The 72,089-nt window shown below is 41.0% G+C and overlaps 4 protein-coding genes and 1 pseudogene across 5 annotated transcripts; all 5 read left to right on the plus strand.

Annotated features, from left to right (window-relative positions):
• The first annotated feature begins 15,552 nt into the window (after positions 1-15,552).
• On the plus strand, positions 15,553-24,347 carry LOC127634931 (amiloride-sensitive amine oxidase [copper-containing]-like). Of its 2 annotated transcripts, none has more exons than XM_052114692.1 (5): positions 15,553-15,651; positions 19,940-21,483; positions 21,644-21,932; positions 22,067-22,199; positions 22,896-24,347. In XM_052114692.1, the coding sequence occupies exons 2-5, from the start codon at positions 19,947-19,949 to the stop codon at positions 23,163-23,165; spliced, it is 2,229 nt and encodes a 742-aa protein (XP_051970652.1). In that variant the 5' UTR covers positions 15,553-15,651; positions 19,940-19,946; the 3' UTR covers positions 23,166-24,347. The 2 variants fall into 2 exon arrangements, with proteins under 2 accessions (XP_051970652.1, XP_051970653.1); XM_052114693.1 differs by having other exon boundaries at positions 19,940-21,432.
• Positions 24,348-30,052: 5,705 nt separating this feature from the next.
• On the plus strand, positions 30,053-43,101 carry LOC127634934 (verrucotoxin subunit beta-like). The gene is made up of 3 exons (XM_052114698.1): positions 30,053-30,107; positions 40,966-41,073; positions 41,195-43,101. Exons 2-3 carry the CDS (start codon positions 40,974-40,976, stop codon positions 42,883-42,885), a joined length of 1,791 nt encoding a protein of 596 aa, XP_051970658.1. The 5' UTR covers positions 30,053-30,107; positions 40,966-40,973; the 3' UTR covers positions 42,886-43,101.
• A 297-nt stretch (positions 43,102-43,398) lies between these two features.
• On the plus strand, positions 43,399-45,027 carry LOC127635048 (uncharacterized). Its single transcript, XM_052114830.1, has one exon. The coding sequence runs from the start codon at positions 43,399-43,401 to the stop codon at positions 44,944-44,946; it is 1,548 nt and encodes a 515-aa protein (XP_051970790.1). The 3' UTR covers positions 44,947-45,027.
• A 15,406-nt stretch (positions 45,028-60,433) lies between these two features.
• Positions 60,434-65,562, plus strand: LOC127634930 (uncharacterized). Its single transcript, XM_052114691.1, has 4 exons — positions 60,434-60,485; positions 61,330-61,437; positions 61,560-63,247; positions 63,757-65,562. Exons 2-4 carry the CDS (start codon positions 61,338-61,340, stop codon positions 65,314-65,316), a joined length of 3,348 nt encoding a protein of 1,115 aa, XP_051970651.1. The 5' UTR covers positions 60,434-60,485; positions 61,330-61,337; the 3' UTR covers positions 65,317-65,562.
• A 4,968-nt stretch (positions 65,563-70,530) lies between these two features.
• LOC127635049 (uncharacterized) lies at positions 70,531-71,823 on the plus strand (annotated as a pseudogene).
• Positions 71,824-72,089: the final 266 nt, after the last annotated feature.

The following is a 72,089-nucleotide window of genomic DNA, read 5'->3' on the forward strand; positions in this document are numbered from 1 at the left end:
CATAATAAGTGTTTCTTTCTCGTTTAAAGTGGTTTTGTGTGTACATGTATATGCTGTACCAGGCAACAGCTGTTGGTATTGCACGTGGTGTGTTGTTCAATGGGTCCGGGGCAGGTCGGGCCCCCAGGCTCTGTCTTCTGTAGGACCTTGTTCCTGTGCAGTGGCACTCCTCCACCACAGGAGGTGCTGCAGTCACTCCACGACGACCTCTCACTCAAAACACAGTCAGCTAACAGGTTCTTTGGCCGTCCGTGTGGTCGGTGTCCCTTGGAGTTGAGGCGCAGCACTCTCCTCGCCACTGACTCCTACGTGGCCGTACCATTGGAGGCGTGCTTCCCTCATCTTGTCCATGATCGGTGTCACACCCATCATTTTCCTGACGCCCTCATTCATCACCTGGTCCCATCGTGTCAGTCCTAACATCCACCTGAGCATGCGTATCTCCATTATGTGAAGGCCCTGTTCATGCCTGGTGGTTGCGGGCCAGCACTCTGCCCCATACAGGGCAACTGAGCGGACGACTCTCTGGTAGACATTCACCTTGAGGTGGTTTGGCACGCGTCGATCGCAGAGGATGCCAGTTACCTGGCACCACTTCAGCCAGGCAGCGTTGACACTTGATCATGCATCTGGAAGACTGTCGCCATCAGCCGAGAGGGTTGAACCGAGGTACTTAAATTGGGTGTCCTTCTTCAGGTCTCTACTGTCGATCGTTGGTCCGAGGGCCACACTCCATGTGTATATATATATATATATTTCATTCTGGGTTGAAATATGACCAGCAATTAATTTGAAAATGGACCACATAGATTTTGTGAAATTCACCCCTTAATAAATGACACATTTAATTATTAATTTATTATTTTTATTTTTATTTATGTTATTTGGGTAACACTTTCCAATACGGTTGTTTTTATTAACATTAGTGGACACAAAAATGTACATGAACTAACAATGAATAACACTTTTACAGAACGTACATACAACATACAACCTTATTGTAAAGTGTTGTAAAGTGTTGTAAAGTGTTACCATTTATTTTTTTATTAGATTGAATTTAATTGTGAAATTAAATTTGTCTTTCTTTTAAATCTCGTCTAACTTGCAGGTTTACAAACAGGAAAACAAATAGGTATAATTTAGTGAATGGTGACCATCTATTGCATTGCAAACCCTGTGTTCTGATCAAATAATAATGTATTTTCTTGTTTTGGACTGACCTCCAGGTGGCAGAGGGTAAGTTGGCACAGATGGAGAGCCCTCTGGTGGTCACTAGTGTAGGTGTTAGGATAGAGGTACCATTACCTAATGAGACAAAAATCCCTTCTGCTTGAACAACAGCAGGTTCTGATTGCATGAAATACTTGATGTAATTATAAATATATAAAAGTCACAATTCTACATAGATTTTGAGCATGATAAAGTTACTCTTATCTTCACAATGGTGACACTTCATCAGAGAATGACTCTAAAACATTGAGGAAATTGTTCTCGGATTCACCAATAGATGTCACCAAAAGAACAAAAGTGAAAATCAAAGGAAAATCAAATTCACACATGAAAAATACAATTCCTAGCAGACACGTATAGAAAAGACGAACATGAATAACTTTAGTCTTCAGATCAAAAGACCCATTAAAAGAGGCTTTAAAGACTCAATGCAAGAATAAAAATGGTGTCTGCTGGTGTGATTACAAGCACTAAATTAATTTCAAAATATCCATTTTATTTGATTTTTCTCTCAACTTCTGATTCCATTTTTAACAATAAATACGTATTACAATCCTGAAATATTCAATATTCACATGGTTATCTCTAAAGCACACTTACATTTACTGTAGACCTTTAAATGTGATATTTCAGTCCCAATAACATCTGATCATTTAAAGAGCAAATAGACGCTCTAAAAGATGCATTAAAGGCTTTTACTTCATGTCTGTTAGCTGTAAGATATTTATATATACAAAATAAACTGTTAGTAAATGCTCACATGGACAGGATGGGTTTCACATCCAGCACTCAAGTGTTTTTTTACTAATCTAGTTTAAACTTGATTTGATCACAAATGCAAACGTGTACATACATGCTCAGATTAACTGTAGCACAATCTGTGCTGAATACAGTGTTATGATACTTTTACAATGCAGATGTTCAACAGATGTTCAACTGTAACATTCAAGACATATTCTTTCAAAAATAATTTACATTTTATGCTATGCATGTTCTACTAAAAATGAATAACTAAATGTACGCATTTCAATTTCATAACAAAAATAAGCATAATCAAAACTGAATTGAATAATCTTTCTTTTTTTTTTTTTTTACGTTTTATTAATTTAATTCTGTTACACAATTTAATTTGACGGAATTTTGTTATGAAATTGAAATGTGTAAATCTTAAAAACAGGCTAAAATATTTTTTGCGTGTTTCTTCTGAAATAAACGCATCTCATTTCCAGGGTTGTTTTACTGTTTCGCCCCAAAAAAACATGGCAACACAGAAAAGAAAAATAGTGTTTGTCAAACTATTTCATGGGATTTTAAAGTTTTAAACTGAACTTATTTTTAAAATAAGACTCTTGTTTTGTAAGTATACTGGCAGGTGTGTGTGTGTGTGTGTGTGTGTGTGTGTGTGTGTGTGTGTGTGTGTGTGTGTGTGGCGTGTATTTATCACTTTGTGGGTACCAAATGTCCCCATAAGGATAGTAAAACCTGAAATGTTTGACCTTGTGGGGACATTTTGTCGGTCCCCATGAGGAAAACAGCTTATAAATCATACTAAATTATGTTTTTTTGAAAATGTAAAAATGCAGAATGTTTTCTGTGAGGGTTAGGTTTAGGGGTTGTGTTAGGTTTAGGGGATAGAATATAAAGTTTGTACAGTATAAAAACCATTATGTCTATGGAAAGTCCCCATAAAAGATGGAAACACTACGTGTGTGTGTGTGTGTGTGTGTGTGTGTGTGTGTGTGTGTGTGTGTGTGTATGTGCGTGTGTGTGTGTGTATGTGTGTGTGTGTGTGTGTGTGTGTGTGAGAGTGTGTGTGAGTGTGAGCGTGTATTTATCACTTTGTGGGGACCAAATGTCCCCATAAGGATAGTAAAACCCGAAATTTTTGACCTTGTGGGGACATTTTGTCGGTCCCCATGAGGAAAACAGCTTATAAATCATACTAAATTATGTTTTTTGAAAATGTAAAAATGCAGAATGTTTTCTGTGAGGGTTAGGTTTAGGGGTTGTGTTAGGTTTAGGGGATAGAATATAAAGTTTGTACAGTATAAAAACCATTATGTCTATGGAAAGTCCCCATAAAAGATGGAAACACTACGTGTGTGTGTGTGTGTGTGTGTGTGTGTGTGTGTGTGTGTGTGTGTGTGTGTGTGTGTGTGTGTGTGTGTGTGTGTGTGTGTGTGTGTGTGTGTGTGTGTGTGTGTGTGTGTGTATGTGTGTGTGTGTGTGTGTGTGTGTGTGTGCCGGAGCATTCTGGGTTGGGCTGACAGAGCTGGGCTCTGCCTCTCTCACACAGATCACACAGCCAGTACCGCACGCCCGACACCTCACACACACACCCGTCCAGCAGAACACACTGATTCTCATCATTCATCACCTGACCATCAGCACACCAGCAGCCTGAGAGAAAACAATGAGGCAAAAATCAAATGAATGACAAAATAAAGTCATTATCAGTGGCACAGTACGATTTTATAAACAATACAGTACCTAAAGTAACTAACTCTTGCTTAAAAGCTAACCTGTGAAACACTGTTTTAGAGTCACATGTCGCTCCTCCTGATACTTGAGCACAGGTCAAAGGGCAAAGCGCACAGCTGTGTCTGACGAGACCAGTGGGACACGAGACATTAACAGCCATCCTGAGGACAGGGTAACGGAGACATCTGTTATCAGCTGGAAACATGGAGTGTTCAATCAAAAAGATCAGTTATAACATGTCTGGATCTGTATGGGTAAATCTCACAAACAACTGTCAAGACTGTGTCTAGGTAATATTTCACATGGAAAAACAGAAAGGCAAGACAAGACTGCCAAAGAAGAAAGAGACAAACAGATGAGTTTTGAATTTCCTTAGCGATGGTTTGCTTGATTTTCTCCCCCATTAGCTGAATAAACTGTTCACATGTCGTCGATGATAAATAGGACACAGTGCCCTTTCCCTTCCACCCAAACTTACTGATATGTTCAGCTAAAAATGGATCATACTCCATTATGAGCTGAACCCAACAGCTCATCATTTCCTCTGAAAGCCAGTCCTCTCTCCCCTAAAAACTTGTACAACTGATACAACTTGCCTCAATACTTGCTTCCAGTATCCCCTCTCTGAGGCCATTTGTTTAATTAAATTGTAAATTAAAGGCAATTGGTTCTGTGCCCTTTTAGCTCCAATGAAACATTTGCATACAAGCCCTGTGCTCTACGCTCCTCTCGTGTTCCCCAATCCTCTCCGAATATTTCCAATCGCAAAATCCATCAACGAAGGCATTATGCCTTATAGATTAGTGAAAAATAGTTTGAACAGGTAACAGTAAATACATCCATTTGATGGAAGTACAGTAACCACTGACGAGATTTGGCAAAGGGCCGCTGATAATGCGTTGTTTAAACTCCTAGCCTTCCCACTGATTGTCCTACTCCTATCCCTCACAGACGCTGGGTATTTGCTGCTTCAATTTTGGAAAGGAGCTGCTCCTCTTCTGGCAAGAATAGCCTTAACTTATCATTGGAAGTGTTGATCCATAAAGCGGGGTCGGTAACTGTGTCGTATCATGAATTGGGATCCTCGTCCTCCTCACCTGGTGTTCGGCCCGCTCCACCTGTGGGTCTGAAGCAAGGCTATTATAGTCAAATAAAATTAAGCAAGAACAAAACTGAAATAAAATTAAACTGTAACAACTCAAATGAAAGACAACTGACAACAAGCCCATTAAAGGACGGGCCATGCTTTATGGGTTATGCATTAAATAGATATATTAGATATATCCACTTAATAGCAAAATTTTGACCTGAATGAACATCTATGAATCAAACTTTACCTACAAATATTAAGAATGATCTCAAATTTAGCCCCTTACTGTTCTCTAGCACCCCTAACACCCCTGCTCCACTGGGAGTCTTTCCCACAAATTGCATACATTCCTCTCAAAGGGTGTTTGTACACATGTGCACATGTCCATACACACAAACACATACATATGTTATGCACTGTAATGATTGAGGGGAACAAACCAGTACAGTCTTGTCAGGACAGACCCAGCCATGGATTGGTTCAGCGCAGTGATCCAGAGGACAGTTTGGAAACGAGCACAAGCGAGGAGAGAAGATGAGAGAGCCTGAACACTGACGGACATCAGGACACAAGACATCTTTGCAGTTCCAAACGCCATGAGAACACACACACACACACACACACACACACACACATACACACACACACATGTGCACACACACGCACACAGACCCGCCCACACACACACATGCACACGCACACACACACAGACAGACTTGCAAATACATACACACACACAGACGCACACACACACACACATACACACACACACACACAGACGCACACACACACACGCACACACACACATGCACACACATACATACACACATACACACACACAGACGCACACACACACACATACACACACACACACAGACACACACACACACAGACGCACACACACACACACAGTCACACACACAGACACACACACACACAGATGCACACACATACATACACACACACACACAGTTAGTCTTAAAGCACAACTTTTAAGAGTCTCTTTCTGAACATTAGTCTTTCATCATATGTACATATGTTTCTCTGAGAGGTGTGGTCACATTCTTATGTGCTGTAAGTGTTTGAAAACTAAAGAAATACTTAAGTGATAATTAAAGCCTGTGTACACCCTCCATGTGTTTAAACATGATAAAATCTACAGTACATTAAAACCAGTTAATATGTTAAAGGAATATTCCAGTTATGAAATAACTTAAGCCTTAAAATAATTGGTTTGCTAAAAACAAAGCATATTAATACCAAAGGAAGCCGAAAGGACAAGTGTACTGGAGAGATAAAAGTAGAAATGTGCATCTCTAATTTATGTTAAGCACTTGTATTCATTTTGAACTTAAATGTGTGCTATTTGAGGGGAAAGCCACTATACCCAAGCGATACACCCGGCCAGCTGCCCCGTGTAACGAAACTTACCTGTTCGAACCTGAAAGAACACGGTACGAGATCGGCTCAACCCGAAGATTGTGAAATCACATTTTATGACTTACTTGTGCATATGCCATACTGTTATATGTCCTATTATTTGTATGACTATTTATACTCTACCTTGTTTTATATTCTGTGTCTCACTGTGATGTTCTGTGTGCCCTTGTTTCTCCCATCACCCAAAAAAATATCAAAATAAAAAAATGAATCCTTGCATACGTGAGAACACTTGCCAATAAAGCTCATTCTGATTCTGATTCTGATCAAAGCCAAAATATGAAATCCCATGGATGCATATTCCATTATAATATCTATTTTTTGTAGAGGGGGGTTAATTATTATTATTATTATTTATATATTTTCAAATTTAACAAACAAACATAAAAACTGTATCAATGGAGTTAGTCATAAAATGTGATTTCACAATTGTGAATTTATTTAATATTTTGGCTTTGATCAGAATCAGAATCAAAATGAGCTTTATTGGCAAGTGTTCTCACGTTATTATTTTATTTTTTTTATTTTGATATTTTTTTTGGGTGATGGGAGAAACAAGCGCACACAGAACATCACAGTGAGACACAGAATATAATACAAGGTAGAGTATAAATAGGCATACAAATAATAGGACATATAACAGTATGCATATGCACATGTGCAGGTGGTAATGTATGTGCTAGTTAGGGGTATGTACAGTTATTAAATATTAAATCATTAATTAAATATGTGAATTTACATATGTACATGAAATATGTATTTAGATGTTGATATGTTATTCACACAATCTTTCCAAATGAATGATCTTACCGTCTGGCTTGTTATATACTCCACAGAGCCCCCTAGAGGCAGACAGGTGTTCAGCAGTAATGGTCAGGTAGATGGTGTTTCTCATGTTTTTGAATTTTACTCTGACATCCAACTATTCTCCACAAACACAATATCACCCAGCCATTGAACACACAGTCCTGATGGCAAATCAAGATTTTCATAAGGAAATACATTATCACACAACAGTTTGAGTGAAAGTTGACGTAAAAATTGACATAAGTTTGCGAATGTCTTAGTATTAGTTGGTACATTCCCCTTAATGACAGCATGCACTCGAGCTGGCAAGAAGGAGGTTTAAATTGGACTTTGACTGAGTTTTCTGAGATATTTTGACCCCACTGTCTATCGTAATTGTGGAATTCCTATAATATTGTAATTATAAAAATGTAAACAGTAAGTTGGATACTTCAGTCCAATACTAGTACTATTCATGAATGATGAATATAGGGGCCTTGTGAGATCAGAAACTCTGGAAATGTATAATCATATGTGATATTCATATGTGTGGAGTGGTGGTGGTGTAGTGGTCTAAGCACATAACTGTTAATCTGGTAATCAGAAGGTTGCTGGTTCGATCCCCACAGCCACCACCATTGTGTCCTTGAGCAAGGCATTTAACTCCAGGTTGCTCCGGGGGGATTGTACCTGTAATAAGTGCACTGTAAGTCGCTTTGGATAAAAGCGTCTGCCAAATGCATAAATGTAAATGTAAATATTCATACTTAGCAAAGCGTCTGTTTTATGTTAAACTACAATACTATTAAAAGCTATGGAAATCAAAACAATGGAAAATATTGCATGCTGAGTGACTCCTGCCAGGTCTCCTAAGCAACCAAATTGTCCCGGTTGCTAGGGAGGGAAGAGTCACATGGGGTAAGATCCTCGTGATCACTATAATGTGGTTCGTTCTCGGTGGGGCGCATGGTGAGTTGGGTGTGGACTATGTCTCTGTGGCAATGTGCTCAACAAGCCACATGATAAGATAAGCAGGTTGACCGAGACAGCTGGGATTCATCCTCTGCCACCCAGTTTGAGGCGCAACACTATGTGACCAATTGGCAATTAGGCATGCCAAATTGGGAGATAAAGGGGGAAAATCCCAAAAAAACAATGTAAGAGATTGGTACAAAAACAGCACTGTGCATGTCATGCCGTTTTGGAGGAGTAGTTCTACTTGCAGCAGCACTAACCCGTTAACCATCATGTTGCCTTTGAGAATGGAGACCAAACCAAGTCCCAACATCATCCACAGAGCCTAAAACACACAAAACAACATTCCCCCTCAAGTTACTGCCAGGAGATTTTTGACAATTTGAGATTTTCTAAAATTGTGCAATAAAGATTTAATAGGAACAACAGAACTTTTTGTGTTTATGATGTTCAAGGAGAGCTGCCAAGTTTTGGGTTTGTCAATCACTAACCACCAGAAACTGGTCCGGCTGTAGATGCAGCTGTTCACATATTCTAACGATTTATTTTGTTCACTTGGAAACAATCTAAAAAGTAGATCTGCTTTCGATTAACCAGAGAAACTTGAAGCCAGATGCAGAATGCTGAGTATGTCAATTTCCAGGAGAAAATAGGACTGGGAGTTGATTCTAAAAAGAATAAATTCTTCGATTCTGAGGTGTTTGGAATCTAGAGTCGACTCCACAGCTTGAAGTCATGTTAGTAAATGTACATCAAGAGTGTTTATGTACCTTGCTGCAGTGTCCAGTGGAACTACACACTGTACTCATATACACAGCCCACGTCCCGTCAATGGATCAGGCCAGTATGTAGGTGCAGCTGCCTTGGAAGTGTTTCCTGTCAAAGGTCTGGTTTTGCGCCCCACCCCAGATCATACAGGTGGCAGTCTGTGGATCTCCAACACTTTGTAGCAGCCCACCATGAATGAGAATAGAGGGACTAAAAGTTTAGAATAGTGAAATAATGATGTCTTAAACTGCATTCGAACTCAATTTATAAGACAACTCATCACTATGACAGTTTAATGTTCACAATACGTTGTGTATACAGAGTGCTGGATAATTATGAGCTTAGATTGGCATGACTCATCATGGAATCTGGCAAACTAAATTTTCACATTGTTTTCATTAAACATGTGCTGTGGTTGACAAGACATGCCTATGAGCTTGCTAATGTGTTCTGAATGGTTTTCAATGTGTTGCTGTGTGGTTGCTAGGGTGTTCTGTGTGGTTACAAGGGCATTGCTAGGGTATTTCTAGGTTTTTGCTAGATGGTCTCTGGATGATTGCAGGGCATTCCAAGGGATTTTTCAAGAGTGGTTGGGATGGTTGCTAGGGTGTTTCTAAGAGGTTGATAGGGTGCTCTGGGTGGTTGCTAGGTACTTGTTAGGGCTATTTCTAGAGTTTTCTGGATGGTTGTTATGGCATTTCTAGGGTAGTTTTAGAGTGTTCTCTAGAGTGGTTGTGATGGTTGCTAGGATATTTCTGGGTGGTTGCTATGGTGTTTCTATGTGGAAGCTAGTTGCTATGGTGTTTCTGGGTGGTTGCTAGGTGATTGCTTACTGACCCAAGTCAAAAGAGCTCCACCCGGAGGGTCTGGGTAGCTCAGCAAGTACTGATGCTGACTTCCACCCCTGGAGTCACTAGTTCGAATCCAGGGCATGCTGAGTGACTCCAGCCAGGTCTCGTAAGCAACCAAATTGGCCCAGTTGCTAGGGAGGGTAGAGTCACATGGGGTAGCCTCCTCGTGGTTGTGTTTAGGGGTTCTCGCTCTCAATGGGGTGTGTGGTAAGTTGTGCGTGAATTGCAGAGAGTAGCATGAGCCTCCCGTGCTGTGAGTCTCCACGGTGTCATGCACAGCGAGCCACGTGATAAGATGCATGGATTGACTCTCTCAGAAGAGGAGGCAACTGAGACTTTTGCCAAACCCTGTTGGGAAGGATATGGTCTCTGCCAGGTGTTTTTCCCCTGAAAGTATAGGATTGGAAAAGAACGCATTCCCTGATGCGTGTTATAGCGTTAGACGGCCACAGCCGCATTTAACACTCTATGGAGAGAAAACATAGGGAGAGAAAAGGCTGCGGGTGACATGGCCTGCTCCCAGGCTAGTTATGTTGCTTCCCTCCTTCAGGGATGTAGGGAACTATATGATGTCTCTTGGGGCGTTAGGGAAGGTTACCTGCAGTCTCATGCACCTGCTATTTTACCACTTAACAGCTTGCTTCCACCTGCATCAGCAGTCCACATAACACGTTCAGTGTTGTGGCATTTTTAAATAGGGACCCCTAGTGTCACTACATCAACACAACGTCGAGTGAATGACAGAAGAGAAACGTCTCGGTTACTGTCGTAACATCGTTGTGTCCCTCTTGCCACAACACTGTACTAAGACGCTGAAAGGGCCGGGACCTTACTCTCGGCTCCTCAGCTCAAAACCTGTCTGAACAGATGTACGATTCCCTCCTTTTATACACGTATGTCCGTGGGAGGAGCATGCAAATTCTGTTTGCCAATTCTCATTGGCTTTTTCTCAAAGATAAGTGGTAACCAAGGCTCACAAGAGAGACCACTTGTGTCACTACATCAACACAACATCTCGTTCCCTCCATCAGGGAATGGAGGTTACAATGTTTTATGTAATGGTTCCCTGCCCCAAATTGGGCTTTTTGTAATTTGAGTGTTTATTTACAATGTTTGCCTGTCCATATACACAGCGTTACACATAAACATCTGCAATGCAACATAAAATTACACAGCCAAAACCACAATGTGTGAAATGATTTCCACAGCCTGAAATCCTGAATAAGTTTATCTCACATAAAGGGTTTCAACATAGTTCTGTTGCAGCATAAAACAATAATCAATCCAAAATACAGAGCCAAAAATGTTACCAAGCTGAAGTGAGGAGATAGCTATGAGAAACACATGTTGTTGTGGGCCTATTCCATGACAGAAGCTTATGATTAATTGTATTTCAGGGGTCTAAAACTGCCTCTATGGTGAAATAACTTCATTGGCTTTCTTTCCAATTCCCAGTCCCACTGCAGATACTGTAACTGCTGTCAGAAATTGAGAGTATTGGGTGTAACACCAATTTTGGTCTTAGGTCTAGGGCAAGTCGCAATCGCCGCGGTCTTATCAATTTGGGGACGCACCTGGCCATGACCCAAGTGGAACCCCAGATACCGTACCTCCACACGCCCAATCGCGCATTTCTTAGGGTTTGCCGTGAGCCCCGCCCGCCGCAGCGATCTCAGGACGGCCCTCAGATGTTGCATGTGCCGCTGCCAATCATTGCTATAAATGATAATATCATCTAAATAGGCAGCGGCGTACGCGGTGTGCGGTCTGAGGATCCGATCCATGAGTCGCTGAAACGTGGCGGCGCCCCAAACAAACCGAAAGGAAGCGTCACAAATTGGTGTAATCCAAACGGCGTTGTGAAGGCTGTTTTCTCACGGGACATTGGTGTCAAGGGGATCTGCCAATAACCCTTTGTTAAATCCAAGGTCGAATAAAATCGAGCAGTACCTAACCGATCGAGCAGTTCATCAACACGGGGCATTGGGTATGCGTCAAATTTAGACACCGCGTTGACTTTTCTGTAATCCACACAGAATCGAACAGACCCATCACTCTTGGGAACAAGAACAACCGGGCTGGACCAATCACTGTGGGACTCCTCTATTACGCCCATATCAAGCATCGCATCTAATTCCTCCCGTACTATTTTCTTTTTATGTTCGGGTAAGCGATAGGGGCGGCAACGCACCACCGCGCCCGGCTCGGTCTCGATGTGGTGGTGTATGATGTTTGTACGGCCCGGTAGAGGGGAAAACACATCCGCAAATTCCTTTTGTAATTCGGAAACCTCTGTGAGTTGCCGCGGTGAGAGTTGGTCTCCACAAGTAACCGGAGTGTTAAGATTGTAGTCTTTGTTTACCTCCGGTCCGAGCTCCGCCCTCTCGGAACTACCGTGGCCAACGTCACAGAGGCCGCCTCCTCCCTCCACAATTTCAGGAGGTTGAGGTGATAAATTTGACGTGCGCCCCCACTATCGGTACGTTTAACTTCATAATCGAGATCCCCTACTCGTCGTGTGACCTCAAAGGGTCCTTGCCACTTGGCGAGTAATTTAGAGCTCGATGTTGGGAGTAATACGAGTACCTTATCTCCCGGTGCAAATTCCGTAGCCGAGCACCCCTGTCATACAGCCGGCGTTGGCGTTCTTGAGCTTGGAGCAAATTCTCCTGTGTTAATCGCCCCAGTGTGTGGAGTTTTGCTCTAAGATCGAGAACGAACTGAATTTCATTTTTGCTATTAGAAGGTCCCTCCTCCCACGCTTCGCGGATGACGTCAAGGACACCGCGGGGCGTCGCCCGTACAGCAGCTCAAACGGGGAGAACCCTGTGGAGGCTTGTGGGACCTCTCGTACTGCAAACAACAGGGGGTCTAGCCACTTATCCCAATTTCTAGCGTCATCGTGTACGAATTTACGAATCATGTTCTTGAGCGTTTTATTAAATCGTTCCACTAGGCCATCAGTCTGCGGATGGTAAACGCTAGTGCGAATCGATTTAATGCCCAAGAGCTCGTAAAGTTCGCGAAGTGTTACGTGACATAAAAGTCGTGCCTTGATCGGTGAGGATTTCTTTCGGAATCCCCACCCGGGAGATTATCTTGAAGAGTGCCCCTGCAACACTACGTGCGGAGATGTTGCTCAGAGGCACTGCTTCCGGATATCGCGTCGCGTAATCCACTAGGACTAGCACGAAGCGATGTCCGCGTGCTGACCGTTCTAATGGCCCGACGAGGTCCATCCCAATTCTTTCGAAGGGGACCTCGATTAATGGTAAAGGGCGCAATGGCGCTTTTGGGGTGGCCGGTGGGTTTACCAGCTGACATTCACGGCACGCCGCACACCACCTGCGGACGTCACCGCCAATGCCCGGCCAATAAAAACGGGCTATTAGACGGAGAAGTGTTTTCCGTTCCCCTAGGTGACCGGCCATAGGATTATAGTGAGCCGCCTGGAAAACCATTTCCCGGCGGCTCCGTGGAACCAATAATTGTGTTACTTCCTCCTTTGAGCGTCCTGCGTCACTCTATATAACCGATCTCTAATCATGGCAAAATATGGGTATGAAATGGCGATGCCCGGCCGGAGCTGTTGACCATCAATTACTCTCAGTTGGTCAAGAGCATGCTTAAGGGTTTCGTCCCGCGACTGCTCTAGAGGGAAGTCCCCCTCAGGGAATTCCCTGAGAGGAGGGGCGGCCACCTCGCCCCTTTCCTCGTCATCCCGAGCAGCCGAGGACGGCCCCGGCTCCGCCTCCCCTGCCAAAGCATCGCACACCGCACACCTCTTTATGCAGGACCCATCCGCACAAATACCCTCTAAAATATCTTTAAAATTCGACCAATCGGTACCCAAGATTAGCGGATGGGTGAGGCGGGGACTAACCGCTGCCTCCACACTATGTTTCTTTTCCCTGAATTTAATCACCAAAGTCACCATGGGATACTTGTGAACATCCCCATGCACACACCTCACCCTCACCAGTTTAGCTAAACCCAAAGCCCCGGGTTGAACCAAGCGTTGGTGGATGGTGGTCTGATTGCAGCCGGTATCCAGCAAAGCTTGGTAAATACCCCCCCTGATCCTTACCGGAATCCGGTATGCTCCAGCCCGATAGGGGGCAGCCTGCGGGACGTCGGAGACCCGCACCACCGTCCCCACCTCCATCAGCGGACACTGATCCCGGAAGTGGTCCGGGTCTCCGCACCTCCAACAGGCCGGCCCAGGCGTTGCGGCTGCACTTGTGCTGGCGGGCGCCCCCACCTGAGGAGGAGAGCGGCTGAAAGACGGGGAGTGGGAGGGTACATTCTCCCAAGGCCGGGAAGCTGGTCTCTGGAACCCTCCACGCCTGCGCGGGGCAGGAATGGGCCCTGGGGAGAGAACAGAAGAAGAGACCAAAGGGGAGGGGGCGAGGGCAGTGGCAGACACAAGGGAAGGGGAGAGAGAGAGAGACGAAGAAGAGGGCTCGTCCGCCCTCGGGATCGCCGCCAGATGGTCCTCTGCGAGACGAACGGCTTCCTCCAGCGACGCCAGGCGGTGGCACTGGACCCACTCCGCCGTTTTCTGGGGCAGCCGCTGACTAAATTGCTCCAGTACCACCTGATCGACAACACCTTCGACGTCGCGGTCCCCGCGAGCAGCCACCTCCGACAGGCGTCCCGGAGCCATTGGGCAAATGCGAACGGGCGACCGGACTTTTCCAACTTCATGCCCCGGAAGAGCTGACGATTCTCTTCCGGGCTCCGACCGACCCGTTGCAAAATGGCTCTTTTTAGGTCTGAATAGGCCAGGAGGTTAGTTGCCGGCAGTTGTTGAGCCGCGAGTTGAGCTTCCCCGGACAGGAGAGGAACTAGGCGGGCTGCCCATTGTTCATGCGGCCAGCCCCAGATTTCTGCCGTTCGCTCAAACAAATCCAGAAAGGCCTCAGGATCGTCTGCTACCCCCATCTTCTGTAACGCGGGCGGGGGCAGCGTGGAGCGGGTGTCCGGGGTCGCGGCTGTGGCCGGCGCGGCCTCCTGGCTGAGGAGGCTCCGGATGGCGTGCCGGTCCTCTGCCTGAGCCCGCATGATCTCAACAAACCGGCGATCCTGGTCCTGCCGGAGCTCAAGCAGGGTTTGTTGGTGGCTCTGGTGTAGTGCCGCGAGGGACTGGAGGATCTCCGTCAGCTGGGAGGACTCTACGGGCGACCCATCTCCATACTTGGATGAACAAATTCCCGGGTTTCGGCACCAGTGTAACACTTCCCACAAGAAGGAGGACAGGGAACAGGTGTTCAGCAACAGGTAAGCTTTTAATTCTCTTTTTATACTACACAATAGTAACCAAGCGCACTGAGTTGGCTTGTCATCTCTTTTCGACTGGAGGCTCGGTGTCTGCTTTTATGCCGCTCTCCTCGTGCTCACTGGAATTAGAGACAGGTGTTAGGCATAATTTAGCTCAGGTGTAAGCGCCCTTACCGCTTTCCTCTCCCGGACGGGCGCTTGACCACGCCCCCGCTGCCACATTGGGCTTATGTTTCCCCTTGTTGATAAAGTGCATGAGAGCTGTATGGATATAACATATGCAAGCTGTACGTATGTACTATCTGCTTTCTTTGCATTTGTATTGTAAATCTCAATGACGACTGAGGCTAATTTTCTGTTTACATCTCGTTTGTGTTCCACGTAAGAACAAAAGTCATATGTGATATGAGGGGTAAACTGTCCAAAAAGCAATCCAGATACAATTGTTACCTTTCAGCATGCAGCTATTATGAGATGCTGTGATTATCCATAAATGTGCACTGATGATGCAAGCAGAGCCATCAATTATCTCAAGCTGTCGTTCTTCTTGAAGTTTTAGGACTTTTTGCTAGCCAATCGCCTTCCAAACATGAGCTGTGGGTGGTTGATAAAAGCAGTAACAGAGAGCAGAGGAGTTTACTACAAGAAAACCACTAAATCCTCTGGATGATCCATCAAAATATTTCAGCAGCACAAGTCTTGCTTTCAGGGGAATTGTCAAGCCTTAAATCTTGGAAACAGTCGTTGAAGGTAAGCTCATTCATTGATTTTGAAATCTGTATTTCTCATTTTCTTTTTCTTTTCATTCCAAGCACAAGATGAGTCAAAGGACCCTTGTGTGACGGTGCATTACATAATTGTGTGATTAAATCAACGCTGCTGTAAAACATGTTTGAAATAGATTAAGCAGACGGAGATGCAAAGAAGACTGCAAGAGAACAAACTAATAACAACATTTTGTATTGTAAAGAGATCTTGACAAAACATTGCAGACTTTGGGGTGCAAGAACAAAACAGCTTAAGAATTGCCCCCTTTGTTTGGAGGACGCAGGGTTAAAGGGTGAATATTGCAAACAGCCCTCAATGGGGTAGTTACATGCAGTGAGAATTTCGTTTTTCTGTTTCCCATCTTAGGCTTTGAAGTGCAGAGGAAAATGTAAAGGGAAGTTTAGAGGATAAGAGAGGTGTTGGTACAAACCACCCTCATATCTCTAATTACACAATTTGGCACCAGTTATCTGTAAAAGCATTCACAAGGGGAGGAGCTCTAGAAACTGTAACCTCTGCCTGAAGCGATACACCTGCTGAAAAGACTAGCTAAAACCAATGTCAACAACTAGTCCAGGCTAGAGTTTCCAGCTGTCCTGTATTAGCTGGGATGTTCCATACTCTGTATGAAATTAAAATGTCTATCATCTGGTATTTTAGTGGAGAAACACCAGAGCCCTGTACTGTGTTGAAGCAATGAAAATGCTGAAGTGTTCTGTATTCGCTAAGCAAAAACCCTTATCCAGGCTGGTGTATGCTGGTTAGTGCTGGTTTGAGGAACAAATGCTGGTCTTTATGGTCTTGCTGGCAGTGCACACTTTACATTTTTTTACAGACATTTTATGATAGTTGCTAGTCAAATTGTACAATTTGATCCCAATGAGATCTTGTCAGACTGTTTGCAACACGTAGCCAAGACTTTGGTCCCAGTCATCCTGATTGAGAGCTACACAACATTTCTAACACTGCCACAACTTTGACTGAGGCAAAGATTCAACGCAAAGATAATAAATCGGACGTCAGTGAACATGTTACACTAAGCAATCAAAGGCTGTTGATTTCCAAAGTCATAGCATGTGAACGTCTAGGTTACGAATGTAACCTCCGTTCCCCGATGGAGGGAACGAGACATTGTGTCGAAGAAGCGACACTAGGGGTCTCTCTTGAGCACCGAATATACCTCTGATCTATGAAAAAAGGCCAATGAGAAGTTGGCAGCTAGTATTTGCATACCCCGCCCCCGGACATATGGGTACAAAGGCGAGGCAAATACATCGAGTTCATTCAGGATTTTTCTGAGGAGCCGGAAATAGTCCGGCTACTACGGCGGCTCGGCTCAGCGACGTGGCCGGGAAGGACACAACGTCTCGTTCCCTCCATCAGGGAATGGAGGTTACATTCATAACCTAGACGTTCCCCTTCTGTCGCTCTCTCCACATTGTGTCGGAGAAGCGACACTATGGGTCCAATTTAAATCACGCCATGCGCTGAGCCGTGTACGTGGTCTGACACAGGAGCGGGCAGGTGTTTTACATGCCAGACGACCGGCTGAGAGGACTACCGAGAGGTCCCAGGAGGGGAACAGGCTTGTCCGGGAGGGATTTAACCTCCGGGCGCCTTTTAGAAACCTGATGATTAAGTCATGCTTACCAAGGGATTTGCCGTCTACTGCGTCGTGGTGGGCCGTGATAGCAGCAACATACACCTTCAAGGTGGATGGGGACAGCCTCCCCTCCAACCTCTCCTGCAGGAATAGGAGCACTGACCTAAATGTGCACCTCTGTGGGTCTTCAGCCCAGGAAGAACACCAATCTGTGAACAAGCACCACTTCAGGGCCTGGTGGAAGGGGCTCTGGCTTGGTTGATCTTGTCTACGACAGTAGGTGGTAGGTCAGCTAGATCTTCCTCGTCCCATCCCGAGACCTGACGTGGAGTTTCCAGAGGTCTGGATGCGGATGCCAGAGCATGCCCTGCCCCTGAGAAAGAAGGTCCTTCTTCAGGGGAATTTGCCAGGGAGGGGCTGTCACAAGGAATACGAGGTCCGAGAACCAGGCCCGGGTGGGCCAATATGGAGCCACTAGTGTGACTTGCTCCTCCTCCTCCCTGACCTTGCACAGCACCTGTGCAAGAAGGCTCACTGGGGGAAATGCGTACTTGCGCAGCCCCATGGGCCAGCTGTGTGCCAGTGCATCTGCCCCGAGGGGAGCCTCTGTTCGGGCATACCAGAGTGGGCAGTGGGAGGTCTCTCGGGAGGCAAGCAGGTCTACCTGGGCTTTGCCGAATTGTTCCCAAATCAGCTGGACCGACTGGGGGTGAAGCCTCCACTCTCCACTGGGTAAGCGTTGTCGTGACAGCGCGTCCGCTACCACATTGAGTTTGCCGGGGATGTGAGTGGCACGCAGCGACCTGAGTCGTGACATGTGGCGGGAGCGTACGCCGCCTTGGCGTTTTATGTACGCTACCACAGTGGTGCTGTCTGACCTGATTACGACATGTTTGTCTCGAATTAACGGGAGAAACTTCCGCAGGGAAAAGAAAACAGTCAACAACTCTAGGCAACTGATATGCCAGCACAGCGGGGCCCCTCTCCAAAGGCCCGCAGCTGCGTACCCTTTGCAAACTGTGCCCCAACCCGATTTGGAGGCGTCGGTAGTAACCAGGATGCATCGGGACACCAGGGTTTGAGTGTTTGGCGGCATGCGGGGGTGATTGTCACACAGTGCGTGCCACGGTGCCATGCTCGTCTCGGGACTCGAGTCTGAAGCCAGTGCTGAAGCGGTCTCATATGCATCAACCCCAGCGCCGTGACTGTGGCGGAGGATGCTATATGCCCCAGGAGCCTCTGGAAGAGTTTTAGAGGGACCGTTGTGCCTGGCTTGAACTTTGCGAGGCATTTCAGCACCGACTGTGCACCCTCGTTGGTGAGACGTGCAGACATTGAGACTGAGTCTAACTCCATGCCGAGAAAGGAGATGCGAAGAATTGAGACGTGGAAGTACGCGTCGTTCAGGTCTACCGCTGCGAACCAATCTAGGTGCCGGACGCATATTAAGATACACTTTTGCTTGAGCATTTTGAACGGGAGTTTGAGCAGTGCTCTGTTGAAAACTCGCAAGTCCAAGATTGGTCGTAAGCCGCCGCCTTTCTTGGGTACAATGCAGTAAGGGCTGTAGAGACCCTTCTCCATTTTGGTTGGGGGGACAGGCCCTATCACGTCTTTGCGCAGGGATTTGGCATGTTCTACTGCGGAAATGGACACCCGCGAAGGGGGGGCGGGGACCTGGCAAACTGAATTGCGTAACCGAGTCGAATGGTCCGGTACAGCCAGCGTGATGGGTTGGGCAGTGAAAGCCACGCCTCCAAACTCTGTGCTGGGGGTACCAAGGGGACGAGTATTTTGGACGTACCCAGCGAAGCAGGCAGTGTGGGGTCGGGAGGCAAGGGTGCGTTCCGAGGCTTTGGTGCTGAGAACAAACTCAAAGCACTTACCTTGCTCCGCGCCCGTGAGAACGGCATTTTCGGGCCAGGTGACCCAGAGACAAAAAAGGAAATAGCTCTATTATTGAGAATGTGAGTACCGCAGCCCCCGTTAGGGAGTGCCTGGGAGCCTTCCGGGTCCTCGAGGGGGTCCGTGAGATGAGGGGGCATCCACCTTCTGCATGGAGCTTGACGCCGGGGCTGAGAGCTGGGCCCATGTTTGTTGAGGCGGAGCACAGATTTTCTTTCTCTCTTGAAAGCCGCAGGAGGACGCCCTCGGCGAGCAGACAGGGCATGGCCCCTGGCAGCAGGTTTGCAGCAGGGCAGGATGTGTGAAATAGCCTCTGTCTGTTTCTTCATCACTGAGGATGGAGCTGGGAGATGAGAGCGTTTGAGAAAGCGTGCTTTGTCTATCTCCTCTACTGCGACCAGGTCCAGTCCATGTGTTGCGTTTCCGGACCACGAGGGTGGTCATCGCCTGTTCGAGTGCAGTTCCTGCGGCACGTCAAAACAGGACTACCCAAGTGCAAATTTTGGAGTGCCTTGGCCCGGTGGACTTGCAGGAGGGGGCCATGGCATGCAGGGGGAGAGCGGTCTGGGGAGAGCGACAGAAGGGGAACCTGGCTTAAGATATTTAAGAAGCCCTGTGGGTAAACCAGCATCCAAAACACAACATGCGATGGTGACAATGCTTGGAAACAGGGATGTTTTCCAAGTTTGTTTGTTTTCAGGCTTATGTCATTTATGTAAAGTAATGTGAGATGTACTAAGTGTGGCTTGTTAATTTTTCAAGGGCCAGTATGCAGTTCTTCGTGATGTTGCTCTTGGCTTCTCTGGATATGGCCACTGCTGCATTGAGATCACGAGAGTGGGCTCATCATGGAGCTTTGATGTTTGCTGATCTCACTCCTAGAGAGATGAATGCCGTGAGGGACTACCTCTACTCCTGCAGTGAGATGGGTCTCACCTCGGCACGAGCAAAGACCCTCAAGAAGAACAGCATACTCTTAATGGAGCTACATGTTCCTCGTAAACACGAGGCTCTTCATGTGCTGGACAGAGGGCAGGCAAAACCTCCACGACAAGCACGTGTGGTGGTGCAGTTCGGTAACCAGGTGAAGCCCAATGTGACTGAGTACATCATTGGTCCCTTGCCTTTCCCGAGTTCCTACCACATCAAGTCGTTCAAGGGTGACCAGCTCATCCGTTTTGAGTCAAGACCGGTTTCTTCTGTGGAGTACAAGCACCTCAATGGGGTTTTGGAGAAGGTAGCTGCCAAAACAAATAAGATTCTGTATGAAAGCACAGGCTTTACCTATGGCAACTGCACTGACCGCTGTTTAACCTTCTCAGACATTGCTCCAAGAGGGTTGGCATCCGGTGAGAGACGGACATGGGTTATGTTGCAGAAGTTTGTGGAAGGCTACTATATCCACCCCATCGGCTTTGAGGTCCTCATTAACCACAAAGATTTGGATCATGAGAAGTGGACAGTAGACAAGGTGTGGTACAACGAGCAGTATTTTGACAGTGTGGAAGAACTAGTGGAGAAGTACGAGAAGGGTACGATCTCTAAACTCAAGCTGCCTGAGCATGATGAGCAGGATCTTTTCTCCACCTACATTCCTCGAGGACACATGAACACACGGACCAACATCCACGGGGCAAAGCTTGTGGAACCCCAAGGCCCCAGGTACCAGGTGGATGGGAACTTTGTAGAATATGCGGGATGGTCCTTTGCCTACCATGTTCGATCCTCAGCTGGGCTTCAGATCTTTGACCTGCGCTTCAATGGGGAAAGAATTGCCTATGAGATTGGTCTGCAGGAAGCCATTGCCTTCTACTCTGGAGATACGCCAGCCGCCATGCAGACTAAGTACATTGATGCAGGGTGGTCAATGGGCACCTTGGATTATGAGTTGGCGCCAGGGATTGACTGTCCAGAAATTGCCTATTTTGTGGACCTTTATCATTACTATGACACCGACAAACCTGTGCGGTACAAAAATGCTCTCTGCATCTTTGAGATGACCACAGGACTTCCTCTGAGGAGACACTTTAATAGTAACTTCCAAGGAGGCTATAATTTCTTTGGAGGCCTGGAAAGCCACGTTTTGGTGATTAGAACCACATCTACAGTGTATAACTATGACTACATCTGGGACTTTATCTTCTACCAGAATGGTGTGATGGAGTCTAGAGTGAGTGCCACTGGGTATATCCATGCAACATTCTTCACAGAAAATGGACTGAACTATGGAACCAGGGTTTACAACTATGTACTTGGTAACCTGCACACACACCTGATTCATTACAAAGTGGACCTTGACATAGCAGGTGATCTTAGTTCCAGCTTTAACTCTGTGTAAAATCTAAACTGAAATCAAATTTTATTCTTTGTGTGCAAATATGCAAAAGTTATAACAAACATGCAGCTACCAAAGGCGGCAAATATCAGCCAATTGCATAACAATTTGTATTCAATCTATTTGAACAGGACGAGACAACAGCTTTGAATCAATTGAGCTGAAATATGTCAACTTTACCAACCCCTGGAGTCCGGAGCACACAGTTCTGCAGTCAAAACTGCATAAGACACAGCATGAAACCGAACGCAGTGCTGCATTCCGCTTTGGCAAGAATCTCCCCAAATATCTGCACTTCTACAATCCCAACCAAAATAACAAGTGGGGGCATAAGAGGGGCTATCGAATCCAGTATAACTCACATGCCAATAGTGTTTTGCCACGTGGCTGGAGGGAGGAAAATGGTATTTCATGGTCAAGGTAATCCTTAGCATTTGAAGGGATACTTCACCATTTGCACATTCATTTTCAAGATCCAGACTGACACATTTGTCTCTTTTGCATTTTGTATTGCCTAGTTATGAATAACTATTTGTTTTGATTTCTGAATCCAGATACCCACTGGCTGTAACCAGACACAAAGACAGTGAGGTCAGCAGCAGTAGCATCTACACACAGAATGACCCATGGGAACCTCTTGTGACCTTTGAGAATTTCATTCGCAACAATGAAAACATTGTTAACCAGGTAAACAGAGCTGCAAGACAATTGGCTAAGAACATCAGTCTTTGTAGGATTACTTAAAGGGATAGTTCATCCAAAACCGAATCTCTAATAATTTGTTCCAATGCCATATAACTTTCATTCTTCTTTTGTAAACAAGGAAGGTGAATGAGTATGGATAGTGTTGAGATCTAAAAATGAGATAAAAGCACTATAAATGCACCATAAAAGTAGTCCATACATCTTGTACACCACACACATTTTTACATATGTTCTGAAGCCACACAATATTTTTGAGTTTGGCATATAGCATCCTCCGCTGCTGTCACACCACTGGGGTTGATGCATATGAGACCGCTTCAGCACTGGCTTCAGACTCGAGTCCCGAGACGAGCATGGCGCCGCGGCACGCACAGTGTGACATTTTTGCCTGACATTTATTTTTGTGTTACACATAAGAAATACTGTCATACTGGTTTAAAACAAGATGAACACATGTAAATTATATTTACATTTTTGGTGAACGAATCCTTTAACTAGTTGTACCAAAGACATTCTAATTTCATCTCCTGTTGCAAATGTACTGTTTGTCCATGATATACAGTAATAATCACCAAAACTTTTAAACAGTTCTTTGGCAGCAGCTAAATCCCTCAACAAACAAAAATATATTTTAAAACTCTAAAAACACACAATTGACAACTATATACTCCTTTGCAGGATTTGGTTGCCTGGGTAACGGTCGGATTCTTACACATTCCTCATTCTGAAGACATCCCCAACACAGCGACTCCAGGAAATGCAGTGGGATTCTTCCTGCGTCCCTTCAACTTTTTTGACGAAGACCCCTCACTTGCATCCCACAGCACCATTATTGTGCGACCTGATGAAAAGGGCCAGCCAAAGGTTCAGAGGTGGACTCCGGAGGTCGTAGGTCACTGTGTCTCAGACAAGCCATTCTTCTACAACGGCACATACAGCAGCGTCTAGACAGAGACTGAAGCTCATTTCATGTCATGTTAAAGTGTTTTTGTACTGTATATAAAATGTTACAAAAAGCTCAGAATGTAGGACATTAAATTCTCTTTAGAACCATAAATAATGGAGTGCACTTTTTACATTATCCAGGGAGTTAATCAAACAAAACCTAACATTATTGAAGTGTAGAATATATTAAAAACAGCATCAACAAAACGCAGAATTCTTTACAACCTAAATATGATAATATAATGATTAGTATTTTGTCAATATTAATATATATATATATTATAATGTTTATGTTTTAGGATGAATCTCATGAAAACATGTCCAAGTCATATTTTACATAAAAATGAAAAAATAAGAAATTATATTTTGCATAGACAAAATAAAGCCTTTGAGCATTAAGATGTTTTGCATTGTAAAATTATTTAGGCACCTTTCCCCTAACTCCCTCAAATTCCCTTTTTTCAAACAATGTGTCCATATGTTTGGTTTTTTTTATTATTTTTTTATTTTTAAAATTTTCATTATCAAAGTAATGAAAATCATCCTGCCTGGACACAATTATTTTCTATTATTAAAATCAGTAATAATTAAATGTAGTACAACAGATACTACTATGATGTATGCTAACAAATGTACTTAACAAATTTACATTTACAGTTAAAATAATATATCATCAATTTTGTTGCATTACAACAACAATACAACAAAAAAATGGCTTCATTTGCATAACTGGCTAAATTCTTTTGATTTGATTTCGGGATGAAACATGACCAGGGCATTTTTCATGAGATTCTCCTATTGCGTGTTTTAGAAAATAAAAATGTGTAATAGTTAAGTGCACACACGTGTATAAAGTCATGTACACTTGAGTGCTGTTTGTTTATATTTGCTGTAATGTTAACTGCATTGTGTGAGGTATGATGGAGTGATTGGATAATTAAGAAACAGGGGTGACTTACACAAACAGCTCTGTTCTGGAATCTCTCAGCAAACAGTCCAGAATTCATCTGCAGTGTCTCCTTGGAAACCTGCAAGAGAAAGACAGAGAGAGAGACAGATTCATGTGATGTGAATGAATGAACTCATAAGAATCATAATTACCCTCCCACTAATCTTACAATAATCTGTGTGAATAAATATATTAGAATATTTGTTCTGCTTCCATATTTCAAGAGGGACATAAATACTGTAAATAAAAAATATAAAACAAATATAATTTTAAGGTTTTTCAGCACTATTCTGTGGCGCATGTTTTTTAATTTATTTTTTATTATTCAATTCCTGTCTAATTATTATACTTGCAGGATCATTTAAAATGGACTAGCAGAAGCAAAAAGGTGTTAAAAAAAAGGTGAAACAGTTACCGGATCTAATCTAGTATGTGTTAATTAATAAATAAATAAATAAATATACAATATAGTTGCTAGAGTTGCAGGAGCACAGTGACTATTGTTGACCAATAAGAAATAATTTTCCATCTTCAAAAACAAAAGAGATGGTTGTTGACTTTAGGAGAGCACAAGGTGAACACTCTCCGCTGAACATCGACGGCTCCTCTGTGGAGATCGTCAAGAGCACCAAATTCCTTGGTGTTCACCTGGCGGAGAACCTCACCTGGTCCCTCAACACCAGCTCTATTACCAAGAAAGCCCAGCAGCATCTCTACTTTCTTCGAAGGCTGAGGAAAGCACCCCCCCCATCCTCACTACATTCTATAGAGGGACTATTGAGAGCATCCTGAGCAGCTGCATCACTGCCTGGTTTGGGACTTGCACCATTTCGGACCGCAAAGCCCTGCAGAGGATAGTGAGGATACTTCAGCGTCATCAGCGTCTCTCTTCCCTCCATCAAAGACATTTACACTAAACACTGCATCTGCAAAGCAACCAGCATTGTGGATGACCCCACACACCCCTCACACAAACTCTTCACCCTCCTGATGTCTGGCAAGAGGTACCGAAGCATTCGGGCCCAAGCCATCAGAATCCTCAATACTCAGGGACTGGACTGACACACACACACACACACACACACACACACACACACACACAGACACACACACACACACACACACACACACACACACACACACACACACACACACACACACACACACACACACACACACACACACAGAAACTGTGTTTCTATCATTAGCAACCAAGTTAGAGGATTCAGAGTGTGTTTCTACATTTACTGTGGATGAATTGCTAAATTTTCCTAAATAAGTCTTTATTCTATGCTCATTTACACTGGATTGCTTGCTCTTTAAAGTCTGTTCTTGTAGATGATAACACTGCTGACACTTGTTCATCTTGGGATAAATTTCAACCTCATATGTATTTCAAGTATCATTGTCTTATAGTTCTCTTAGGATATACAATTATCTTTTGAAAAGTGAAAATAAATGAGATGTGTTACACCCTGTGTAGGCTATGTTTTTGTGGTGTTTGGACTTTCTTGTGTGTCTTGTGTTCTGAATTCAGAATGGAACTGTCAAATGTTGATCCCGAACCCTAAGTCACTCATTATTATAATTATTATTTCTTCTCCAAGCAAGAAAATTGGTTGCAATACACTGTATTCAGAGGTGTAGTGGTAAAAAAAGAGGTGGGTAAACTATAAATTCTGGTGGACCATGACGTGGTCACCCGGTAAGGTGGGCCACTGCCTACCAGTGTATGTGTATCCTGATGACATCGCTATAGGCTATCATTTGATGGTACTACCAAGGGTATCACTGGTTGTTCCCTCATCATAGGTCACACAATCACTATTCAATTCATACATTAATCTAAGTTCTTGTTAAAGAGACCCAAGAAGGAATAATATGGTTGAAATCTATAAAGTTTACTAAATGACAAACAGAGAGAACAAAAATATTTAAGAGAGATAGAGAGGGAGGCTTATATCCAGGGCTTCCAATGCAATGCACTTGTACATAATGATTAAGGATTTGGGATTATTTTCATAGTCGATTAATCTGTTGAATATTTTCTCGATTAATCAATTATTTGTTTGGTCTATAATATGTCAGAACAATGTGGATCGGTGTTTCCCAAAAGCCCAGGAGGATGATGTCCTCAAATGTCTCGTTTTGTCCACAACTCAAAGATATTCAGTTTACTGTCACAGAGGAGAGAAGACACTAGAACATATTCACATTTAACAAGCTGGAATCAAAGAATTTTTGCCAGCCACAATATCAACGCTGACCGCCACACATTGATTTTCGATTTATTTTTTATTTTTTACTAAGCCTATTTAAAATCGTATTTGATTGCAGAGAGCCGTAGCGCATTCACGCAGCACTAGCTACCTCACGCTCGTCCCTCTCTCTCTCTCTCTCTCTCACCCGTACCTCTCGCGCTCTCTCTCCGTCATGGAACACCGCTGCATAAATCTGTCCAACACAGCACTGTCAGTTATTACTTATTAGCCAGCATGCAAGGAGCCTAGCTAATAAGGAGAGCTAAGTTATTGTTAGAATACAGCTGGATTTTTGAGGTCAGCACGCTGTATATAGCTGGTAGTAGTCAATATCGATGCACGCGCATGGGAAACACTGGCAGCAGCGCATTATGAAAGACTTCGTCTTAGGTTTAACAACCTATGAAACTAATAATGAACAATATGAAACTAAAACGACATAAGCTTAATTTAAAATGGCTTAGGAACTATCTATTTAGAGGTGGATAAACCCACTTTGGAGGTGGGTAAACATTATTTCCGAATTTTGGGAGTTGCGTAAAAGGCGTTTATGTGCATTTAGCCTCCACTACATCCCTGATCACCAAGAAAGCCCAGCAGCGTCTCTACTTTCTTCGAAGGCTGAGGAAAGCACATCTCCCACCCCCCGACCCCCCTCACTACATTCTATAGGGACTATTGAGAGCATCCTGAGCAGCTACATCACTGCCTGGTTTGGGACTCGGAGAAGGCCCAAAGGATATGGAGAAGGCCCAAAGGAATCACTGTGGACGCAGACGCCATGAGACCTAGTATTCGTTGATACTGTAAAACAGTGCAACCTTGACCTAGCCTGAGATTGCTCAGGGAGTTCTGGATGGACATGACACGAACGGGAGACAACTGTGCCCGCATCGTGATCGAGTTCCATTTAACCCCTAGATAGGTAATTTCCTGGGTCAGAGAACGAACGCTCTTTTTGATGTTGAGTCTTAGACCCAGGGAAACCAGATGAGCCAAGACGATATCCCTGTGCTGAACTGCCAGTTCTTGAGACTGTGCTAGAATCAGCCAGTCGTCTAAATAATTCAGAATGCGGATGCCCCGGAGTCGCAAAGGAGCCAGTGCTGCATCCATGCATTTCGTGAATGTGCGGGGTGATAGGGCTAGGCCGAATGGAAGAACCCGATACTGGAAGGCTTAGTCCCCGAAAGCTGAACCTCAGGAACTTCCTGTGCTGTGGCAGAATTCCAATATGGAAATACGCATCCATAAGATCGATTGTGACCAGCCGATCGTAATGTTGGATCTGAGACACGACTGACTTGACAGTTAGCATCTTGAACTTGAACCCCCTAACCGAGCGGTTCAAGCCCTGAAGATCTAGAATCGGACGCAACCCCCCACCCTTCTTGGTAACCAGGAAGTATCTGCTGTAATAGCCTGACTCTTTCTCTGGAAGGGGAACATGTTCTATGGCCCCTTTGACCAAGAGATTTTGCAGTTCTTTCCACAGTAGACATGCCTGCTCCGGTTTTACGGTAGTGGGAACCACGCCGTTGAAACACGGAGGGCGGCGAGCAAATTGAATTTTGTAGCCTCTTTCTACTGTTCTTAGAACCCACATAGAAATACCTGGCAGACGTTTCCATGCAGCCAGGTTCTCTGAGATGGGTACTAATTTCAACACTTCCTGTTGAGGGGGTGTTGAGTGTTCCGTGTCCTGGATTAAGGCAGGAAGCAACGTTACACCCAACTCTTTGTTGGAAGCCTCTATCACCCGAAACACCAAAGGCGGCGGGAGTGAAGAGGTTTCGTGAGGGTATCGGGAGGGCCGAAGTGGATGATACATGTGCCCCGTCCCGAAGGGAACTACCCCCACAAGGCTGGATACAAGACTGTCAGGGTTTCTTTCTTTTGGAAATTATGGCCCTGAGGTCTTGCTTGGGGGGCTGCTGAGGGCGACGAGCCTGTCCCCAGTCCCTACGAGGGGGAGCATGACTCGCCACTCTCTGTTTTTGAGCCTCCCTCCTAGCAGAATCGGGGCGAGACTGGGTGGCCGACGCCCCGCCCCCTGAAAGCGGTGAGGAAGAAACTGCCCAAAGGCTTCCTCATGGCTTTTCGACTCCTGGAATCTGGAGATAACCATATTCATGGCGTCTCCGAAGAGACCAGAAGGCGAAACCGGGGCATCGAGTAAGAAAACTTTGTCTTTATCCCTGATGCCCGAAAGGTTAAGCCATAAATGCCTCTCCGTACTGAATAAAGCGGACATAGATCGGCCAATGGCTCGGGCTGACTGCTTGGTCGCAGGGAGAGATAAATCTGTAGCCCGACGAAGTTCTGAAAAAGCTCCTTCATCAAGTGTTTCACACACACTCAGGTCTTTCAGTAGGTCAGCCTGTTAAGCTTGTAACACAGCCATGGTGTGCAGTGCAGCACCAGCCTGACCTGCCGCTTGATAAGCCCTCCCCACAAGCATGGAGGTAGTTCTGCATGATGATTTTCTTCAATGATGATGCCAAACCCGGCGAGAGATAACCCGCAAGTGTCTCTTCGACCGGCGGTATCATTGAATACCCTCGCGCCTCAGCACCCACGATAGTCGAATACTACGACATCGAGGGCACGTGAACGTGCGAGGTATAAAGCTTCCTCCACGAACAAGCAAGCTCATCGTGGAGGTCATCAAAGAAGGGAAGGGACTGATGAGGCGTTCCCTTCCCTTGGCCACCAGACAGAAATCTGTCCTCAAATTTGGAGCGTTTGGGGGTTTCTTGGTCGCATGGCCAGTCTAATTGAAATCTGGCCACTGCATGAGTAACCACATCGAGTAACTCTTCAGAAGATTTTGAAATGTGCTTTGAGTGCTCAGATGTGTGTAACTGGAAATCTGCAGACCCAAGAGAATCGAGGTCCCCCTCGTGAACTGAAGAGGCGCCGGAGTGCGCTTCAAGATAACGTGAAGGACCAGCCGGGTCTGGGGAGAGAGCGAGCGAAAGGGACGGACCCGTCGCTCGCTCCTCAGCCAGATCCATACGAAAGCCCCATGAATGAAGTGTGGGTGCCAGCTCTCGTAAGTAAGCAAGGCGAGCGTAAAGCATCCTGACCGAATGTAGGTCACAATGCGCGCACCCGCCCTGCCCCAACGCGAGAGCAGCGTGCTCTTCCCTCAAACAAACAAAACAAAACTCATGCATGTCCTTGTTCGTCCATTTATAGCCCGGTCACAGGTGCATCCAATGATTACACCAACCGAGGCTATAAATTCCGGTCAATGTTCATTGACGTGTTACACACATATTTCAGCTGGTCACAAACATGTAGGATTGTTCCCAAAGCGCTTTTAGCAAGCGCAGCATCCTAGTGAATCTTTTTGTAAAGGGAACAGAAATACATACTACAGCCATGCACTTTATTTGTGATGTAACTCTATCCTGGAAGATAAAAACATTTGAGAGGCTGCTGTGTTAACCACATGGGTATTTATTAAAAGATCTTTTGGAGCAGTACATACGTGTGCGGCCTCTCTCATTTCTTTTCTTTTGGGTGGGGGGGTGAGACATTGTTTAGACTCTTTACAAACTCTTTACTTTACAAACATCTCTCTGGTGTGCGTGTGTTTTTGATAAACACACAAATCACATGACCATCAGAAAACGGATGTTGCCTTCAGTATAAATACACCTTCTGATGTAGTTGTTTGAAGGTTTTTTGTGTCATCTGGAGTTGGAATAATATTAAAAACATAATATTGTAAGTAGCTTTTTTATTTTATTTTTTTATTAACTGAATTATGGTCTGAATGAAATTTAATTATGGCCTTATCACTGTATTCTTTGCAATATGTGACAGTGATTAATGAAAGACAAACAGTGGTAATATAGTGATGAATTGTAGATATCATGATCAATATACTTGCTAATAATCATTACCAATTCAGAAATAAGGTGAAGGACAGTTTTAATGTCCTGATGGAAAATATATATTTTTTAAATGTGATGCATGTAGAATCAGCAGATAATAAAAGAAAAAAAATTAAGTTATGATAAAAGGAATAACAAAAGTTGAATTGGTTATAAAATGGTGAATTATATGCAGTACAAAAAGACATATAGGTCAGGAACAAATGCACAAATACTGGAGCAAAATTCAAGTGTCTAAATTATCTATATGTGCATAAGCATAACTTGAGGCTTTTAACAAGTTTTTCAGAATAATGAAAGCAGAAAATTCAGCTAGCTGTAGACAAATAACAGGATATGTACTGTGGTCTATGCAGTAAAGTCACGCTGAGCTGTTGTGCGCTGTGGTTACAGGCACAGTTGGTATATCTGTTTTCTAATGAAAGTAAAGTTAGTAAGACACATGAGATAACAGTCTGCATATGAATGTTACAATAGATAGCAACAGTCTGGTTCTGAAAGTAAAAATCCAATCATTCCCAAAGCAATTTACAGTGCATTCAAGGTATTTCGTCGACTGAATTTGCACATCTGTAGCAACTCTCAGTCACTTGAAAGGATTCAAGTTGGAAGTCACTGTCCTCTGGAAACATTTCAGAGAGCACTTGCTTTGATGGCCACCTCATCTGCTGCCACAACGCAGGACCTGATGAGCATGAGACCCCTTAAATGTAGGTTGGATGTTCAGACAGTCGCCTGCCATTGCTGTCTATTTGAAAAGAAGCACTAATTCGAACTCGTTCTGAGGTCGTCTCGCTCATTACAGTCCCAGTACTGAAAGCACTATACAGCTCTCCGTTTATATCACTAGAAGCAGTAGAATTGCATGCTCTCTCGTTAAAGATGACATTATTACAGGCCCTCGTTTTAGTGAAGCACATGAGAGCTCTATCAGTCGAACATTCCTGCTATGAGTTTTTTCCAGGCTTTTCAAAAGCTAATCTGAAGCCTAAAATTGGCTACATTCCTTTAAGATTGTATCCACCCCATTCAAAGCACAGGTGACAAGCAGTTGGAAGAATAAAGTTTATTGCACACACTCTGTCCAGTGTGTGCTGCATATTTGCACTGAGCATTCACACCAGTTTAGGCTGTAGAGTCAGTTCTTTGTGTGTTTCGGAGGCCGATCCAAAGGCAGAGCAGTCTTTATAGAGGCTCACTGGGTTGCAGATGTTATTAAATTAACCATATGCCAGACGGGAGGTTGGGCTTCCCCAAATATTTTTAATAGATTTTATTTTCTAGATATTTCCTCCCTGTCTTCTCTGGTGCTTTCTGTAAAGCACCTTTGCTAGTGAGCTCTCATCATAACGGGTTGTGCTGAAGCATTTGCCTTATGACACAAATTTTGTATACACCCCATAGCAGTTAGTTACAACTTAATTATTTTTTAAGGCTTCACTTTTAAACCGCATAGAAGGCTTTTCCCCACCGGGTGAACATCACTCTCTCTCCTGGTTTTTAAGCATTATAGTAGTGTTAATACCACTCTTTTTTAATACTACCCATTTGGCAAGTTAAATTAAAAAGTCACTCCTGAAGGTTAACCCCTTCTTTGTCTAAAGAAAATAGTGTTCCCGTTTGGCAAACACCTCTTGTTATGCAATATGCCCAACTTCAGGTTGACTGTGAGATTGTTATCACATTGTTTTTATCCTATGGTAAAATTAGGAAGAATTAGACACTTCCCCAGGACAGAGTCTTTCTCTATCACATTATCTGCTTCCCGACATGGCAAAGGAAGTTACTGAGATATTTTTCCTAGAATCCACAAAGGAAGATTCAATTCTTCCTTCAGTTGGTTTATGGTGCCACTGCTGGCAGCCCCTTTTATAACTATGACAAAGAACTGTAAATTCAGTCCTCCCTCCAAACAGTTCCTCACATCACTTGACGTGAGTTCTGTGGAGAGAATTTACTACCCTCGAACTATTTCAGTGTCACTGAGGTATCTGACTGTCCACATTGTTTGGTAGCAAGCGCAGCCAAATGAGTATTGTGGCATTGTGGTATACAGACCCCTACGGTCGACTCATCATCATATCAGCAACTTGAAAGGGAATGTCTAGGTTACTATTGTAAACCCGGTTCCCAGAAAGGAGGGAATGAGACACTACGTAGCCTTGCCTCAATATTGATTGCCTCTGAAAAGGTTTTAGAGATCCTTTTGCCTTCAGATGAATATTATGAGAAGGCTGTCTTCCGGTCCGCCTTATACGTATATGCTCATTGAGCATGGAAGGCAGTCTCTACTGTTTTGCACCTACACATTTAGGCTAGTACACTTCTGAACTTCCACATCAGTAAATATGCTAAATATAAAATTTAACTGAATATCTATCAGCAGCAAGTTTCTGATAGTAACTTTTGTGGTTACTTTATTTACTCAGCATTATTCATCTCAATAAATAATTAAGCTGCTTCGATAAAAAAAAGTATGCAGTAGATTCAATTCAATATGAACAGAATGTTTCTTGTCTAGATTAATATGTGACATTGTGTGTTCAATGAATTTGCTTTGTTTTGCCTGTATTTACATATTAGATCGCTAAGACAAAGTCAATAGTCTCAGCTAAGCATGGTTAAATGTATGATAGTATAATAAGTTAGTTAAATATACAATAAAGGCATCAGTTTTTTTTAAATGCACGTACCATATTAAATTAGATATATTTTCTGTTTAATATTACAGAGAAAAAAATAGCCAGTTTCTATCTAATGGAGGAAATCATCAAGAAAAGCATCTTAATTGAAGATGGTTCACCTGCTAGAAACAAGGACAGATAATTTGGATAAACCTGAACCATATAGAAAAATGACCTTTGGGGAAAGAGACAAAAAGAAACCCCATAAAAGCATTCTACAGGAAAGACAACCCCGATCAATACTGTGGTCAACTTCATCATACATGTTCAGAGAGGAGACAAAGTGTGGTTTGAGATCACGGATGACAAGAGTGACCCAACAAAACCTCTCAGTCAGACCTCTGTCATCACTGTCTATGGTGTTTATTTACAAGAGTTCAATTGCAGTGGCGGCTCCTGAAAAAATTATCAGGGGGGGACAATTTTTCTGATAATGATTAAGGTAACCCATTCAACCCTCTAGCTACATAAGTTACAGGTTGAAAGCAATGTAAGAAATTAGCATCCAGGAGCCTTCATAAGCAAAAATGGTGGCTCAGTGGTTGAGGCTCAGGGTTACTGACCAGAAGGTCAGGGGTTCAAGCCCCAGCACCACCAAGATGCCACTGTTGGGCCCTTGAGCAAGGCCCTTAACTCCAGGTTGCTCTGGGGGGATTGTCCCTGTAATAAGTGCACTGTAAGTTGCTTTGGATAAAATGTAAATGTAATTATTCCACTTATTCATTACTTACATTAATCCAATGTTGTGTGATGTAAAATTGCTAAACAGGACACATTTTTAAAAAGATATGTCCAGCAACAACATAAAGATGGGGGCAGCATGTAAGTCAATACCAGTAGCATTTATTAACTGATCTCAAAAGTATTGGCTTACAAAAGCAAAATAAGTTATCACAGTACAAATAATCAAGGGTGTTCTTTCATTTACATTTATGCATTTGGCAGACGCTTATATCCAAAGTGACTTACAGTGCACTTATTACAGGGACAATCCCCCCGGAGCAACTTGGAGTTAAGTGCCTTGCTCAAGGACACAATGGTGGTGGCTGTAGGGATCAAACCAGCAACCTTCTGATTACCAGTTATGTGCTTTAGCCCACTACGCCACCACCACTTTCACATTCCTCAACACTGCATAAACAATATGCATTTCCATAAACAAATGAAATATCAGCTGAAAATACAAGCAGACAAATTGTTGAGAGAAATGGATCTTTAGAACTACATTTTCTTGACTGTAGGATATCACCAAAGTGCTACTTAATAAAAGCAAATTAACGTTGTCCCAAATAAGTGAATGAACAAGTGAGGCTTGACCTAGTCTGGTCTGTGCATCTTGGCTTTACACATTGAAGACCAAACCAGAATGATGAGGTGCTGCCAAGTTTAACTAAAGAATTCTGATATACACATTAATTACTTACTTCAAAAAGGCCTCATGGCTGAATTGGAAATATGTGCACCAGAGCATAATTCACAACAAGCGAGCAGGAGCTTTTGATAGAGGCTACTGAAAACATTGATGCAAGTTATTGGTAATAAGCAATTTGTATAGACTTCCATATTCTGCCCTCTTGTATAGATGTGTGAAAATGAACATGAACAGTGATAGACATTTTGCCTGAAAACACCATTTGAAAATAATTTTTAGAAAGGTAAGCACAGCTGTTTGTATGGCTTTGTAAATATGAACAACCAAATTCTGGCCAATTGTATAGATTTGTAAAAATGAACATTAACAGATTTTTTTTTAAACTTTTTTTTGAATGAATGAAAAATAACTATTTAAAACAACATCAACTGTGAACTGATTTGGTTTGTGTGTGTGTTAATCAGGAAATCAGGCATGTTGAGGACGAGTTCCCTCTCCATGGAAAGCATGGCCAGTGCATTCAGACGTTCCTGGCCCATTGAATTTTGCAGGAATGTCTTAACTCGTGTCAGAAACATCTCTCAGCTTCAGCTGTTGTCATGGGAGAAGTTATGAGGATGTTCAACAGAGTCACAGTCTCAGAGAATGTCTCCTGGAGGTTGTAGCTCATGAGAACCTGGTACAGTGCCAGTGCGCCACAGCAGCCTTTGAATTCAGGATTCTCATAGATCAGAGCGAGTTCTGTCTTGAGCTTTGCCTTGTTCAGCATGGGGTATGCGTTCACAGTGGCATTCAGAGCCTCATCAGGAAACGAATGGCAGTACCTTTCAAACATATCTGCTTGCAGTAAGGTAGCACTCACAAGGTGGCCAGTGAAAGAGAACCTTGTTTTGGTGTGATCCAGGATGGTGTCGCAGACCTCTTCAGACAGCCTCTGCTTCTCTTCTCTCAAAGCCATTCTGAGTCTTTTGGCTCCTGTTGCTACTTGCAGCTGCTGTTGAGAGCAGTCCCTGAAGGCAAACAGACCAATGTGTTTGTTAGGCTATGTACAGTACTGTAGTCTATGTGATGCACTGGTATATGCAATTTATCCACGTATAGTACAAAGATGCATAAAGTCTATAGTGTTTAAGTTAGCCTTTGTGTCTCACCTAGCCTGGATGTTCAGCACAGTATACAGTATATAAAGTAAGCTAGATTACACCACTGGCCATATATAATGAGAATAATGTAATTTCTAACACAAATGCAGTCTCCTTTCATGCATACATTTTCAAATGACAAAGCTCTGCTTTGACAACGATCGAATGATATTGTTTAATCTTACCTTATGGCCTGCACACTGTTTGTGAAGCTGTCGAGGGAACGTTTGATGAAGACAGCATCGATGTCCTTCTTCTGGAGCTTCTGGTACAGAGTATCGACGTGGGGCATGATTTTGTGAAAAAGCCACAGGAAAAAAATTTAATCTTCATCATGTAGCATCCTCATGTAGCCAGATGCCTCTCTCACGGTGGGCTGGTCAAATGAACCCAATGAACCCGTCCTGATTGCTTCAAAACATTGTATGAGGTCGTCTCGATTCTCATAGACAGTGTTCACAACTCTGCTGTTGAAGTTCCACCGTGTGGATGAAGTTCTGGGCAGTCTTCGTGCAATAGTCTGGTCAAGAATGCTGGTCCGTTTGGGTGACCGCGAAAAAAAAATTGCAATCCCGCTCAGATCGGAAAAGAAAATATTAACTTTTTTGATGTGAGAAGTAGCTTGCTGCATAATCAAATTCAACTGATGCACATAGCAATGCACATAATGGGCATTCTTAAAATGCTCACGCACCTTTTGCTGCACACCAGCCTTCTCTCCCCTCATCACACTGGCTCCATCGTAAGCTTGCGCAATGAGTTTGACTTTCTCGTCGTCGGCAAAAAGACCGTTCAATCTCTCCAAAAGCACACTGGCAATTGAGACTGAGGTTGATTCCGAGATGGGAAGAAACTCAAAAAAGCGTTCCTGCACTTTATGGCTGCTATCGATGTACCTCAGCACAAGCACCAGCTGTGTCTGTGTAGAAACGTCCGTGGTCTCATCAGCTTGGATGGCTACGAAGTTCACCGACTTCACCTCCTCCACAATATGTTCCCTCATGACCGTTAGCATACACTCCAGTAGCTCGTTTTGAATTGTCTTTGATGTGCCCTTGAAAATTTAGCATTTTTAAGATGCTCATCAAACACCTCATCTAACTGTGCCACAAAGTCAAAGAAAAATACCAGGGTTGGTAGAGCTCTCAGTTTCATCTTTGCCTCGCAAAGCTAACTCAAACACTTTGCAAAACTTTACACACTGGATTAGCCGGTTGAGGATGTGGCAGTTCTTGCTAACCTCATCATTGTGGCGACGGACAGCTAGCCTGTATCCCTCATCCAGTTGGGTGGCAATGTTCACTCTCCCCAAAGCAGACAATTTCAAACAACTATCCATGTGGGTCTTTGACAGCTCATGTTTCTTTATCTTTTCTGAAAGATGGTGCATGTCTGTTACACCAGCTTTGACCCTGGGCGATTCGACAGCGGTTCTAAAAGAGAGTATTTTCCGACCCTGTGTAGTTCCTGGATGCGGTTAATTTCTCTCCACTCCTGATGGTCACAGACACTGCCTTGTGTGTCTAGGCCGCAATCACATTGAGGCGGCGTTTGCGGATGATTCATGTTCTCACAGCGATAATTTAACCATGACAACGTTGCGGTCGCGGCTTTCGTTCCTAAAAAGGAACGCCACTCCAGCCGCCCCCGTGTCACTCCTTCTTCCCACGGGATTGAGGATGACCCGTCTGGCGATGGAGGCGATTTGGGGAAGGCAGTGGGCTCGGTTTTGCCGGGTAGATCGCCACGAACTACCCACCCCCCGACAAGCTCGTTGACTTCCATCCGGGCTCGAGGTGAGAGCAGCTCGTCTCGCGGCCAGTCTGTTTACTCCCTCAAGCCCGCTGAGCTGGATGACGAATTCGGTGCTGCATTGGAGAGCATCCCGGCATCTGACGAGGAAGACTCGACTGGACTGCCACCTTCGGTCTGAGGCTGACGCACAAATGGCAGACATGCTTGTCCAGGCTGCCGTGAAAGTGGGGTTGGACTGGAACCATCCATCCTCCCCGCAGCCCTCACAGCTAGACGATTGGTTCCTTGGGTCCGGGCACCACTGACAGCCACGTCACTTTCTTCCCGGAAGTGCATGATGAACTGACGAGGTCGTGGAGGGCACCTTTCACTTCCCGCAACCAACCTCCTCACTCATCCGCTCTCACTACCCTCGACGGCGGGGTGGCCCATGGGTACTCGGAAGTCCCCCAGGTGGACAGAGCATTTGCGATCCACCTATCCACCAGAAAACATTGTCACTGACCGCCAAAGCCTACATGCCACCGGACAGGCCACCTCCGCCCTGCATGCCATGGCCCTCCTGCAGGTTTTCCAGGCACTTAAAGATCTGCACTTGGATATTCCTGACCCAACTTGTTGCAGGAACTGCGCTCTGTAACCGACCTTGCCCTGCGGGCCACGAAGGTCATTGCGCGGACACTTGGGCAGGTGATGGCAACCCTCATGGTCCAGGAACGTCATCTGTGGCTGAACTTGGTCGAGATGCGGGAGGTAGACAAAGCCAGCTTTCTCAATGCCCCATCTCCCAGCTCCACCTATTCAGCGACACCGTTGACCACTTCACCCAGCAATTCTTGGCGGTGAAGAAACAGACTGAGGCCATTTCCCACATCATGCCCCACCGCCGTTTCAGCACAGGCTGTGCTCCATCTGCTCGCTGAGGGAATCCCCCTGCGGCTTCCAAATGCCAGGCAGCTCCGACCCTGAGACCGAGACGATAGCTCCGGTCTTTGCCCCACTGCAAAGCCTCGCCAGGTACGTCAAAAGCGATCGCCCCCTAGTGCCCCCAGCATGGAGCTTGGATGCATGGCTTTCACTTCCCAATCCGTCACGCTGGCTGGCCACGTCTTTATGAAGGTCGCAGAGGCAGCCCTTGCCCCGCTTCGGGAAGCAGGCATCTGCATACTCAACTACCTTGACGACTGGCTCATCCTGGCCCACTACCAAGAGTTACTATGCGCCCAAATGGACCAGGTGCTCAGGCACCTCAGCCACTTAGGGCTTCAGGTCAACTGGGAAAAGAGCAAGCTCGCCCCGGTTCAAAGCATCTCTTTTCTCGGTATGGAGTTCGACTCAGTCTCAATGTCAGCACGCCTCACCAACGAGTGCGCAGTCAGTGCTGAAATGCCTCACCTCGTTCAGGCCAGGAATGTGGGTCCCCCTAAAACATTTCCAAAAGCTTCTGGGGCATATGGCATCCTCCGCGGGGTTGATGCATATAAGACCGCTTCAGCACTGGCTCCAGGCTCGAATCCCGAGACGAACATGGCGCCACGGCATGCACCGTGTGTTTATTTTACCCCCGCCTGCAGCCAAATTTTCAAACCCTGGACAGACCTCTGTTTTCTATGGGCAGGAGTCCCTTTGCAGCAGGTGTCCCAATGCGTCCTTGTCAACACAGACACCTCCAAACAGGTTTGGGGTGCCGTGTGCAATGGGTACGCAGCCGTGGGCCATTGGAAAGGGCCCCCGCTGTGCTGACACATCAATTGCCTAAAGTTGTTAGCTGTACTTCTTGCCCTGCGGAGGTTTGTCCTGCTAGTTTGGGGCAAGCACGTGGTGGTGCTATCCAATCAGACAGCACCACCACGTTAGCGTATATAAATCGCCAAGGCGGCGTACACTCCCGTCACAAGTCACAACTCGCCTGTCGTCTCCTCCTTTGGAGCCAGCAGCGACTCAAGTTGTTGTGCACCACTCACATCCCAGGCAACCTCAACGTGGTAGTGGACGCGCTATCGTGACAGCGTTCGCCCAGTGGAGAATGGAGGCTTCACACCCAGTCGGTCCAGCTGATTTGGGAACGGTTCGGTAAGGCACAGGTAGACCTATCCGCCTCCTGAGAGACTTCCCACTGCCCGCTCTGGTACGTTCGAACGGAGGCTCCCCTCGGGACAGACGCGCTGGCACATAGTTGCCCCACGGGGCTGTGCAAGTACGCATTTCCCCCAGTGAGCCTTCTTGCACAGGTGCTATGCAAGGTCAGGGTGGACGAGGAACAAGTCACTCTGGTGGCCCCTTATTGGCCCTCTCGGACTTGGTTCTCGGATCTCATACTCCTCGCGACAGCCCCTCCCTGGCGAATTCCCCTGAGGAAGGACCTTCTTTCTCAGGGACGGGGCGCTCTCTGGCATCCGCACCCAGACCTCTGGAACCTCCACGTCTGGCCCCTGGACTGGATGCGGAAGACCTAGCTGGCCTACCACCTGCTGTCGTAGATACGATCAACCAAGCCAGAGCTCCCTCTACCAGGCAACTTTATGCCCTGAAGTGGCGCTTGTTCGCGAATTGGTGTTCTTCCCAGCTGAAGACTTATAGAGGTGCGCAGTTGTGTCAGTGCTCTCATTCCTCGCTGCCCCCTGGTCGCCGTGTTTGTAGCAACTCCTCCCTCCCAATGAGGTAGGATCTACCAGCATGCCATTCTCCACATGTGACCTAAAAGTCCATGTGATGTATTTCACCATTCTTTACCTCCCACAGACTGGGCAGGTGTGGTCTCCGCAGGGTCTTTCCCCCCAGAAGAATAGGAACTGGGAAAGAACCCCTTCCCCGATGTGTGTGATAGCGTTAAGTTGGCCCCAGCCACTTTAACTCTATGCAAGAAACATAGAGAGAGATAAGGCACGGCTGGCACGGCTTGCTCCCATGCTTGGCATGTCACCTTGTTCCCCCCATGTCAGGGTGTAAGGAACCAGAAGGTTTTGACAATTTTATGGGACATTGGGGAAGGGTACGTGCAGGCTAGCACAGCCTGTCGTTTTGGCATGCAAACTACCTGCCCGCACCTGTGTCAGCAGCGCGCGTACAATGTTCAGCGAATGGCTTGATTAAAATTGGCCCCTAGTGTCGCTTCTTTGACACAACATCGAAGTGAGCAACAGACGGGGAACGTCTAAGTTACTGTTGTAACTTCCATTCCCTGATGGAGGGAACGAGACGTTGTGTCCTCCCAGCCACGTCGCTGAACCGAGCCACTGTTGCGGCCGAACCTCTTTGTCGGCTCCTCAGACAAATCCTGAATGAATAGACGCATTTCCCTCCCTTTATACCCGTATGTCTGGGGGCGGGACATGCAAATTCTGTCTGCCAATTTCTCATTGGCCTTTTCTCAAATTTCAGAGATGCGTGAGGCTCTCAAGAGAGACCCCTAGTGTCGCTTCTTTGACACAACATCTCGTTCCCTCCATCAGGCAACGGAGGTTACAACAGTAACCTAGATGTTCTTTTCCCCCTGACAGTAGAATAGTGTCAACTGTGTCTCACTGTTTCTGCTTTAAAAGAACAGAAAAAGTTAATGTGGTGCAGCTGACAGTTCTGATGTTACTGTATATTTGGGGATTTGTAAATAAATGTGACTAATATTCCTTTATGAGTGTGTTACTATAACTGTCTTTCTACTGATTTATATTTTGACATGATGTCTGATGTTAATGATAAATGACTGTAATATGATGTTTTTCTTTTTAATTTCAGTCATCATTATGGATTCAGTGGGAGTGAATGTGATAGCAACTGCAGCTCTGGAGAGACCCTTCCAGCTGTGGATGCTGTATGACTGTAGAAAGGATGCACTAATACCAGGTACAAAACATACAACTTTTACAATGTGACAAGAGGAAGAGACAGAGATATACTGTATATAATTGTAATACATTTGTCATTAGTCAGTGACAATGATTTATTTTTTATTTTTCATTGACAGGAATCAGACTTTGGAATAAAGATCAGATTCAGCTGAATACATCTACTTGTCCACAAATCAATACTGATTACAAAGTCACATCTTCAGACTCCTTTGAGGAAAAATCGCACATACTGAACATTGACGGCGGTCTGAAATTGAGTTTTTTATGTGGACTCGTCAATGTAACAGGAGCAGCAAAATATCTCAAAGACACCAAGAAGTCTTTCAAACAACAGAGACTGACTTTACATTATCATTCAACCAGCAAGTTTGAAGAACTGACCATTAATCACTTGACTTCTGGAGATACGGCTCACTACGATGAGGATCTCGCCACACATGTGGTGACAGCAGTGCTGTATGGAGCAGACGCCTGCTTTGTGTTTGACAGAGAAGTTTCAGCAGATGAGGACAAAAATACTGTAGAAGGAGAATTAAAAGCTGCTTTTGATAAATTACAGAGCATCATTTCAGCAGGTGCAAACATTAATCTGAGTATAAATGACATTCAGACGACTGTAGTCCAAAAATTCACTTGTAAATTTTATGGAGACTTTCAGTTACCGTCTAATCCGACCTCTTTTGAAGATGCTTTGAAGGTTTTTGAGGATCTTCCAAAACTGTTGGGAGAAAACCAGAAACTTGCGGTTCCATTGAGAGTTTGGCTTTATCCTTTAGACAAACTCCTCTCAAGAGATGTACAACTTCACAAAGACATCAGCATCGATCTAATCACAGACATTGAATCAGTGATTGAGAGTTTAAACACAATTGAGATGAAATGCAGTGATCTTCTGAAAGACACGCCTGCTTTGACCTTCACAACATTTCATCATAAGATACAAAACATGAAGCAAAACTGTTACAGGTACAAGTTGAGTGTCATGAAGAAACTTGGCTCTCTGTTACCAAACATCCGTGGGAAAGTGACAGAGGAAACGGCACTGACTGATCTTCTACATGATCATGAAGAATCTCCATTCAGAGGAAGTGATCTTGATCGATGGCTGAAAGAGAAAGAGCAGGAATCTGATGTCATGAAAACATTGCTCAGACAACTGAATGACTCTGGAGCAAAAGTAGAAGTCAACCTAAATACAGTTTTAATGGATCTGAAAGTTGAAACTGTTGTCATGTACACTTTCACATCATTGGAGTGGCCAGATGAGCTTCTTTCTAAACAAAAGACTTTCCTGAGTCCTTCAACGAAGGGAAAACATGATGTGAAAATGTCTGAATCCAGGCAAAACTCATGGCTCACTTCTGACATCCAAAAGACTATGAGGAACAACTTGAAGATATTTAAAAACTTGATTGATTCAAAATATCGTAAATCAGCCAAATTTATTGTTGCATCAAAAGAAATGGAGAATATTTCAGGTTCCTGCATCCTCCTGTATGAAAATGGACATGATGAAGCCGTTTGTTTCACTCCTCCATCAAAACCAGACTGTCCAATCACTGAAGAGGTCAGAGGTGCTCGAGTGGTTTTGAAGGTATCTCCATCATGTCCTGCTACAGTAGAACTCAAGTTACTGTATAAAATGAAGGAAGAGAGAGACTGGACATCTCAAACTGTGCTGAAGGATCATACAGTTACTGTAACTGATCTGAGATCAGAAACTGAGTTTGATATTAAATGTGCAGCAGTGGGGAAACTCAACTACACCACTGAATCTGATGTCATCAGAGTAACAACACAGGTATGATGATCAAACATCATCTAAATAACTTATATTAATACTTACCTAAAAATAAATTCCCAAATTAAAACGTTTGACTTTGTTTGTAGAACACATAAAGAGATGTTTTGGGAGAATGTCAGAGCTTCTGTTTATCCTTAGATAGATGGATGATGATTTACACCGCCAAGCAAAAATACAAAGATTGTGATAATCTTCATGATACTTTTATAGTTTGTTGTAGAAAAGAGCAGCTCTTATAATCTGTATGAAGTAAAATCTCATTTTATGTTTCACAGAAAAGAGCAAATGATAAACGATAAAAACATGATTATTTTAATGGGGTAAACTTTCTCTTTTAAATCTAATTGTTAACTGAGCTTTAAAAAATATATATACATATAAAATGGTTTTAATTGTGTATATTTGTTATTAAATATAATTTTGCAAGCAATTTCAGAATTAAACATCATAAAGCATTGTACAACATGTAAACATGACCATATTGTTGTTTTCTGCTTTACATCACAGGAAAAAAATATGAGCAGTTTAGGCAACAAATTTGTAAAAATTGATAAAATTATCAAGAAAAGCATCCTAATTGAAGATGGAAATCCTGTTCGATACCGTCTGAAACCGAGAGAAGACCTCACTGATGAATCTGAACCATATAGAAAAATAACATTTGGGGAGAGAGACAAAAACAAACCTCATAAAACGATTCTGATGGTGGGAGAAACCGGCACAGGAAAAACAACTCTGATCAATACTATGATCAACTTCATCTTACGTGTTCAGAGAGAAGATAAAGTTTGGTTTGAGATCACAGATGACCAGAGTGACCGAACATCAGCTCACAGTCAGACTTCAGATGTCACTGTATATGGTGTATATGCACAGGAAGCTTTAGTCGATTTAACCATCATTGACACACCAGGATACGGAGACACACGTGGGATTGAGTTTGATCATGAGATTAAAATGAAGCTGCTCAGTTTAAGCAAATCTGCAGAAATTCATGAAATAGATGCAGTGTGTCTTGTGATTAATTCAACACAAAATCGACTCTCTGACAGACAACGATACATATTTGATGCAGTTGAGTCTTTATTTGGCAAAGATATTGCTGAAAATATTGTCTTGCTCTTCACACACTCAACTGGAGCTCATCCTAAAAATGCCCTGATGGCCGTTAAAGAGGCGAAAATCAAGTGTGCTGTAAATGACGAGAATCAGCCCGTGTATTTCCTGTTTGACAACTGTCAAGGAGAGACATTTGATGAAGAAATGAGACAGGAACAATCATGGAAACTCAGTTTTACAGGAATGGAGAGATTTTTCAAGTTTCTTGATGAAGTACGAACAAGAACCTTAAAGATGACTCAACATGTTTTACAGAAAAGGAAGCTGTTGGAGAAAAATATTTCTAAACTAAAATCATGTGTTCAAAAACAAAAAGAGCTGAAACAGACTCAAGAAGTTCTGGAGAAACACAAGAAAGTTGTTGAGGTAAATAAGAACTTTGAGTATGAAGTTGAAGTGAAATACAAAGAAAAGGTTGATATTGATCCTTCTAGAGCCAAAGAGGCGATGTGCTGCACCATCTGTGAGGAGAACTGTCACTATCCAGGATCCAGTTGGGTCAAAGATCTCATATGGGGTAGTGTGATGAAGAATGATCACTGTACAGTGTGCACAAATAAATGCCACTACACCAAACATATCAAAGAAGCAAAGATATATGTAACAAAGACAAAGAAGGAGAAGAAAACAAATGAAAGATTAAAGAGAGAATATGATGATAAGATTCATGATGTTGAGTCTGTAGTTAAAAAACTGGAAGAAGAACTGCAAGAATTAGAGAAAGAGAAGATAAAGCTGGTGATTGAAGCGTATCATTGTGTTGAATGTCTGGAGATGATCGCCCTCAACACTGATTCTCTGTTCATTCTTCAGCACATTGATTTTCTCATTGAGAAGTTGAAGGAAATCAATGAACCTGAGAAAGCTGAAACACTGAAGAACATCAAGAAGAGAGCAGGAGATGTTAACATCGGAGCACTGGGATACATGAAAAAATATTTTTAAGAAATGAATAAAAAATATGAAAAAGCATTAAAACATAATCAGAAAATTGCATTCTTATTTAAATAGAAAATGATTTCATGAGATTTGTTGCTAATCATTGATTGTATTCTTTGTAATTGCAATAATGTTTTCATAAATATGTTTTAATTTTAAATAAACTAATATTAAAAGTCTATAAAAAAACTAATAAAATCTTTTAAAGATATTCAGAAGCTAATCTGACAAATCCAGTAATTATTTTGTCTTTATAAGCACTTATCAACCTGGTCTCTTGTGAACATGTCTGTATTTGGTGGACTGATAAGAAGAGTTTGTGCCTTCAAGGCCAAATATACTTCAGTGTTCTGCATTCAAGTAAATCACACACACAGTGAACATGAGGCATATTTATCATCAGCGCAGTTCTCTTTGCATCATTTTGATGCATCTGCTATTGACTAAAGAGAATCACAAAGCAGTGTGCATGTGTCAAACATGTCCGTATGCGCTCATGCATGTTTAAAAGAGTGTACTTTCAAAGTCTGAGTGCTCAAATGTGCACTAGATGGAACGGCACTTGAAATAAGTATAGCATACACAATCCTTTACACACAGAGTTTGTCAAACCAGCCAATCAGATCTTACTAGATTGAGAACGTGTTCTCCAGTTTTGTGTGGAGTGCACTCTTGATGAATGTTCCATATAGAACCCAAAATGGTTCTATTAAACACTTCATATTTGGAACCCCTAAAAGGATCTTTTCAAGGGTTCTATGTCATGTGAAAATGATCTATATAGAAACTTTTAGTGGTTCTCAACATCATGACATCTGGTAGTCTTTAAATTAAGTTTTTGTTTTATTACCAGAAGAACGTTTAATGGATAATTTTATTAAATTGAGGGGTCTTGACATCATATAGGTTTAAGGATGGATGTGTTGATCCCTGTGAGTAAGAGGAATATTTAATAGATGTGCAGACAGTATGTAGTCATTAAAAACAGAAACAAATGAATAATTAAATCTTAAAACTTACATATAGAAGAGGAGGAGTGTTGTGTTTTCTCTATATAAAGATGGTCGAACAAGTAATATTGCACTCCAGAGCCACTGCAAACAGAAATAAACCATTTATAATCATCATAAACCTTGTTGCAATGCAAAATAATGAGAAATAATGGGAAAATATGTACCTTTTATGTTATTGTTTTAAAGTAAATGTCCCCTTTGACTTCCACTTATCATGACTCTGAGCATTTTGGTGGCCAGAGCTTCAGAAGTGTTCTCTGAGTTAGGTGAAGGCCTTTGCTAAAACCCATGTTAAATTAACGGCATCTCAAATTAAAATACATAACTATCATATTTTTGTAAATTGCAATTAAACTACAAACATCAAATACTCACAAGTTGAGAATCTGAAACATTTCCACCATTTCCAATAGACATTTAACAATCTCTTCATATCAGTGCAATTGGCTTAATCTAATATTTGGCCTGGGCAGGAATGGCTAATTAGGAGGAATGAGGGAATTCCAGATGGGCCGCTCATACATTGGGCTGGCAGCACAGGTCCACAAATGTATTAATAAACTTTCAGTCATGTGTAGCATAACATATGCCAACCGTCCATATCATGCAGTAACTAAGGGATCAGAATTGCATTCCTCAATATAGCTGACACAATCTCTAAAGTATTTTATTGTCTCACACAAAATAAATGAGGCATTGGGCTGTGAGAGACGAAACATTGGCTGTTGAGTCATTGCACAGACACTCCACTTGACCTCAGGGATAGGATCAAGGAAGATCCAGAGAGAACAGAAACTTTACGCTAAATGGATGATGAATGACGTGCTTCAGGTACGAGATAATCACAAGTTCAATACTGACTGCAGTCTCACAATCTCAATCAGTTAATCTCTGAAATCCTCAAATAGTGGAAACAAAAATCCACATCTAGGCACTCTTGTGCGGTTTTAAGTTAAAAAGCCTTTATTGTGAGGGCTACATATTATAAAAGCACCAACGCATATCAGGGTGATGAAGGCCTGTTTGGGCGCTCATGTTGCCTCACAATAAAGTCTTTTTAACTTAAAACCACACAAGAGTGTCTAGATGTGGATTTTTGTTTCCACTATATATTTTTAAAACTCTAATTATCTTTAAAAGATTTGATGCCACTAATCTGGCAAACTTTTGCATATCCAGTGAGTATTTCTGTCACGGTCCTGTCACCTTGTCAGGTTGGGTTTTTGTCTGACGAGGACCGTGGCGTCATCGTTCCCTGTTTGTTTTGTTCCAAGCGTGTTGATGTTTGCCTTCTTATGTGTTTCAGGCAAAGGTGGACTTGGACAAAAAGTGGCCCTGGACTTTCTGGCCCAGAGTGGCCCACCAAACCAAACCCAGCCCACAACACACCACACCATAACACACCACCTCATTGATAAGATTTTCCGTCTCAATTTCACATTTTTGAGTTGAAAAAAGTTTTCTATTGACTGCTATTCATGACAACGGCCCCCACCAGTGCAAAAACTTTCAAACATATAAAGCCACTGTAAATGTGATGAGTTGATTTACTTTAAGTACTTGATAGATCAGACAAAATAACATGTCAGAATATTTTTTTCCCAACTTACAGATGTTAGGTTAAAATGTACATGAAAGTAAAAGGGAAAGTGTGTATTTTAGATACTGTGACAGGTCATCATAAAGATCTTAATCACCTTTCAACTTTTTTTCTAGAAGTGCAAATAAACTATTTTATTAGTTAATATGAGGTTGTGGAAACAACAAGTGTAATAATAATAATAATAATAATATGCCCCCCATTTTTTTTAAAGCGGCCTAGCAAAGGATGAATGCCGTCTGGGTCGGTCATCTCAGGAGCGCCTGTGAGCCTTCCGGGTCCTCGAGGGGGTCCGTGAGACGAGGGGCGTCCAACTTCTGCTGGGAGCTCGAGGCTGGGGCTGAGAGCTGGGCCCACTCTCTTTTGTTAGTTGAGGCAGAGCACCACTTTCTTTCTTTCTTGAAATCCGCAGGAGGACGCCCTCGGCGAGCAGACAGGGCATGGCCCCTGGCGGCAGGTTTGCGGCAGGGCAAGATGTGTGAAATAGCCTCCGTCTGTTTCGTCAAGTGGTGCATGCACGACCATCGGCTCCGAAGAAATTTTCTGAATGAACTCCCGTATTCGCCCCGCCTAAATAACCGTATGTCCGGGGCGGGATATGCTAATACCGTCTGCCAACTTCTCATTGGCCTTTTTTCATAGAACAGAGGTATATATCGGCACTCAAGAGAGACCCCTAGTGTCGCTTTTCCTACACAACGTGGAGAGAGCGACAGAAGGGGAACCTGTGTTATAAACAGTGACATGTAAGACTAGTCTTGCATATTTAGTTCACCCCAAAATGGGCCAATAGTATTTGCACACTGTCACTTAACTTCTGCTGCTTGACTTCACGGAGTAAGGATCATTATTAAATTAATATTAGCCACAGAAGAGGTGCAGAGTTTGCAATCAATACTGGCCCAAAGACTATATGAAGAGACAAGAGAGTTCAATTAAACAAAAATATTTGATTAAATAAACAAACATAAAACCCCCACAAGGGCGAAAACAACAAAACAACTAAAACTAACCTGTAGGGGGAAAAAATGGAATCCAGGCTGGGCTGAGGGAAAATGGGGATCAGGTCAGACCGGACCAGGCCACGGGAACAGGAATTCAAGGAAAGAGCTGGATCACTAAACAACAAGATATGAGAGAACAGGATCAAAGGAAACATGGCTGAGTGAAACACAAGACGAACAATACAAGATCACGAAACAAACAAGCATTGAACAGCAAACACGAGGAGACAAAAACAGGGAGAGAAATTATCAGGTTAACTGAGGGCAGGTGATTTAACTGAAACAATAATGAGGAAACAAGGAAGTAGGGTGTGACGTCAGACAGCGAAGCATGCAGAGCTACAGAAACAATGGCAAAGATGCATGTTCTCACAAGCAGGCAAAACATCCAATTGGCATGAGTGCACATCGCCACGACTATGAGGCAATATGCGCTGATGCCAATCGACAAACAAGACGAGAACAGACACTTGTCCGGGAGTTCGGCCACATGCACACCCGACACCATACCAAAGTGACTGAACCTTCTCATGTCTCTATATTGTTTTATAACACAGTTCGATATCAATATTCTGTAAATAGTTACAGTAAGATACTGTTGAAAATACAGTAATAATACAGATATATTTGTGTATTAACAGCTGTTAACTCTCAGGCTTGTCATTGGTCTTAAACATCATGTTTCAATGTGCATTAATCTGAAGAATATACAGTAGATGTGTTCTTAACTTTGTTCATGGACTTGTTTAAGATTGTTATTGTCTGGAAAGTAAAATGTAAAAAGATGTCTGAGTCATAAATGTTTATTCCAGTCGGGTGAGATGGTGATGATCAATGTCTCCAAAATAAAATCATAATAATAATAAACTAAAAAAGAATAATTATTATTATTGTACTAAAAATAAATAAACATTTTACAATATACAGTACAACAAAAATAAAGTGTGTTTATTAACTACCCAGTTTTGGTGTCTCTGAGACAACAGCTTGCTTGGTTGAGAAATAGATCAATATGGGAATATATCCTCTAGTGGGGTCTCCCAGTTTGATTTCTCCCAGTAACTTGAATCTTATCGGCCTGTTTTGATCTTTCGTGTAGACTACATTGTTAAATGGAGTTTTCCAAACTAAGTTCAGGAGGAGCTTGTTCATTTAATCTGATCAAACACATTAACAGAGTAAGTGTATATAAACAGCTGCTCACCTCTATTGTGTGATGATTCTTCCACCACACCAACACAAAGAGAGCAGAAGTACATTTGGAGGATTGAGATGTGCAAAAGAACATGAAAATATAAAACAAATAATAAAAAGGTCCACTTCTAGATTTGTATGTATTTTTGTTTTAAATGACAGTTTTTCTCTCTCTTAATGAAAAGGGGTGTTTGTTTTTCTATTGTACCTTTAGTTTAAAGTGAATGTTGTGTCACACTCTTCACGTGTGTAATGTGTGCCACTCAAACTGTTCATATGAGACTATAACAGCACAAGATGATGTACTTAATGATTCTTATGATTAGTTACAGTATATACCATATTCAATTATTGTATAATATCTTTAAAAATAATATAAATCCAACTCAGGTGATTGTTCAGGCCAAGTTTCCAAACGCTGTCTTATATGTGTAGATACTGTACTGCCATATACTCTTACTATTTCTGCCATATATACTGTAGATATAGCATTAGTAGTATGTGTATGTCATTCCAAACTCAGCCATTGTCTATATAATACATCAAAATCATCAAACTTCATTTAAAAGATCAAAGAAAAGTTTTCATGATAAAACTCCTTTAAAACTCTCTTTCATGAGATGAAGAGCAGTATAATCATTCATTGTATTCATTAATTGTAATGTTTTCTTCTGTAAGTGTTTTGGTGAGCATTCTTATATAAAGATAAATATGGTTATTCCTGTTTATTTGACAACTTTAAGGATTTCAAGAGAGTGTTTGTGTAGAGTGAATCACGACCAGAGGTGGGTAGAGTAGCAAAAAACTGTACTCAAGTACAATTACTTCAAAAACATAATTACTCAAGTAGAAGTAAAAGTACTGACATAAATAATTAATTGAGTAAGAGTAAGAAAGTATCCAATTAAAAGAGTACTCAAGTAGTGAGTAACTCGTTACTTTCACAAATGACATAATAGACGTTTACTCCCCTATATTCCATTACATAAAACACATTTAACATGTATTATAGAATTATTATTATTATTATTATTATTATTATTAATGGAAATTCTGTCAACAGTCATCATCATGTTGTTCCAAACCCGTATGACTTTCTTTCTTCCATGCAACACAATAAGGAGATATTAGACAGAATGTTTGCCTGAGTCACCATTTACTTTCAGTGAAATATATATATATATATATTGAAACTGAATGGTGATCCAGACTGCCAGTCCCCAACATTCTCTCTAACACACAACACAAAGCGTCACATGGGTTTGGAACAACTTTTCTTCTGCAGAACACAAATTCAGATTTTTAAAAGATTATTTTAGCTCTGTAGGCCAAAATGTTGATGCTCCCAAAAGCCCATAAAGGCAGCATAAAAGTAATCCATAAGACTCCAGTGGTTTAATCCATGTCTTCAGAAGTGATATGATAGATGTGGGTGAGAAACCAAATCAATATTTGTCATTTTTAGCTAGACAGCAGGGGGCAATATGCAGAGATGAATGTGAAACACCAAAAACACAAGAAGAATGTGAATGTTATCCGTTTCTCATCCACACCTATCACATCACTTCTGAAGATACTGATTTAACCACTGGAGTCTCATGGTTATTTTTATGCTGACTTGTGTTTGTTTGTTTGTTTGTTTAGCTTTAAAATGTTGCCACCCATTCACTTGCATTTTATGGACCTACAGGTCAGAGACATTCTTCTAAAATCATCAACATTTGTATTCAGCAGAAGAAAGAAAGTCATACACATCTGGGGTTGCATGAGGGTGAGTAAATAATGAGAATTGTAATTTTTGGGTGAACTATCCCTTTAAGGGCTCTTGTCAGATCTGGATGAATTTGTCAATAAGAAGAGAGGTTTGGAAACATTTCTAGTAATTATTACAGTGAAAACGTGTAAATGTCCCACAAGGACATTATATATAATGCTGAAATATAAACCAAAGCAAGATCATGCTTTATTAATGCCTTCTTTTGCTATTTCATAGCTTTTAAAGTCCTGTGTGGATTCTTATTTCAGTGTAGTCACAGTTTTCAGTGTCGTAAGTATTTAGATCATTAGTTCTGTACAGCAGTAGCGCCGCTCTCTAAATGCAGAGTGTGTACGTAGGGCACCAACTCCGGTCGCAGAACACTCGCTGTATCTGAAACTACCCCTTATCCACTATATAGTGCACTATTTCGAGTTTTCGCTATTTTGTAGGAGTGTCTGAATTCGGAGTGAGCCACTCGTTCCCTACTTTTGTTCACTCAATCTTACCCACAATGCACTCTGATTTCAAGTGTACATTTGATGTACACTAGACGATGGTTAATTTCCCACAATCCACCACAGGGAAGATGTACGAGCTGGGCGTTTACTGCTTCCTTCACTCCTGCAATGTTTTATTTCAAGCTGAATGTATTAAATGACTTTTTGACAAATCATTACTGGATTAAAATAACATAATAACATATACATACAGATCCATATTAAAATGTACTGTTTATTTGATCAAATGTGTTTTCTCTTAATATTAACACACAGTATATATATTAAAAATGACAAACATAATGAAGATTTGTTGTATTAATATATTATTTAATAAGAATATACAGTAAGTTTAAAATGTAATATGTGACGTTGTTTCAGTGACAGCCCCAGAGCTTCGACACTCACGTCCGAAATTCACTAATTTCGTTCACTTACTAATGAGATATGGTGCACTAACTGACATTCACTATATAGGAAGCAGTGAACGAGTGAACGATTGCGGACACAGCCACTCTCGTCGCCACGATTGTCTCGCGCACACACCTCACTGTGCACGCGCAGAAATGCTGTCTGTTCAGCACTCCTGTTGTCGATCACGCGAATGGCAGTGATTTACAGTCAACTTGGAGGTTTACATGGATTTATACAGTTAATCCGCCTGAAGTAACTGTGATAGTTTCCAGTACCCCCTCGAGGGAGTAAATGCATGAATACTGCTCATGACATGCGGGTCAAAGCACACTGATTAACTGATGCAATAATTGAAAACTATACACTTAAAAACAGATGTCATAAGAGCTCAGTTGCATTATCACCATGAAAAAGACCCTCTCATTACACAGAAAAGCCTCTGTTAGAATTAGAGGCAAAATTGACCACAACTGCTGACTTAAATTGGAGCTGTGATTGTAATCTTGCAATATCAACTTGTCTTTGTGTTAAATGATGGCATTGCATGTCACTGCTTTTCCCCAACAGATGGCAACACATGTCTCTAATGCATGAAACATAGCAGCATGTTCATGAACAATTCAGTTTGCTTTTCACTGAAGTGAATGTACAAACAAAGTGTTTATTTTATAAAAAATATTTAATGATGTCATTTTGACCACAAATTGTACCATTGTTATCCAGATATGAACAGAACAGTTTCATATGACAGTTTTCTACACCTTTACTTATTTGCAGAGAGAGAGAGAGAGAGAGAGAGAGAGAGAGAGAGAGAGAGAGAGAGAGAGAGTGAGTGAGTGAGAGAGAGAGTGAATTTTGAATTTAATACACTTTTATTAAAACAAAGTATTCACAAAAATATTACAACCTCACATACACACACACAAAAAAAATAGATAAAAGATAACAAAAATAACAAAAAATACTATAAGTAAAAACAAGAAAACATTTATAAAGCAAGCATTAAATCATCTGCGATGGACTGGCGACCTGTCCAGGGTGTCCCCCCCCTTTCGCCCAATGTTAGCTGGGATAGGCTCCAGCCCCCCGCGACCCTGTACACAGGATAAGCGGTTGACGATGGATGGATGGATGGATGGCATTAAATCATCATCATCATCTACTGTACAAAGTACCTCATTTATCCCCCAAATGTACATGAAAAGTTCTACACATTTAACCATTTTATGATAGGCATGCTCTATTCTAAGCCGAGCTGCCGCCAAGCCTTTGAAGATTTTCAACACATCCAGAGAACCTTGTCCTAACAACTTATTTTTTCTAGATTTCCAAATAGCAAGTTTTGCTGTACCAGACAAAAAATTCAATGAAATCAACTGACTTTTTCTTTTTTCCGTAAGCTTTGGACCATTTATAAACATTTCAGAAGAGAAAGCTTCACCAATTTCAGTAAACCATCGAGATAAAAGTGAAAACAAATCATTTAAACGAGCACACTGTACAAATAAATGAAAAAACGTTTCAACATCTGCACAAAAGGGACAACCCACCCCTACAGAAGGATCAATGTGCATCACGTATCTGTTTGTGGCTATCGCTCCATGTACAATCCTCCACTGAAGGTCACCCATTCTTTTATCAATGGGCATTTGTATAAGGACCGCCAGCAGCCTCTAGGGGAAGAAATAGTTCCAAAAAAATCAGTCCATTTTGTTGAAGGAAGTCCACTCAAAAGATTAGCATTAGATGCCTTCACACAAGAAATATAAAGGGCTTTTTTCCCTACTTCCTCAAAAACTCCAAGCTGAGGGGTTTTAAAAGACAAAAGACACTTCTCGTCATCTTGCCATTCTCCCACAGCAATATTTACATTAAGGGAGGGGAAAACATAAGGAACCCCCTTTCTCCATTGATCAATTACTATGGAGTCATTTGCCAAAATCTTATGATCCACATGCAGAGAGTTGAATATTTCAGTAGTAGCTTGATTCAGCAGCCGCAAAGATCTCACCCCAGTCCTTTTACTCAATTCCTCTGTGCTTTTATTCAAAATATGTCCCAACTTTGTGCCTCCAGCAGCAGTTAGACATGCACGCAGACTGGGACTAGACATAAGTCTTGAAGGTAGAAAGTCATTGAGAAAAAGTGGCTCTTCAAAAATCCATAATCCAGCATGTGTATCTGATGAACGTGAAATGGTAAACACCTTCCATGCCTCCAGCGCTGACTTATAGAAGGATGTAAGATTCACACGATCATCATTCTGGAGCTCCATTAAGAACAAGTGTTTGTCCAATCCCATACTTCTGACCCGCCTGAGAAGAGCAGAAGCTGTCTCTAGCCATGATACATCCGTGTGATACAACAGTCTCTGAGCTGCTTTTAACCGGAAAGCCATAATTCTGGATCTAATGTCTATCAATCCTTGACCTCCCTCTTGAACAGGAAGGTATAAAGCAGCAGCATGAATCCAGTGTTGTCCAGACCAAAACAATTTCACAAGTTTCTTTTGAATTTCCTCAATAAGTCCAACAGGTGGCTGTAACACGTTATTTTGTGCCACAGAGTGGAAGCAACCAAATTATTGGTCACTAAAATCCTTCCCCTATAGGACAATTGAGGTAGAAACCATTTCCATTTAGACAACTTGCTGCACACTTTCTCCACTATACCCTCCCAATTTAGATTTTGAAATTCATTTGACCCCCAAAAAACTCCCAACAATTTAAGTCCTTCTCTACCCCACTTAAGGTCCCCAGGTAACTTTGGGAGACTCTCAAACCTGCCCAAACAGCTTCACTTTTAGCCCAGTTCACTTTAGCAGATGAAGCTTTCTCAAGATTGAGTACCTCAGATAAACACTTAATATCCTCAGTGTGATTTACAAAAACTGTGATATCATCAGCATAAGCAGAAAGAGAAATACTTGAATCTAAAGAAAACCCAGGCACATAAAAACCGGACAATCTTTCTCGAAGTTTAAAAAGCAGCGGCTCAATTGCTAAACTATATAGTTGACCAGACAGTGGACAGCCTTGCCTAATACCCCTTAGAATAGGAATTGGTCGACTCAAAGTGTCCCCTACCTTAACCATACATGATGCACCATTATATAATAACTGTATCAAATTTAAAAATGTTTCACCAAAACCAAAAACCTTCAATACATTAAAAACATAATTATGACCAACACGATCAAAAGCCTTCTCTTGATCCAGGGCAATTAATCCAACATTCACATTGAAACCATTACAAATAACTACAATGTCTCTCACTAAAAACAAATGATCCATAATAGATCTCTTTGGAATGCAATATGATTGATCCTTGTGTACAACCAAACCCAAGTAATGTTTTAATCTATTTGCCAGACATTTTAAAAAATATATATATATTCTGTTGTAAGAAGGGCAACAGGATGCCAGTTCTTTAAAAAGGCTAAATCCCCCTTTTTTGGCAATAATGATGAAAGAGCATATTGACAGGTAGTAGGTAAAACACCATCTCTTATAGACTCACATAAAACATTAAAATAACCATGTCCAATGCAGTTCCAAAACCTTTTATAAAATTCTGCTGGCAGTCCATCTATTCCAGGGGATCGTCCTGAACTGAGTTGTCCCACAGCAGCAGTAATTGCATCCAAGACAGTTTTAGAATCAGAGTCCAGCTGAGGAAGACCCTGAAGAAGCTGTGTCATACAGTCATCATTTTTAAAGAGTTGAATAAAAATCCACATCATGGTTTCTCATTTCTATAGTCTTAGACGTTATCCTCCCATCAGGGAGTTTAAGACAAGGCATTTGTTTTTGTTGAGCCACCTTATATTCCAGGTTAATAAAAAAAGAAGTAGGGGCATCCATTTCTGCTAGAGACATGAAACGGGACCTTATCAAGGCTCCCTTTACTTTCTCATTTAGGACCAGACTTAGCTCTTTCTTTTTCTTTTGCAAATCATTGTACAATACAGAATTATGTGTATCAACCAACTGCAATTCCATTTAATTAATTTGCTTTTCAAGTGATTCAATCACATTCTTTATTATTAAAAGCCTTAATCCATGTATACTCTCTATCATTGGGGTGTTTAATTCTCCACAAGAGCTGGAATTATTTTATTAGTTTTGACAAAGCGCTTGAGGACAGTATATGAGGTTCCTCAGTATTACGGTCTATAGTTAAATTTATAGTGCAGTTCCAGTCTCCACCAATGACAACACATCCTTCACTAGAACACTTTTTAAGACTCTCATTAAGCATATTTAGAAAATGTAGGCATTCCTGTCCCACTGTTGGTGCATAAATATTTATCAGGAAAACAAGCATTCCTTGAATTTGCGCTTTAACAACCAACAAACGACCTTTCACTGGTTCCTCTGTACTTATAATATCCACCCTTATGGTTGAAGAGAAAAAGTTGCCCACCCCTCTACTTAAATTGGTACCATGACGAAGTATTTTGTGTCCTTTCCACCACAAATTCCACTCAGCTACATTCATGAAATCACTATGAGTTTCTTGGAGAAAGATAATATCAAGTTTTTTTTGTTCAATTGTTTCATAGACAATAGCACGCTTTACACTATCCCTCCCACCATTAATATTTAAAGAGCCTATCCTCAAAACCTCCATAAACATACACAAAATTAAGATGGGAAATACAGAACAAAGCATGAAAGGAAAGACACAGTGTAATGCATGATTATTTGCGATCTTTTAATTTACTTTTTATCATATATACTTTTTCAGCCGAAAACTTCTCACTAAGTTCCTCAACTCCAACAGTATCATCAGACTGCTCCTCCTCCACATCCATTTCCTCATTATTCAAGACGCCTGAATATAATTTTTCAGTTCCATAAATTGCACTTTACTACTGTTTAGTACCACTAGTACTAGCTACTTCTTCATCAGTATTAACCTCAGAAACTAACTCAGTTGTGCTAATCTTAGGGGCCACAATAGCTACAGCAACATCATTTTTAGTGTCAACAGTCGGTAACACAGCAACTGAATTATCATCAGTCACCTCAGCAAGTGGAACAACCTCATCTTGGGCCGCATCAACCAGATCAGCGCTATTATTTGCGACCTCATCCTCCGATCCTACCGCGTTTTCTGTACCTGTAAGACGCTTCTGTCCGATGTGTCCATATTCGAAACATCTTATGCTGCCAGTAGTTGCATACACCATATATAATCTTCCCTCATGTTTCACAAGAAAATTAATATCCAGAGTATTCTCAGGCGACTCTAGCACCATGTACACATGCTTCAGAGCCGGATGTTTACATCCAAGTGCGACAGTTTTAAAGGGACTTACAACTTTCCCAAAACGCACTAACTCACGTTGCAAAACATCATTGGGTACGAAAGGCGGGACATTTGAAATTGTTACCTTCATTGTCAATGTATACAGCGGAGATAGCTGCACAAAAGCATCTTTAACGGTAAGGCCAGTTACTATTAAACGATTAACTAAATTTTGTTTCTTCAAAAACACAACGACAGATTGATTCATGCGTGATGCAGATACAATGTTCTCATGACCAATCTGATCCCCAACCACAATTAACACATCCTCCACTATGGTATTATCCTCAGGAACACACCTGAAACCATTATGGTAATGGCGGCGTCTCATCAAGAGACACCATTCTACACACAATCACCACTATTTAACTAATTTATAAATTGCTTTCTAAACCATGTATTTCCTGGAAAGAAAAGAAAAAGTAAATAGGAAAAAGTAAGATTTAGAATCTCTCACCACTTCACAAAGCAGCTCTCACCACCACCTTCACCAACTCCCAGCATGCAACACACACACACACAGAGAGAGAGGTAGTGACTGAAACACACCTACGATTTTAACGAAATCACCCTCAACTTCTGCCACCGGCTGTGTCGCACAGAGACAGTTTGCAGTTTCACATAGGTCGCCTGTTGTTTATAAGTTGATATGGTGCAAGGGTCTTCACTGTATCTTGAGAGAGAATGTTATACAGTATTATTTTGCCAAGCTGACTGCACACTCAATCTGCAGACATGAAAATGAAGTTTAATAAAGACAGAGAATATCTAACTAAATTGAATTTGTTTTTATTTGTTTATTTATTTATTTTTAGAACATGTGGAAAAGCAGAATAACGCTTTAGAAAACCATGTCTCAAATGTGATGTGCTTGGTTTTGGAGTACCTTATCTCCTTTCATCCAGCAGACGGTTGGGTCGGCCTCTCCTGTAGTCTCCACGTCCAGACGCAACTTGTTTCCAGCAACGACATTGATGGTGTTCTGAGAAACCATGTTTCCAGCTGCATCAAATGGATCTTTGGAGGATCTGAAAGAGAGAGGAAACAGGAGAGTAGTTTCATCAACTTCAAGCACTTTCATCACTGTGGACTTCTAGGAAGTAACGTCTGGCTAAAACAGTAGTCACACTTACACTAGTTCATTTCATTATATCCTGCTAACAATGTCCAACAGTGCTTGTACATGTATCAAAGAAGATTTATGAGTGATTCATGACAATTCCCACCACAGTGTCATTTCAAGAACATCCCAAATTCTGGATTGTGTTTAATAGAATTCTGTGCTAGAAATGATGCTGATGGAAATTATGTGTTTTAACATTTTTTAAATAAATTGCCAATTCTCTTAAAGGGCATCTATAATGCAGGTGTTTAAACATAAATGTGTGCTGTGTGTACATAAGCACCCTATAATGATAACAAATCCACCCAGTCATTTTTTTTTTAAATCCCCATTAATCATAAACACTGTTTCAGAAAATGCTGTTTTAGAGTATGAACAATGTGACGTCACACCTTTCTTACAGTGGTGAAGTCAAGGATGGCCTACCCAGAATATTAGAGATTATTATATCAATTGAAATATGTATTTATAAAATAGTAAAAAGCATAAAGTCTTATTTCTGAAAGTGTGAAAGAAATATTTGAATGCGCCGCTTCTCTTTTAATTAAAATTTGGCCCATCCAAAAGTAATTTATTGGCTAAGCACTTTCATAGAAAACAGATCTGTGATACTTTGTGTCAATAACTTCTCATTCTTCATCATTTCTTTCCTCTTTATAGATTCTTTCTAAGTGATCCGTGTGTGTTGTAGATATGAGCTCCTTTAAAAGGACATTCTGCAGATGTTTTTCCCTGATCTTTTTAAGATGTTTAGCAGATGTTCATTGATCCATTCCAGATACAATGCTCTTAAATATATTTAATACTTGCAAGTAAAATGCCCTTTTCAAGAGATATATAAGAATATTACATGTTTTTTTTTCACACACTGTAGGAAGTGATGAATTGTATTTTTAAGCGATGCATCTAGAGGCTCTCGTAGAAAAAATGCAATCGTCAGAAACGTGTGAAATATTCATTTAAAGTTTGTAGTTTCACTGTTTTAAAGTGACAACAGTATTAACAAATCACTCATAATATTAATAGAGAAATCTGTGTTTTATTAGATTTATTCTTTTGGAAGAGCTGAAAGCATGTGTACAGATTATCTGCTGCTTCTTTCATGTAACTCCTTTATTCTTTTCAGCATGTAAATTAATATTTGAGAGCAATGCTTTTGATTGGCTGTAAAGTGGGATAGACCACACCTTTCCATGAATAAAAATGAGTGATGACCTTCAATCTTGGTTGATTTTAGACCTGATAAAACATCCCAAAATGAACCGCTTTACCCTTAAAATGACAAAGAGTAATAACAATATAGACAACAGAATATATTATTGATAATTATATGGACATTCATTTATCATGTGTATTTAAACAGATTGTTTACTGTAAGAGGGAAGTGTTTAACTACAGATACAATGAAAGTGAAAGTATTTAACTCAGTTTCAGACCAGTTTGACTGGTGTGTTTAGCTGACAGGTCACTTGTGTAAATGGCAAACACTGCTCGACACATCAAAATCAAAACAATTTAATAAAACAAATACAGTTTTACATTTGTACAAGAGTCAAATATATTGAGACAACTTCACTTCCTCCGATGTGAATCTTCTGATAAGAAAAGAGCTTTCAGAAAGAGGACAGGTAAGTGAACTTAGCATCATGATAAAATACATGCTAGCATCAACAATAGAAAAACACAAGTGATAATTGTTGCTTTTAAATCATATCTGATATTTTCAACTAATCTGAAATATTATTATAATGTTGGTTTGTCAGTTCTGATGTAATTTACAGAAATAATTCTGATACAACTGTAAGATTTATATATGCCAACATTTTATAGATTTGCCCAAGTATTTTGGAAGTTACCAAACTGATTTGATTATGAAATACATTGTGATTTTATATAATGTTAGACAGGAGCAGACGACATGAACCCAAGTGCAGTTTATTACAAATCCAAATAAAATGTAAAAAAAACCAAAACAAATACTGATCAAGACAACATAACACATTCACTTGATTAAAGGACAATGCAAAATGAGGGCATAATACACAGATATGGGATAACATGTAAATAAACAAATCAACCAATGACAAACAAGACAGAATTAATAAATAGAAAAACAAGAATGCACAAAAAATCAATTCAATTTATTTAATATCGTTAATAGAATGACAATGTTAAGATATACTAAAATAAATCAAAACAAGCATATAAATAAAATAATCTTTTGTTAATATATAAAGTTATTTTTCCCCTTACAGTAGAATAGTGTCAACTGTGTCTCACTGTTGCTGCTTTAAAAGAATGTGGAACAGCGGACAGTTCTGATGTTACTGTATATTTGGGGATTTGTTAAATAAATGTGACTAATATTCTTTTATGAGTGTGTTACTATAACTGTCTTTCTACTGATTTATATTTGTACATGATGTCTGAAGTTAATGATCAACGACTGTAATCTGATGTTTTTAATTTCAGTCATCATTATGGATTCAGTGGGAGTGAATGTGATAGCAACTGCAGCTCTGGGGAGACCCTTCCAGCTGGGGATGCTGTATGACTGTAGAAAGGATGCACTAATACCAGGTACAAAACATGCAAGTTTTACAATGTGACAAGAGGAAGAGACAGAGATATACTGTATATAATTGTAATACATTTGTCATTAATCAGTGACAATTAATTATTTTTTTCTTTTTCATTGACAGGAATCAGACTTTGGAATAAAGAGCAGATTCAGATGAATACATCTACTTGTCCACAAATCAATACCGATTACAAAGTCACATCTTCAGACTCCTTTGAGGAAAAATCGCACATACTGAACATTGACGGCGGTCTGAAATTGAGTTTTTTATGTGGACTCGTCAATGTAACAGGAGCAGCAAAATATCTCAAAGACACCAAGAAGTCTTTCAAACAACAGAGACTGACTTTACATTATCATTCAACCAGCAAGTTTGAAGAACTGACCATTAATCACTTGACTTCTGGAGATACGGCTCACTACGATGAGGATCTCGCCACACATGTGGTGACAGCAGTGCTGTATGGAGCAGACGCCTGCTTTCTGTTTGACAGAGAAGTTTCAGCAGATGAGGACAAAAATACTGTAGAAGGAGAATTAAAAGCTGCATTTGATAAATTACAGAGCATCATTACAGCAGGTCCAAACATTAATCTGAGTATAAATGACTTTCAGACGACTGTAGTCCAAAAATTCAGTTGTACATTTTATGGAGACTTTCAGTTACCGTCTAATCCGACCTCTTTTGAAGATGCTTTGAAGGTTTTTGAGGATCTTCCAAAACTGTTGGGAGAAAACCAGAAACTTGCGGTTCCATTGAGAGTTTGGCTTTATCCTTTAGACAAACTCCTCTCAAGAGATGTACAACTTCACAAAGACATCAGCATCGATCTAATCACAGACATTGAATCAGTGATTGAGAGTTTAAACACAATTGAGATGAAATGCAGTGATCTTCTGAAAGACACGCCTGCTTTGACCTTCACAACATTTCATCATAAGATACAAAACATGAAGCAAAACTGTTACAGGTACAAGATGAGTGTCATGAAGAAACTTGGCTTTCTGTTACCAAACATCCGTGGGAAAATGACAGAGGAAACGGCACTGACTGATCTTCTACATGATCATGAAGAATCTCCATTCAGAGGAAGTGATCTTGATCGATGGCTGAAAGAGAAAGAGCAGGAATCTGACGTCATGAAAACATTGCTCAGACAACTGAATGACTCTGGAGCAAAAGTAGAAAACAACCTAAATACAGTTTTAATGGATCTGAAAGTTGAAAATGTTGTCATGTACACTTTCACATCATTGGAGTGGCCAGATGAGCTTCTTTCTAAACAAAAGACCTTCCTGAGTCCTTCAACGAAGGGAAAACATGATGTGAAAATGTCTGATTCCAGGCAAAACTCTTGGCTCACTTCTGACATCCAAAAAAAAATGAGGAGCAACTTGAAGATATTTAAAAACTTGATTGATACAGAACAGTGTAAATCAGCCGAGTTTATTGTTGCATCAAAAGAAATGGAGAATATTTCAGGTTCCTGCATCCTCCTGTTTGAAAATGGACATGATGAAGCCGTTTGTTTCACTCCTCCATCAAAACCAGACTGTCCAATCACTGAAGAGGTCAGAGGTGATCGAGTGGTTTTGAAGGTATCTCCATCATGTCCTGCTACAGTAGAACTCAAGTTACTGTATAAAATGAAGGAAGAGAGAGACTGGACATCTCAAACTGTGCTGAAGGATCAACATACAGTTACTGTAACTGATCTGAGATCAGAAACTGAGTATGATATTAAATGTGCAGCAGTGGGGAAACTCAACTACACCATTGAATCTGATGTCATCAGAGTAATTACACAGGTATGTTGATCAAACATTATCTAAATAACTTATATTAATACTTACCCAAAAAGAAATACCCAAATTCCAACATTTGACTTTGTTTGTAGAACACATGAAGAGATGTTTTGGGAGAATGTCAGAGCTTCTGTTTATCCTTAGATAGATGGATGATGATTTACACCGCCAAGCAAAAATATAAAGATTGTGATAATCTTCATGATACTTTTATAGTTTGTTGTAGAAAAGAGCAGCTCTTATAATCTGTATGAAGTAAAATCTCATTTTATGTTTCACAGAAAAGAGCAAATGATAAAAGATAAAAACATGATTATTATAAACGGGTAAACTTTCTCTTTTAAATCGAATTATTAAATGAGCTTTAAAAAAAAATATATATATATATATATAATGCTATTAATTCTGTCATTAAATACAATTTTGCAAGCAATTGCAGAATTAAACATCATAAAGCATTGTACAACATTTAAACATGACCATATTGTTCTGTTTTCTGCTTTACATCACAGGAAAAACAATATGTCAAAATTGATAAAATTATCAAGAAAAGCATCCTAATTGAAGATGGAAATCCTGCTCGATACCGTCTGAAACCGAAAGAAGACCATCCTGATGAATCTGAACCATATAGAAAAATAACATTTGGGGAGAGAGACAAAAACAAACCCCATAAAACGATTCTGATGGTGGGAGAAACCGGCACAACAACTCTGATCAATACTATGATCAACTTCATCTTACGTGTTCAGAGAGAAGATAAAGTTTGGTTTGAGATCACAGATGACCAGAGTGACCGAACATCAGCTTACAGTCAGACCTCTGATGTCACTGTCTATGATGTATATCTACAGGAGGGTTCAGTTGATTTAACCATCATTGACACACCAGGATATGGAGACACTTGTGGTATCGAGAATGATCAAGAGATTGCTGTGAAGCTGCTCAGTTTAAGCAAATCTGCAGAAGGAGTTCATAAAATACATGCAGTGTGTCTGGTGATAAATGCAACACAAACACGACTCACTGACAGACAACGATACATATTTGATGCTGTTCAGTCTTTATTTGGCAAAGATATTGCTGAAAATATTGTCTTGCTCTTCACACATTCAACTGGAGCTCACCCTAAAAATGTCCTGATGGCCGTTAAAGACGCCAAAATCAAGTGTGCTGTAAATGACGAGAATCAGCCCGTGTATTTCCTGTTTGACAACCGTCAATCAGATCCCTTTGATGAAGAATCTCAAACAATCCAGGAACAATCATGGAAACTCAGTTTTACAGGAATGGAGGGATTTTTCAAGTTCCTTGACAACATCAAACCAAAATCCTTAAAGTTGACTCAACATGTTTTACAGAAACGGAAGCAGTTGGAGGCAAACATCTCCAAACTACAATCATGTGTTCAAGTGATAGAACAAAAAGAAAAGGAGAAGAAACAAACTCAAGAAGTTCTGGAGAAACACAAGAAAGATGTTGAGGAGAATAAGAACTTTGAGTTTGAAGTTGAAGTGAAATACAAAGTAAAGGTTGATATTGATCCTTCTGTAGCCAAAGAGGCGATGTGCTGCACCATCTGTGAGGAGAACTGTCACTATCCAGGATCCAGTTGGGTCAAAGATCTCATATGGGGTAGTGTGATGAAGAATGATCACTGTACAGTGTGCACAAATAAATGTCACTCCAACAAACATGTCAAAGAAGACAAAATATATGAAACAAAGACAAAGAAGGAGAAGAAGACTTTTTTTGATTTAAAGAGGAAATATGATGATATGATTGGTGACACTGAGTCTCTAGTTAAAAAACTGGAAGAAGATCTGCAAGAATTAGAGAAAGAGAAGATAAAGCTGGTGAATGAAGCTTTTCATTGTGTTGAATGTCTGGAGATGATCGCCCTCAAGACTGATTCTCTGTTCATTCTTCAGCACATTGATTTTCTCATTGAGAAGTTGAAGGAAATCAATGAACCTGAGAAAGCTGAAACACTGAAGAACATCAAGAGGAGAGCAGGAGAAGAAAACACTGGAGCACTGGGATATGTGAAAAGGTTTTTCGTGAGAAATTAACATGAATAAAATCAATCAGTAGAAAAACACTGAAATAAAATGTTTAAATTACTTCTTTCAAAAACTGCATTTTGAGGTGACAAAGCTATATTTTCGTTATGTTCAATGATTGTAATTGCAATATATTAATATTTATAACTAGCTCTATAACTAAATTTTTCTTTGTATAAAGGAGTTCTAGAAAATTCTTGTGTTCAGGGAATCTAATAGTCAAATAATATCAAGTTATTTTTATTTGTATAACACTTTCACAACACATCGTTTCAATGATGCTATAACAGATGCTTTACAGTAAATGTATCTGTAATGTAACACTTGAAAGTCAGTACATTGACAGAATAACAGTTACTAACTAGAGTGGATACAGCATACAGTGAGTGACTTACAGTATATTATATCATGCTGTAAATTAATTCTGGTAGTTATTTATATTAAATGACATTATTAGAAACACAAAATACATTCTCTGTAATGGACTTTTTTGTTTGAGTGCAGTTAATATAAATACAATAATGATTACTGTAACTCATGTCTCTATATTGTTTTATAACACAGTTCGATATCAATATTCTGTAGATATTTATAGTAAGATACTGTTGAAAATACAGTAATAATACAGATATATTTGTGTATTAACAGCTTTTAACTCTCAGGCTTGTCATAGGTCTTAAACATCATGTTTCAATGTGCATTAATCTGAAGAATATACAGTAGATGTGTTCTTAACTTTGTTCATGGACTTGTTTAAGATTGTTATTGTCTGGAAAGTAAAATGTAAAAAGATGTCTGAGTCATAAATGTTTATTCCAGTCGGGTGAGATGGTGATGATCAATGTCTCCAAAATAAAATCATAATAATAAAATAAAAAAGAATAATTATTATTATTGTACTAAAAATTAAATAAACATATTACAATATACAGTACAACAAAAATAAAGTGTGTTTATTAACTACCCAGTTTTGGTGTCTCTGAGACAACAGCTTGCTTGGTTGAGAAATAGATCAATATGGGAATATAGTGAATAGTGGGGTCTCCCAGTTTGATTTCTCCCAGTAACTTGAATCTTATCGGCCTGTTTTGATCTTTCGTGTAGACTATATTGTTAAATGGAGTTTTCCAAACTAAGTTCAGGAGGAGCTTGTTCATTTAATCTGATCAAACACATCGGCAGAGTGTATATAAAGTGTATATAAACAGCTGCTCACCTCTATTGTGTGATGATTCTTCCACCACACCAACTCAAAGAGAGCAGAAGTACATTTGGAGGATTGGGATGTGCAAAAGAACATGAAAATATAAAACTAATAATAAAAAGGTCCACTTCTAATCAAGGTATAATCTAGATTTGTATGTATTTGTGTTTTAAATGACAGTTTTTTCTCTCTTAATGAAAAGGGGTGTTTGTTTTTCTATTGTACCTTTAGTTTAAAGTGAATGTTGTGTCACACTCTTCACGTGTGTAATGTGTGCCACTCAAACTGTTCATATGAGACTATAACAGCACAAGATTTGATGTGTACTTAATGATTCTTATGATTAGTTACAGTATATACCATATTCAATTATTGTATAATCCATCCATCCATCCATCGTCAACCGCTTATCCTGTGTACAGGGTCGCGGGGGGCTGGACCTATCCCAGCTAACGTTGGGCGAAAGGCGGGGGACACCCTGGACAGGTCGCCAGTCCATCGCAGGGCCACACATAGACAGACATACACTCACACTCACATCCACACCTAGGGCAATTTTTGGAGACACCAATTAACCTAGCCTGCATGTCTTTTGGATGGTGGGAGGAAGCCGGAGTACCCGGAGAGAACCCACGCAGACACGGGGAGAACATGCAAACTCCACACAGAAAGGCCGGGTTTGAACCCACGACCTTCTTGCTGTGAGGCGACAGTGCTAACCGCTGCACCACCATGCCGCCCATTATTGTATAATATCTTTAAAAAATAGGATAAATCCAACTCAGGTGATTGTTCAGGCCAAGTTTCCAAACGCTGTCTTATATGTGTAGATACTGTACTGCCATATACTCTTACTATTTCTGCCATATATACTGTAGATATAGCATTAGTAGTATGTGTATGTCATTCCAAACTCAGCCATTGTCTATATAATACATCAAAATCATCAAACTTCATTTAAAAAGATCAAAGAAAAGTTTTCATGATAAAACTCCTTTAAAACTCTCTTCCATGAGATGAAGAGCAGAATAATCATTCATTGTATTCATTAATTGTAATGTTTTCTTCTGTAAGTGTTTTGATGAGCATTCTTATATAAAGATAAATATGGTTATTCCTGTTTATTTGAAAACTTTATGGATTTCAAGAGAGTGCTTGTGCAGAGTGACACAGCTAACAACAAAACAAGTAGCTAACAACACTGAAGCAAAGAAGCATTGAAAAGGGGTGTTTGTGAAATGAAGCACTGAAGCAATGAAAGGAAGTAAATAAAGAAATAAAACCTTTTAATAATATAGCTATACAATTAAATAATATAATAATTATAATAGCATATGAAACACAATATAACTATAAATTGAACAAATGAAACATACTAATTTGAACATAAAATAAACTTTATATAAGCTTTATTTTAGACTTGATTTTTATTTTGATTCACTTACATGAAACATCAGAATAAACTGATTTATAGCTACACTGAATATTACTTTTATTAATTTGTTAATCTTTTCTAATAATTATTTTCTTCTATGGGATCTTGAAGCTGAATTGTTACAGCATGGTGCGAGCAACGCCAAGATCATGGGTTTGATTCCCAGAGAACATGAATTGCAGCCAATCAGAACCCAGTATTCAGGTATACCATGATATAAATTCCTTTACCACACACCTAGCTGTGGATTACCCTTTATGTGCTTACTTCACCATTTAACTATTCAACTTAAAACTTATGATTTAGCCATTGATTTAACTATTTATTGAAATATTGAGTAGACATGAATAAAATGTAATTATCCATTTTGCTTACACTGAAGATGACGCTCTTATGAAGGTCAATTTACAAAAATGGGTTTGTTGGTTTTCAGAAGAAACTTTGCCTGACCCACAAAACTCTACACACAAAACAATTCCACAGTTTGCGTGACATGCACAAACATGCCAGCATGCAAAGTAAGCAAAACTGGTTATACAACTGATCTGGTCACTGCTCAAAAGGGCAAAAGCAAAAACAGAAACTGTGGAGTGGCACGAGGCATCAGAGAAGCTTTTATTGTACTCTAACTGCCCCAGTTTCCTTCCCTGTCCACAAAGGCAGAAATCCCCAAAAATCTTTTGTTCTCTTCGAAGTTTAGGAGCAGAGATCTTTTCACTGCGTATTGAGTAAAAGTTTAGTTGGAGTCAAATGCTCATAAGATGAATTCTCTAGCATTATGAGCGGCATTGGAGTGGAATGGTGCTGGCACTTGTTCTATACACTTGCCAATGCTTTTAATGCCTGAAAAACTGTCCTGTCAGTATTCTTCATCAGTCATGGGGTGGGACTGTGAGAAAACCAAATGATTTACAGTGTAATGATGTATAATATAGAATCATAAAGCACTTTAAAGACCTTGTGTGTTTTTGCAAAAAAAAAAAAAAAAGCTGTAGGAAAAGCATAAAAAATGTGTTTTATATTCATTCTGAATCTAAACATAATTTCAGCCCATTTTTACTATCCTAGAGAAATATTGGATAGCTCAGATGTTGCTCTTTCAGAGCTCAGAAGACTTAAAGCCTTCTTCTAAATCACATGATCTGTTGCCACAGTTTTCTTTATATAAATGCAAATGCTGATCTAGCAACAAGCTCTTGAAATATGTTACAGAAGATCTTCTGTTTGCAGAAAAGGACATACAAAATTTATTATTGTAAATAGATCAACTTATTTTGCTTTCAGTGGATTTTGTAATTAAACGCTATACATTTATATAGTTATACCTTTAAACATGATGCATAATATCAGCATTTTCTGTGTTTATATATATATACTGTACTATAAAAACTGTAAAGATATTTCATTACATCAGTTTTGCAAGGTTCTTTGTGAGATTTTGATGTAAAAAGTTTTTAGCACATTCAGTGAAGGACACTTCATGCTCTTGTGTGGTGAATGGTGATTTTGTGTATTTCAAAAAGTTAAAAGTTCTATCTACAAAATTGATTCTAATAAAACAATTTTTTTATAATATATGTATATGAGAATCATCATACCAATACAAGTAATAGTACCATCTACCTGAATTTACAGTCATGCAATGCAAAATCACAACTCTGTAATGGCCTTCACAACCTCAACATTTATGGCAGGGTGTACTCACATTGTAAAAGAGACCCTGTGAGTTCTGTGCAGCACTCAGCTGTTCATCAAGTAGAAACTGTACACAGCAATATAGAAAAAGTTTCTAAAGATATTAATCTTTTGATTAAAATTTGTTTGAAATAATCCATATTTACAATTATATGAGTTTTGTTGCTGTTCAGAAATAACTATTTAAACATTATCACAAACACATTTTTTTAATTATAATTTCTGGCTTAATTCAGAGTAAAAACAAAGTATGGTCAGATTTATGTGTGTAATATAATTCAGGTTTGATGTTCAATTCAATGTTCCCTGTGACAATAACATTTTCCTTTTGAATATTTCCTTCTGTTAACATTTCTCTGTCTCTGAACTAATCGTTTGTCTGTTGTGTACATATTAAATGTATGTGTTATTTTTTTTAGAAACAAATTTCTTGGTAACCTGAAGCCTCCCACATTTGTGACCAGTCATGACAGATTCTCAACAACTTCCCCATGGGTAGGACAACATCATTACCTAATTATTTTCTGTTAGAACATATCTAACCATTCAAATATGGTTTGTATATTTGCAACAAAAAATAGCTAAGATTATCATGTTAAAATATCATATACATTCATTAAAATATAGCAGCAAATACAAATGTATAGGGTTGTTTCACACAGCAACATTTCAAACACTACCACTTTAGATTCAGGAATTAAAGTGATTACTTTTTAATAGTTTTAATCTCATCAATTACACCTAAAGTATCTATTGGCCTGTGGCTTAACTGTAATTACAGATCATGGAACTCTAGTGATGTTGTGTGTCAAATCTGATATTAAACAGTTTAATTTAATTAAACACTTTTTTTCATTCAAAAATATTTCACACCTCTTGTGTCTGCAGCATGGAAGAGATGCATCAGTGAGGTTCAGCATAGCAAAATTATAGCTGAGCTACTGAGCCTATTTTTGTTATAGACTGCACACTAAACTCAGCTAGATACATGTTGAAAATACATTATAAACACAATTGACCTTTCTTTAAAATAAACAAAACATCTTTATAAGTGATATATGATTGTCTGGTTCTGTTTGTTTTTGTTTTTGCATTACAGGGAAAAAGAAAAAATTTCTGAAATCATCAAGAAAAGTGACTCATTGAAAGAGGGCAATCCTGTTCGATACCATCTGAAATCAAAGATAGATGAACTGAATAATTCACAACCATATAGGAAAATCAACTTTGAGGACAGATGCAAAAACAAAACCCATAAAACGATTCTGATGGTGGGAGAAACGGACAGGAACAACAACTCTGATCAATACTATGATCAACTTCATCTTAGGTGTTCAGAGAGAAGATAAAGTTTGGTTTGAGATCACAGATGACAAGAGTGACCGAACATCAGCTCACAGTCAGACCTCTGATGTCACTGTCTATGGGGTGTATCTACAGGAGGCATCAGTTGATTTAACAATCATTGACACACCAGGATATGGACACACTAGTGGTTTTGAGCTTGATAAACAGATCGCCATGAATTTGCTGAGATTATTTAGATTTGAATCCAGTGTCTATGAACTAGATGCAGTGTGTCTAGTGGTTAAAGCAACCCAAAATCGACTCTCTCCTGGACAACAATGGATTTTTGATGCTATTCAGTCCTTATTTGGCAAAGATATTGCTGAAAACATTGTCATTCCTCTTCACACATTCAGATGGATATCCCCCCAAAAATGCTCTGACAGCCGTTAAAGAGGCAAAAATCAAGTGTGCTGTAAATGAGAAGAAGCAGCCCGTGTATTTCCTGTTTAACAACCGTCAAGAAGAGACCTTTGATGAAGAATATCAAACAATCCAGGAACAATCATGGGATCTCAGTTTTAGAGGAACCACAAAATGTTTCACATTTCTTGATAAAATAAAACCAAAAAACTTGCAGATGACTCAAGATGTTTTGAAGAAACGGAAACAGTTGGAGGCAAACATCTCCAATCTCCAATCACGTGTTCAAGTGATGGAAAAAAAGAAAAAAACTTTAAAACAAACTCAAGAAGCTCTGGAGAAAAACAAGAAACTTGTCAAGGACAACAAGAACTTTATGTTTGAAGTTGAAGAGACCTACAAAGAGAAGATTCCCATCGATCCTGAATTATGGCTGTTGACCACAGAGGCGACGTGCTGCACCCGTCTTTGAGGAGAACTGTCACTATCCATGATGCTGGTGGGTCAAAGATCTCTCATGGTGTAGTGTGATGAAGAATTATCACTGTACAGTGTGCACAAATAAATGCCACTACACCAAACATGTCAAAGAAGCCAAAATATATGAAACAAAGACAAAGAAGGTGCAGAGGACATTTAAAGACTTAATGAAGCAATATAATGCTAAGATTGGTGAAAGTGAGTCTGTGATCAAGAAACTGTAAGAAGATCTGCAAGAATTAGAGAAAGAGAAGATAA

This window comes from Xyrauchen texanus, chromosome 42, assembly GCF_025860055.1.
Source record: "Xyrauchen texanus isolate HMW12.3.18 chromosome 42, RBS_HiC_50CHRs, whole genome shotgun sequence".
In the NCBI taxonomy this organism is placed as follows: Eukaryota; Metazoa; Chordata; class Actinopteri; order Cypriniformes; family Catostomidae; genus Xyrauchen; species Xyrauchen texanus.

Coding starts and splice junctions, on each gene's coding strand:
- LOC127635048 (XM_052114830.1), top strand. CDS start 43,399: ATGAGCAGTTTAGGCAACAAATTTGTAAAAATTGATAAAATTATCAAG.
- LOC127634930 (XM_052114691.1), top strand. CDS start 61,338: ATGGATTCAGTGGGAGTGAATGTGATAGCAACTGCAGCTCTGGGGAGA. Junction 61,438..61,559: donor AAAGGATGCACTAATACCAG/GTACAAAACATG, acceptor TTTCATTGACAG/GAATCAGACTTTGGAATAAA. Junction 63,248..63,756: donor TCATCAGAGTAATTACACAG/GTATGTTGATCA, acceptor TTTACATCACAG/GAAAAACAATATGTCAAAAT.
- LOC127634934 (XM_052114698.1), top strand. CDS start 40,974: ATGGATTCAGTGGGAGTGAATGTGATAGCAACTGCAGCTCTGGAGAGA. Junction 41,074..41,194: donor AAAGGATGCACTAATACCAG/GTACAAAACATA, acceptor TTTCATTGACAG/GAATCAGACTTTGGAATAAA.
- LOC127634931 (XM_052114692.1), top strand. CDS start 19,947: ATGCAGTTCTTCGTGATGTTGCTCTTGGCTTCTCTGGATATGGCCACT. Junction 21,484..21,643: donor AGTGGACCTTGACATAGCAG/GTGATCTTAGTT, acceptor CTATTTGAACAG/GACGAGACAACAGCTTTGAA. Junction 22,200..22,895: donor ATGAAAACATTGTTAACCAG/GTAAACAGAGCT, acceptor ACTCCTTTGCAG/GATTTGGTTGCCTGGGTAAC.